Raw genomic sequence first — 72,089 nt, 5'->3', positions numbered from 1 at the left:
TGAGGGATAGAAGCTTACCAATGGAGCAATGATGGGATCATTTCTAATAATCTGGATTATTACCTGAGCCATGAGAAAGTTGGCTTTGGGTAAATAAGAATAGAGGGATGAATGTGTGGCTCAAAATTGGTGTGGGAGAAATGGGTTTTGATTCATGGGGCATTGGTACAAGTACTGGGGAAAGTGGGGGCTGTACCACTGGGATGGTCTACACCTGAACTGTGCTGCGACCAGTGTTCTGGCGAATCATATAATTAGAGTTTAAAGCCCTGTATCTGAATACATGCAGCATTTGTAACAAAAGGGACGAATTGTTAGCACAAATAGAGATAAATATGTATGGCCTGATAGGCATTACAGAGATGCAATTGAAAGGTGACCAAGGCTGGGACCTGAATGTTGAAGGGCATTTTCATACCGGAATGACAGGAAGTTAAGAAAAGGTGGTGGGGTAGCTCCATTAATTTAGGATGACATTATTCCAGTATGGAATGATGACCTTAGCTTGAAAGGGCAAGATGTAAAATCAGTTTGGGTAGAGATAAGAAACAGTAAAGGTAAGAGGTAGTTTATAGGCCCCCTAACAGTAGTTACACTGTAGGATAGAGAATATAGGAAGAAATAAATAGTGTATGTAAGAAAGGTACAATAATAATCATAGATGACTTTAATCTATATGTAGGGCAAATCACATTGGCAAAGGTAGCCTGGAAAATGAGTTCATACAGTGTATTCGGGACAATTTCTTAGAGCAATACTTTCTAGAGCCAACCAGAGAGCAGGCTATCCTTGCCCTAATAATGCGCAATGAGTTGGGATTGATCAAAGAAGATATGGCTGAATCATTTGCAGCAATCTTCAGCCAGATTTGCTAAGTGGATGATCTATCTCTGCCTCCTCCAGAGGTACCCGGCATCATAGATGCCAGTCTTCAGTCAATTCAATTCACTCCAAGTGATATTAAGCTATGGCTGAAGGCACTGGATACTTCAAAGGCTACGGGCCTTGACAATATTCCGGCAATAGTACTGAAGACTTGTGCTCCAGAACTTGCAGCACCCATAGCTAAGCTATTCCAGTACAGCTACAACACTGGCACTTACCCGGCAATGTGGAAAATTGCCCAGATATGTCCTGTTCACAAAAAGCAGGACAAATCCAACCCAGCCAATTACTGCCCCCTCAGTCTACTCTCGATCATCAGTAAAATGATGGAAGGGGCCATCAACAGTGATATCAAGTAGCGCTTGCTTAGCACTAACCTGCTCACTGACTCTCAGTTTGGGTTCCGGCAGGTTCACTCAGCTTCTGGCCTTATTACAATCCTGGTTCAAACATGGGCAAAACAGCTGAATTTCAGTGGTGAGGTGAGAGTGACTGCCCTTGACATCAAGGCAGCATCTGACCAAGTATGGCATCAAGGAGCTCTAGCAAAACTGGAATCAATAGGAATCGGGGAAAGCTCTTTGCTGGTTGGAGTCATACTGAGCACAAAGGAAGATGGTCAGGATTGTTGGAAGTCAATCATCTCAGTTCCAGGACGTCACTCAGGAGCTCCTCAGGGTAGTGTCCTAGACCCAACCATCTTCAGCTGCTTCATCAATGACCTTTCTTCCATCATAAAGTTAGAAGTGGGGATGTTCGCTGATGATTGCACAATGTTGAGCACCATTCATGATTCTTCAGATACTGAAGCAATCCATGTCCAAATGCAGCAAGTACGGGACAATATCCAGGCTTGGGCTGACAAGTGGCAAGTAACATTTGAGACAGACCAGTAACATAGGCACCAGGCAATGACTATCTCCAACAAGCAAGAATCTAACCATAGCTCCTTGATGTTCAATGGCATTACCATTGCTGAATCCCCACTATCAACATCCTCGGGGGTTACCATTGACCAGAAACTGAACTGGACTAGTTATATAAACATTGACTACAAGAGCAGGTCAGAGGCTACAAATTTTGTGGCGGGTAACTCACCTCCTGACTCCCCAAAGCCTGTCTACTATCTACAAGGTACAAGTCATCCACTTGCCTGGATGAGTGCAGCTCCATAACACTCAAGAAGCTTGACACCATCCAGGACAAAGCAGACTGCTTGATTGGCACCACATCCACAAACATTCACTGCCTCCACCCCAAACGAATAGTGGTAGCAATGTGTACCTCTACAAGATCCACTGCAGAAACTCACCAAAGCTCCTTAGGCAGCACCTTCTAAACCCATGACCACTATAATCTAGGACAAGGGCAGCAGATACATGGGAATGTCATAATCTGGAAGTTCCCCTCCAAGCCACTCACCATCCTGACTTGGAAATATATTGCCGTTCCTTCACTGTCGCTGAGTCAAAATCCTGGAACATCCTCCCTAACACCACATGGGCTGCAGTTCTTCAAGAAGGCAGCTCACCACCACCTTCTCCAGGGCAATTTGGAATAGGCAATAAATGCTGGCCTAGCCAGTGATGCCCACATCCTGTAAATGAATAAAATAAAACTTCATGATAAAGGAGCCTCTAGTCAACAGCAATCATAACATGATAGAATTTCATGTTCAGTTTGAAGTAGAGTAGAGACGTCTATGACTCATGGTTTAAAGCTAAATAAGGATAACTATGAGGGTTTGAAGGCAGAGCTGGCTAAGGTGAACTGGAAAACTGGGTTAAAATATAGGACAGTAGAGTTGCCTTGGCAGACTTTAAGGAGATATTAAATAACTCTCAGCAAAGATTTATCCCAGTGAGAAAAAAGGCTCTTTGAGAGAGATGCATCATCCATGGCTAAAAAAATGAAGTTAAGGATAGTATCAAATTGAAAGATGCACTCTACAAATCTGCAAAGATTAGTGGTAGGTCAGAGTATTGGACAGATTTTAAGAAGCAAAAAGAGAATAAAGAGAAAGAAAGAATAGAGTGAGAGAAAGCTAGCTAGTAGAAACAGATAGTAAGAACTTCTACAAGTGTTGAAATAGGAAAAGAGTAACTAAAGCTAGTATTGGTCCTCTTAGAGAGAGAGTCTGGGGAATTGATAATGGAAAATAAAGAAATGGTGGCGATGTTAAACAGGTATTTTGTGACTTTCTTCACAGAAGAAGACTTAGAATACTTCCCAAATATATGTGATAATCAAGAGGTGATAGGGAGGGATGAATTTAAAACAATCATGATCACCAGGTAAAAGGTGCTGGAAAACTATTTTACCTAAAGACTGACAAGTGCCCAGGACCAGCTGGCCTTCACCTCGGGTCTTAAAAGAAGTGATGGCACAGATAGTAGCTCTGCAGTCCTGCCACATCCAGTTGTGAATGGTGGTGGACAATTAAACAATTCACTGGAGGAGGAGGTGCCTCAAATATCTGCATCCTCAATGATGAGGGAGCTAAGCACATCAATGCAAAAGATAACGCCGAAGCACTTGCATCAATTTTCAGCCAAAAGTGCCGACTGGATAATCCATCTCCTGAAGAGGTCCTCAGCATCACAGATGCCAGTCTGCAGCCAATTCAATTCACTCCAAGTGATATCAAGAAACGGCTGAAGGCACTGAATACTGCAAAGGCTATGGGCCCTGACAATATTCCGGCAATAGTACTGAAGATGTGCTCCACAACTTGCTGTGCCCCTAGACAAACTGTTCCAGTATAGCTACAGCACTGGTGTCTACCTGGCAATGTGGAAAATTGCCCTAGTATGTCCTGTCCACAAAACACAGGGCAAATCCACCCGGCCAATTACTGCCCCATCAGTAAAGTGATGGAAGGGGTCATCAACAGAGCTATCAAATAGCACTTGCTTAGCAATAACCTGCTCACTGACACTCAATTTGGTTGCACCAGGGCCAATCATCTCCTGACCTCATTACAGTCTTGGTTCAAACATTTGCCAAAAAAGCTGAACTCCAGAAGTGAGGCGAGAGTGACTGCCCCATCAAGGCAGCATTTGACCATGTATATCATCAAGGAGCCCTAGCAAAACTGGAGTCAATGGGAATCAGGTGGAAAATTCTCCACTAGTTGGAGTCAGGCCTAGCACAAAGGAAGATGGTTGTGGTTGTTGGAAGCCAATCATCTCAGTTCCAGGACATCACTGCAGGAGTTCCTCAGGGTAGTATCCTGGGCCCAACCATCTTCAGTTGCTTCATCAATGACCTTCCTTCCATCATAAGGTCAGAAGTGGGGATGTTTGCTGATGATTGCACAATGTTCAATACCATTCACAACTCTTCAGATACTGAAGCAGTCCATGTCCTAATGCAGTGAGACCTAGACAATATCCAGGCTTGGGCTGACAAGTGGAAAGTAACATTTGCGCCACACAAATGCCAGGCAATGACCATCTCCAACAAGAGAGAATCTAACCATCACCCCTTGACCATCACTGAATCCTCCACTATCAACATCCTGGGGGTTATCATTGACCAGAAACGGAACTGGACTAGCCATATAAATACTGTGGCTAAAAGAGCAGGACAGCAGCTAGGAATCCTGCAGCGAGAAACTCGCCTTCTGACTCCCCAAAGGCTGTCCACCATCTACAACGCACAAGTCAGGGTGTGATGGAATACTCTCCACTGGATGAGTGCAGCTCCAACACTCAAGAAGCTTGACACCATGTAGGACAAAGCAGCCTGCCTGATTGGCAAACGATCCACAAACATCCTCCTCCACCAATGCACCGTGGCCGCAGTGTGTACCATTTACAAGATATAGTGCAGGAACTTACCAAGTCTCCTTAGACAGCACCTTCCAAACCCATAACCACCATATCTAGGAGGACAAGGGCAGAACACCACCCCACCTGGAAGATCCCCCCCAAGCCACTCACTGTCCTGACTTGGAAATATATTGGGTCAAAACGCTGGAATCCCTCCCTAACAGCACTGTGGGTGTACCTACACCATATGGTTTGCAGCAGTTCAAGAAGGCAGCTCCCCACCACCTTCCAAGGACAATTAGAGGATGAGCAATAAATGCTGGTCTAGCCAACGATGCCCACATCTCATAAACAAATTTTAAAAATACTTTCTTTATAATCTTCCAAAATCCCTTAGATTCTGGAATAGTCCTAGCAGATTGAAAAATAGCTAATGTAACAGCTTTATTCAAGAAAGGAGGGAGGCAGAAAGCAGGAAACTATAGGTCAGTTAGCCTAACATCTGTTATAGAAAAAACGCTAGAAACCATTCTTAAGGAGGTTATCGCAGAATACTTAGAAAATGACAATGTGATCAACATGAAAGGGAAATTGTGGAGAAAGGAGAACCTGTAAATGTAGTGCACTTAGATTTCCACAAGGCGGTTTAAAAGGTACCACCTCAAAGGTTACTACACAAGAGCACATGGTGTAGGGGTAACATTTTTTTAAAATTCATTCATGGGATATGGGTATCGCTGGATAGGTCAGCATTTATTGCCCATCCCTAATTGCCCTTGTTTAGTGGGCAGTTAGGAGTCAATCACATTACTGTGGGTCTGGAGTCACATGTAGGTAAGGTTGGCAGATTTCCTTCCCTAAAGGACATTAGTGAACCAGATGGGTTTTTACAACAATCAACAATGATTTCATGGTCCTCATTAGACTTTTGATTCCAGATTTTTATTGGAATCAAATTCCACCATCTGCTGTGGCAGGATTTGAATCTGAGTCCCCAGGGCATTACCCTGGGTCTCTGGATTACTAGTCCAGCCACAATACCACTACACCATTACCTCCCCCATATTAGCATGGATAAAAGATTGGTTAGACCATAGACCATAAGACATAGGAGCAGAAATTAGGTCATTTGGCCCATCGAGCCTGCTCCGCCATTCAATTATGGCTGATAAGTTTCTCAACCCCATCCTCCCACCTTCTCCCGGTAACCTTTGATCCCCTTACCAATCAAGAACCTATCTATCTCGGTCTTAAATACACTCAATGACCTGGCCTCCACAGCCTTCCATAGATTCACCATTGTCTGGCTAAAGAAGTTTCTCCTCATCTCTGTTCTAAAAGGTCTTCCCTTTACTCTGAGGCTGTGCCCTTGGGTCCTTGTCCCACCTACTAATGGAAACACCATCCCCATGTCCACTCTATCCAGGCCTTTCAGTATTCTGTAAGTTTCAATCAGATCCCCCCTCATCCTTCTAAACTCCATCGAGTATAGACCCAGAGTCCTCAAACGTTAGCTAGCAGAGAGTAGGGATAATGGGTCTTTTCCGGATTGACAACTAGATGAGTCCCACAGGGATCAGTGCCAGGGCCTCAACTTTTTGCAATCTATATTAATGACTTGAATGAAGATACTGAACGTATGGTAGCTAAATTTGCCAATGACACCAAGATAGTTAGGAAAGTAAGTTGTCAAGAGGAGGTAGAGAGTCTGCAAAGAGATATGGACAGGTTAAGTCAGTGGGCAACAATTTGGCAGATGGAGTATAATGTGGGTAAACTGATTTTCTAATCTTCTTCACTTTGGCAGGAAGAATAGAAAATCAGTATACTATTTAAATGGGGAATGATTGCAGAACTTGGTACAGAAGAATCTGGGTGTCCTGCTACGTGAATCACATAAGGTTAATATGTAGGTACAGCAAGTGATTAGGAAGGCAAAAGGAATATTGGCATTTATTGCAAGGGGAATGGAATATAAAAATTCAGAAATTTTGATGCAGCTGTACAGGACCTTGGTTAAACCACATCTGGAGTTTTGGTCCCCTTATCTGAAAAAAGATATAACTGCTTTAGAAGCAGTTCAGAGAAGGTTCACTCAACTCATTCCTGGGATGAAGGGTTTATCCTATGAAGGAAGATTGAACAGGTTGGGCCTAGACCCACTGGTGTTTAGAAGAATGAGAGGTGATCTTATTGAAACATAAAAGATCTTCAGGGCACTTGATAGGGTGGATACCAAAGGATGTTTCTTCTTGTGGTGGCAACTAAAACTAAGGGACATAGTTTAAGATTAAGTGGTCTACCTTTTAAGACAGAAATGAGAATATTTTCTCTTTGAGAAGGTTATTAGTCTGTGGAATTCTTTTCCCCAGAAAGCAGTGGAGGCAGAGTAATTGAACTTATACAAGGCTGAGTTAGATAGATTTTTGATAAAGGAGTCAAAGGTTATTGGGGGGCAAACAGCAATGTGGAATTGAGACCACAATTAGATCAGCCATGACCATATCGAATGGCTGAGCAGTCTCAAAGGGCCAAATGGCCTACTCCTGCTCCTATGTCCGATGTTCCTCTTTTTGGGTTTCGATCCTGACTCTCTGCACATTGCATACTTCAGTTGTCCTTTACCAGAGCAAATCATTACACCTCTGGGCTCCCTGACCAGTTAAGGAGTGGGGGGGGGGGGGGGGGGGGGCATTATATCAAAGGAAAGATTTCTAATTAAAGGAGCCCAGGCAAAGTTCAGAAAAGCTCAACACCATTTGTTTTGTTTAAGGCTGCAGCAACCACAGAAATGAAAAGAATAAGATCTAAGAAGGCTGCCGTCTCCAAATCTCTCACTCTTACTTAGAGGTCTTCCTGAGGAATCTGAGGTACTGCAGTGAGGTGAGTTGTACCAAAGCCAGGAGGAAGAGAATAACCTACCCAACCGAACAGCCATGGATCAAAGTGGCTAAGGACGTCAGCAGCAGTTTTGTGCTCACTCCAACCTGATACAGTGCACAAAGAGGATCCAGGACCTCAGGAGGGTGTGACAGATAAATGGAATAACTTGCAGGTGCCAGGCCCCACAGTCTGGTCCAGCGTTCTCCTATATAGCATGTCTCAGGTCAACACACCTTGCAGCTTCATTCTTTTTTTTGAAAAAGTACTTTCTTCATAAAATATCTGGAAGAACATTACAAAACATTTCTAAATCACCATCACAAAAAGTGCAGTGAGATTCAACTTTTACACATGGATCATGAGGTGCTTCAATACAATCAATGAATATTACAATCATTTCAATATGGTCATTACAGACAGTCAGACAGTGCAATGGTATTGGAGTTATCAACATACATCATGTTGCACTCTGAGGTGCTTCAATATGATTGAATTAGTATTTAATGCATACATTCATTGTGGGCCGTACAGCCCGAGGGGTCTACACAATTCCCAGCCCCTTGGTGCTGTCCCTGCAGGCACTAATCATCTCCGTCAGAACAGCCAACAATCACACAGCCTCAGTCTACTGTCATCTCACACCCATACCTCACAGTCATCCTGTATAAACGGTGTTGTTTCTGTAAGGCTTTATTCCTGAGCCCTGCAGGTTTCAGATTCTTTTTCACTGAGAATTATGAGAAATCATACTCAAATAAACAAGCTTCAGTTAATGACTCACTTTACTATCAGATTCAAGATTACAATTTGAGCAATATGCAAATAATTTTAAGAGAAAGAATATGCATACAGTTATCCGAATGATCGGTTCAATGCCAATTGTAGGTTTTCTTCTGTGACTCCTTCCTGACTGCAGTGAAGATTATATTTTTGCAACATTGTTTAAAACTGTTTGTCAGGGATGGACCTGGGTTATTGTATTGGCAGAGCTTTATTGTCCTGTAAAAGTTCATCTTAATATAAAACATACAATGGTGCATCAAGTTCTTTGTTTAACCATGCAGTGAAAGTCCACCTTGATATTATCCACTAAGATAAAAACAAAATACTGCGGATGCTGGAAATCTGAAACTAAAACAGAAAATGCTGGGAAAACTCAGCAGATCTAACAGCATCTGTGGAGAAAAAAACAGAGTTAACGTTTCGAGTCCTTATGACTCTTCTTCAGAGCTAAAGAGAAGTAAAATGTAATGAAATTTATACTCAGAGATAAAAACAAAAAAACTGCGGATGCTGGAAATCCAAAACAAAAACAGAATTACCTGGAAAAACTCAGCAGGTCTGGCAGCATAGGCGGAGAAGAAAAGAATTGACATTTCGAGTCCTCATGACCCTTCGACAGAACTGGACAGTTCTGTCGAAGGGTCATGAGGACTCGAAACGTCAACTCTTTTCTTCTCCGCCGATGCTGCCAGACCTGCTGAGTTTTTCCAGGTAATTCTGTTTTTGTTATGAAATTTATACTGTAAGTCCTGAAAGGTTTAATATGAGGTAAATATGAATTAACAGGCAAACTGTGATCTAATACCCACACTACACATTAAATAGCAAATGCAACCAAGACAGATCCCATGAAATTCTCAGCAACTCAACCAGATGTTAGTAAACACTGTGAGCCAACCAATCGGATTGAAACTCTGTCTCTGTCACGAGGGATTCCAGTCTTCACCTTTGAAGATCTAGCCTTGGAATTCTCTCCAAAAGTCACTTCAACTGGGACTGCCTCAACAACAGCTTACCTTGCAAGATTTCAACTGAGACTCTGTTGCCCTGGATTCCCAAGTCTGTACTCCAGCACCAGCTCACAAGCACAACTTCAGCTCTTCAGCCATGCTGAGCGGAACACTACTGCTCCAAAGGGTTACCTTTGTCCCAGCGGTCTGCAGGACAGAATTGCCAACCTTCTGCTGCCTTATGAGGTCTCCAGGGCTTCTCCTGAGCCCTCACTACTTGAAACCTGCCAACTGCATCCATTTTACGGCTAGGAGCCTCTCTCATTGCTCCTCTTCCTGGTGGTTCCTACCAGTAGTCTTCTCCTACTGGTGGCTCCTTCTTTGGCTTTCTCTCTCTCTCTAGGTCCTCCCCTGTCCCCTCTTTTTGGGTTCCATCTTTTGGGACCTCTCCTTGATCCCTCTCCCTGTCCTCTCTCCATAATGGCACTCTGTTCTGAAGTCTCATGATCAGGCTTTCCACCCTCGATAAATAACGTGTTAGAAATCTCAGTTTATGTTCAGAGCTGTTCATAATGGTTATCTAATCCAAATGCTCCCATTTCTTATCAAACTATTGAAACATAAAGAGTTTCACTAAAGCTTACACACTAATTAACTTTTGCATCCCAACAAGCATCGCTTAATTAGACACAGTTAACTGAAAGACTTAACAGTCTCACAGTGGATCTCACAGCCTGACGTAGCCAGGCATAGAATAGCCTGAAAAGTACAGTTTTCTACCATAGTCCAATGATTCTTTCTCATCCACGGAAAAGCAGCTTGCAACATCTTTAGTTTATTTTGGAAAGTCTTTAGGCCTTGCAATGCATGCTGGTGTACATTTTTTGGTCAAAGTGATTTCAAACCTGCATTCTTACACTTCCTCCTCTTCACACAAGATATTACCAGAACTCATACCTCTCTGCTTTCTCTCCTTTGCTGGAGAAGCAAACACAATAACTTGATGAAAGGCAGAGACCTGGGGCATGGAAGGTGTGGAGTGGTGTCTTCCAGTGACATGTACCTTGTGAACTGTTGACAATGTGTGCCCACCTGGCCTATGCAGAAGATCCTGTTCCAGAAGGCCGCAGATGTCGGCAGTGATCTGCTGTGAGAGCCTGAGCCACTGGTGCTTATACGTGTAAAGAGAGCTATTCCCCTATATGTAGATCCTATGTAGGGAGTCTCACCTCCTTCCAACTACACACTGCCATGTGGAGGGACACGGGGCTGAGAAGGCAGCTGGTGAAACTGCTAGTGCTGCTCCTATCACAGTATTTGTCGGTGGCTCCTGCTCTTCACCCTTAGCAGAGTTGGAAAGAAGTAGTACCTGAACAGCAGTCTCTCAGCCACAGCTAGCACTCTTCAGTGTAACTAATCAAACTTGCCAGCACTCTGTCCATGCACCCACTTTAGAACTGCGTCCTTTATTTTATATTGCCTCCTTGTTTTATCAAAATGTCCTCAGAGTTCACAATGCTTCCAAATCTTGAAATTGTGCCCTGCACACCAAGACTTGGTCATGATCATATTTCAAGAAAAGCATGTAATGATTGGAACCTGCATTTATTTTTTAATTTGTTGTTCCCTGTGTGACAATGACGTGAGTTAGACATGACATTTATTTTCTGCATTGTTATTGAGTGATGGTCATGAGTTATGCAACCTTTTACAACAGAAACATTACTCAGATTTTTTAAAAGTTTGATTTTGATTGTACAAAATAGTTTCAAAGTCACTCGTGTCTCGTGGACATACATTATGATCAGCTACATTCTTGTCTCTGCTGGCCATTGCCAGCTGCCATTCTTTGTTTTATGCCTCCTTCGAGTAAATGTCATTCAATTTCCTGCATGACCAATAGAGAGAACAGCAATACCATTATTGTCATGGTATTTGAGAGAAAGATAATCTTACAATTTGACTATAAACAACATAATGTGCAGATTTACTTCCTGCTGTATATACCGATCATGATGTTTTCTGGTAGCATAATAGAATGTGATAAAAATGCAAAATTAAACTATAGTCATTAATTGTTATTTAGTGCCTTTCAGCACCTCAGGACATCCCAAAGTGCTTTACAGCCAATAAATACTTTTTGAAATAAAGTTACTGCTGTAATATCAAAAGCATGGCAGACAATCTACAGAGTCCCACAAATGGCAATCTGACAATGACCAGATTATATGTTTTTAGATTTTGGTTTCAGGATAAATATTGGCCCAGAATGCAAGAGATTCTTAGATAAAAGCAAAAAAACTGCGGTTGCTGGAAATCCAAAATAAAAACTAAAATACCTGGAAAAACTCAGCAGGTCTGACAGCATCTGCGAAGAGGAACACAGTTAACATTTCGAGTCCGTATGCATACTTCTGTGGCAATGAATTCCATAGATTCACCACTCTCTGACTAAAGAAGTTTCTCCTCATCTCTGTTCTAAAAGGTCTTCCCTTTACTCTGAGGCTGTGCCCTCAGATCCTAGTCTCTCCTACTAATGGAAACATCTTCCCCACGTCCACTCTATCCAGGCCTTTCAGTATTCTGCAAGTTTCAATCGGATCCCCTCCTCATCCTTCTAAACTCCATCGAGTATAGGCCCAGAGTCCTCAAACATTCCTTATATGTTAAGCTTCATTCCTGGGATTGTTCTCATGAACCTCCTCTGGACCCTCTCCAGGGCCAGAACATCCTTCCTGAGATACGGGGCTCAAAATTGCTCACAATATTCAAAATGTGGTCTGACCAGAGCCTTATAAAGCCTCAGCAGCACATCCCTGCTTTTATATTCTAGTCCTCTCGAAATAAATGCCAACTTTGCATTTGCCTTCCTAACTACCAACTCAACCTGCAATTTAACCTTAAGAGAATCCTGGACTAGGACTCCCAAGTCCCTTTGCACTCCAGATTTCTGAATTCTCTTCCCATTTAGAAAATAGTCTATGCCTCTTCTTCCTACTAAAGTGCATGACCTCACACTTACCCACGTTGTATTTCATCTGCTACTTCTTTGCCCATTCTCCTAACCTGTCCAAATCCTTCTGCAGCCTCCCTGCCTCCTCAACACTACCTGTCCCTCCACCTATCTTTGTATCATCTGCAAACTTAGCCAGGATGCCCTCATTTCCTTCATCAAGATCATTAATGTATAAAGTGAAAAGTTGTAGTCTCAACACTGACCCCTGCAGAACTCCACTAGTCACCGGCCGCCATCCTGAGAAGGACCCCCTTATCCCCACTCTCTGCCTCCAGCCAGACAGCCAATCTTCTATCCATGCTTGTACCTTGCCTCTAACACCATGGGCTCTTATCTTTCTGAGCAACCTCCTGTGCGGCACCTTGTCAAAGGCCTTCTGGAAGTCCAAGTAGATAAGAATACAATGTCAGTGAACCCATTCAACAGTCCAGTCCCTAAGTACTGGTGGAATTATGGAATAATATTGACATTGGGCCATGTTTAAAAAAAGAGAACTCCTCCAAGGTTATACATAGGTTTAGACTAAAAACTGTCAGCTTGGTTTATTTGCTAGCTTTCCAAATCAGAAAGGCATGTGTTCAAGCCCCAATATGGGACTTGAGTATCTGAACAAGGCTAACACTCCATTGGATTACTGATGGAACACTGTTCTTCTGACTCTTCCCACAAACATCAGAAATCCCATGGCACTATCTGAAAATCAGGGAATGCTTCTGCTGTCCCAATCAACATTCCTCCCTCAATCAACGCCACAAATTCAGATTAACTGGGCATTCTGCGGGAGGGCTGTATGCAACGTGGTTGCCATGTTTACTTCAAAACAAAGGTGCCTTCAAATTGTGTGAATTGTTGTGAAATGTTTCTGAGAATTGTGGTAAAAAGCTATGTCCGTCTTTCTATATGGCAACATAAACCAAGCTTGATGATTTGTATAATCTACTCCAGTCCTATAACCCTCTGAGGTATCTGTGTTCCTCCAACTCTGGCCTCTTGATAATCCCTCATTTTAATCACTCCACCATTGATGGCTGTGCCTTCAGCTACTTGGGCCCCAAGCTCTGGAATTCTCTTCCAAACCCCTCCATCTCTCTACTCCTCTTTCATCCTTTAAGATACTTGTTAAAATCTCTCTCTTTAACCAATCTTTTGGTCACCTTGCCTAATATCCCCTCGTATCGCAGTGTTAAATTTTATTTAATAATGTTCCTGTGAAGTGCCTTGGGATGTTTTGCCATGTTAAAGGTGCTATATAAATACAAGTGGTTCTTGTTCTAGGTTATAATCCTTATCTAACTTAAGATGACATTACTTATATGATTATATGATTATTTAGTCGTATCGCCTTGTCTATATGATTTAGCTCTATTACTGCCCACTCTATCTGGTTATTTAGTTCTATTATCCACTGATTATATTCTTTGATTGTAATATTGCTCCATTACTGCCCCGGCTATATGATTATTTATTTCTATTATAACCATTGTCTATATTATTATTATTTAGTTGCATTATTACCCTTGCCTAGACGATTGTTTAATTGCAGCATTGCCTCAAATTACATTTAGCAATCCTCCTCCCTCCGGCGCCTGCGTAGTTCCCTGCTGCAATCTCGACGCGCTAGGGGATCCGCCGAGGCACCGAGGAGGACCTGACGGCCGGAGCCGGCGGTGAGTAGATGCGGGTCGGGAAGGCCCGTGAAAAAACACCGGCTGACCGGCGGCTGTGTGACATAGCAGTGGGCTGGATCGGTGCAGCTTTCGGAGCGGCCCTCCGCGACCCATCGATCCGCCGGCAGAATGAGCGCGAGGCGTTTAATCGGTCGAGGGAGGTGTTGCCGGCACCATGGGGGCTCCTCAGAGCCCCGGATATGAGGCGGCCGGTATGGGTCGGTCGGTCGGTCGGTTGGACGCCTGATGTTTACCAGGCCATGGTGCGGCCCTGAGACGGTGTGTGTGTGTCCCCTCCCTCCGACCACCTCAGCCTCCTGCTTCTCTCGGGATGTACACGCACGGAGCGTGGAAGCGAGAGGCCGAGTCCAACCACTAACAACCGGCATCTTTAAATTAGAGGAGAAATAGGAAATAACTTGCTTTTCAGGGGCCTCCCGGGTACTCTTTTGAAGTGGAGCCGCTTCAGCACCCGTGGGTGCACCGGCACCAACTGCCCCGTCTGCAGCCATTCAGGAAGGCGGCGGTTGAGAGCAATTCGGGCTGGGCCCAGCCAGCCACGGCCCCACGGTCCCTGAAGGCAAAACCACCCCCCCCCCCCCCCCGTAATGACCGCCAATTTTGGTGTGCAGAAGGATCTCACAAGTTGCACTATGATAACGATTAAATGGTTTGCTTTTTTTCTTTAACCAACGTCTGTTCAACCGTTTGAAAAAATGTTGGCCAAGTCACTTTAGCGAACTCTTCTTTTGAGTAATGCCACTGGAATGAGGGGAGACAGGGGCCTCCGTTTAAGGTAAAAGCAAAAAAACTGCGGGTGCTGGAAATCCAAAATAAAAATGGCTGGGAAAAAATCAGCAGGTCTGACAGCATCTGCGGAGAGGGATACAGTTAACGTCCCTATGACTCTTCAACACTTCTCTATTTTTCCTTAGTTCTGATGAAGGGTCATACGGACCCGAAACGTCAACTGTATCCCTCTCCGCAGATGCTGTCAGACCTGCTGATTTTTTTTTTTCCAGGTATTTTTATTTTTTGCCTCCGTTTTAAGATCTCATCCACTCATTCTGAGTGCAGAATTTCCCCTAGCGCGCCCAGATAGGGGCAGGGAACTGTGCATACGCAGCACGCAACCGAGGGAGGATTGCTAAATAATATTGGAGCCTTATCTGACGCTAAAGGGAAAATTGGATACATATTTGAACTAGGGAAGGTGGTGCGTGTTGGGAAGAGAGAGAAGAAAGAGCAGGGCGGTAGCAAGTAATTTTTATTGGTGCCTGCAGGGTGAATGAGCTAACTGATGATGGCAGTGTAGTACAGATGGCCATTCAAGTGGCAGGAGTGAAGAGAAATGTGACAGTGATAGGGAACACTTTAGCCAGGGAGATAAATGCTGTTCTCTGCAGCTGCGTATGTTTTTTCTCTGAAGGTAGTGTTGCCTGCTTAGGGTCAGGATTAAGAAAGTAAGAGTATTTTACGGCTGGAGAAGATCTTTGAGTAGGAGAGGGAGCATTCAGTTGTCATGGTACATGTAAGAACCAAGAATAGAGGTAGAACAAGGAATGTGTCTGCTGGGAGAGTTTGAGGAGCTAGGGTTGAAATTAAAATGCAGAATCTCTCTAGATTGTAACTTGAGCCATATGTAAATTGGCACCAGGACAAACAGATTAGGTTATAATGTGTGGCTGAAAGAATGATGTGAGAAGTGAGTTTCACTTCATGGGACTCAGTACTCAGGAAAGAGAACCTGTTGGGATGGGCTGCACTTAAACTAGACTGGGACTAGTGTCCTTTCATTCATGGGATGTGGGCATCACTAGCTAGGCCTGCATTTATTGCCTATCCCAAACTGTCCTTGAGAAGGCAGTGGTGCCTTCTTGAACTGCTGCAGTCCATGTGGTGTAGATACACCCACACTGCTGTTGGGAAGGGAATTCTAGGATTTTGACCCAACGACAGTGAAGGAACGGCGATGTAGTTCCAAATCAGGTTGGTGTCTGGCTTGGAGGGGAACTTGCAGATGGTGGTATCTGTTGCCCTCGTCCGTCTGTGTGGTAGAGGTCGCAGGTTTGGAATGTTGTCGAAGGAGTCTTGGTGGGTTACTGCAGTGTATCTTATAGATGGTACACACTGCTACTGTGCTTCAGTGGTGGAGGGAGTGAATGTTTGTGGAAGGGGTGCCAATCAAGCGGGCTGCTTTGTCTTGGATGATGTCAAGCTTCTTGAGTGTTGTTGGAGCTGCACTCATCTAGGCAAGTGGAGAGTATTCCATCATACTCCTGACTTGTGCCTTGTAGATGGTGGATAGGCTTTGGGGAGTTGGGAGGTGAGTTACTGTCCGCAGAATTTCCAGCCTCTGACCTGCTTTTGTAGTCACAGCACCTATATGGCTAGACCAGTTCAGTTTCTGGCCAAAGGTAACTCCCCAGGATGTTGATGTCGATGTCCTGCCGAATCAAATAACTAGGGCGATAGATCGGGTTTTAAACCAATGAAGGTGGGTGTTGGGAGGATTCAGGAAAGGGAAAATTCAAAAACAGTAAGAGAAATGCCAGACTGTTGAACAAAGTGGCGATTTTGGTAAAAAAAATAAGCAGAATGGGTCAGCGAAAGACAGTGAGCTAAAAGGAAATAGGACATTAGAGATAGTAGACAAAAGTTAAAGCTAAAAGTGCCATATCTTAGTGAAGCATTTGCAACAAAATAAATGAAGTAATAGCACAGATGGAAATTAATGGGTTTTAGTGGGTGGAGGCAATGGCATAGTGGTATTGTCACTGGATTAGTGACTCAGGGTAATGCTCTGGGGACCAGTAAAAAAAACCTGGAATGATGATCATGTCGATTGTTGTAAAAACCCGCCTGGTTCACTAATGTCCTTTAGTTGTTGTTGCCTGACTCCACACCCACTGCACTGTGGCTGACATTAAATGCAGGACAGAGCCGGCAGAGGTGGCAACACAGTGGTATACAGTCGGGAGGGGGAGGGATAGTTGCCTCCGGAAGTCTCATGGCATCAGGTCAAACATGGGAACCTCCTGCTCATTACCATGTACCACCCTCCCTCAGCTGATGAATCAGGGTTCCTCCATGTTGAACACCACTTGGAGGAAGCCCTGATGGTGGCAAGGGTGAAGAATGTACTATAGGTGGGGGACTTCAATGTCCACGATCAAGAGTGGCTCGGTAGCACCACTACTGACTGAGCTGGTTGAGTCCTAAAGGACATAGCTACGAGATTGGGTGTGTGGCAGGTGGTGAGTGAACCATACTTGACCTCATTCTCACATACCTGCAGCAGATGCATATGTCCATGACAATAACGGTAGGAGTGACCACTGCACAGTCATTGTGGAGACGAACCCTCCATCGTGTCTTGTGGCACTACCACCGTACTTAGCGGGATAGATTTTGAACATCTAGCAACTCGACTGGGCATCCATGAGGCGCTGTGGGCCATCAGCAGCAGCAGACTTGTAATCGAACACAATCTGTCACCTCATGGCCTGGCATATCCCCCACTCTACCATAATCATCAAGCCTGGTTCAATGAAGAGTGCAGGAGGGCGTGCCAGAAGCAGCACCAGGCATACCTAAAAATGAGATGTCAACCTGGTGAAGTTATAACACAGGACTACTTGCGTGCCAAATAGCATAATCAGCAGGTGATAGACAGGGCTAAGCGATCCCACAATCAATGGATCAGATCCAAGTCCTGCCAGATCCAGTCATGAATGGTGGTGGACAATTAAACAACTCACTGGCACAAATATCCCCATCCTCAATGATGGAAGAGCCCAGCACATCAGTGCAAAAGATAAGGCATTTGCTACAATCTTCAGCCAGAAGTACCAGGTGGTTGATCCATCACTGCCTCCTTCGGAGGTCCCCAGCATCACAGATGCTAACCTTCTAGCCAATTCAATTCACGCCACGTGATACCAAGAAACGGCCGAAGGCACTGGATACTGCAAAGGCTATGGGCCTTGACATATTCTGGCAATATTACTGAAGACTTGTGCTCCAGAACTTGCCGTGCCCCTAGCCAAGCTATTCCTGTAGAGCTACAATACTGGCATCTACTCAGCTATGGAAAATTGCCCAGGTATGCCCTGTACATAAAAAACAGGACAAATCCAACCTTTCCAGTTACTGCCCTATCAGCCTACTCTCCATCATCAATAAAGTGCCAGAAATGGTCATCAACAATGCTATCAAGAGGCACTTGCTTAGCAATAACCTGCTCTTTGATGCCCAGTTTGGGTTCCACCAGGGCCACTCAGCTCCTGACCTCATTACAGCCTTGGTTTAAACATGGACAAAAGAGCTGAACTCCCGAAGTGAGATGCAAGTGACTGGCCTTGACATCAAGGCAGCGTTTGACAGAGTGCGGCATCAAGGAGTCCGAGCAAAACTAGAGTCAATGGGAATCGGGGAAAACTCTCCGCTGGTTGGAGTCATACCTAGCTCAAAGGAAGATGGTTGTGGTTATTGGAGGTCAGTCATCTCAGCTCCAGGATATCACTGCAGGAGTTCCTCAGGGTAGTGACCTCGGCCCAACCATCTTCAGCTGATTCATCAATGACCTTCCTTCTATCATAAGGTCAGAAGTGGGGACGTTCACTGATGATTGCACAATTTTCAGCACCATTTGCGACTCCTCAGATACTGAAGCAGTCTATGCCCAAATGCAACAAGACAGTATCCAGGCTTGGGCTGACAAGTGGCAAGTAACATTCGCACCAAACAAGTGTCAGGCAATGACCATCTCCAACAAGAGAGAATCCAACCATTGCCCCTCGATGTACAATGACATTACCATCAATGAATCCCCCACTATCAACATCATCCTGGGGGTTACCATTGACCAGAAACTGAACTGGACTAGCCATATAAATACTGCGGCTACAAAAGCATGTCAGAGGCTAGGAATAGTCCAACAAGTAAAAACAGAATTACCTGGAAAAACTCAGCAGGTCTGGCAGCATCGGCGGAGAAGAAAAGAGTTGACGTTTCGAGTCCTCATGACCCTTCGACAGAACTTGAGTTCGAGTCCAGGAAAGAGCTGAAATATAAGCTGGTTTAAGGTGTGTGTGTGGGGGGCGGAGAGATAGAGAGACAGAGAGGTGGAGGGGGTTGGTGTGGTTGTAGCGACAAACAAGCAGTGATAGAAGCAGATCATCAAAAGATGTCAACAACAATAGTACAATAGAACACATAGGTGTTAAAGTTAAAGTTGCTGATATTATCTAAACGAATGTGCTAATTAAGAATGGATGGTAGGGCACTCAAGGTATAGCTCTAGTGGGTTTTTTTTTAATTTTATATAATGGAAATAGGTGGGAAAAGGAAAATCTTTATAATTTATTGGGAAAAAAAAAAGAAGGGGGAAACAGAAAGGGGGTGGGGATGGGGGAGGGGACTCACGACCTAAAGTTGTTGAATTCAATATTCAGTCCGGAAGGCTGTAAAGTCCCTAGTCGGAAGATGAGGTGTTGTTCCTCCAGTTTGCGTTGGGCTTCACTGGAACAATGCAGCAAGCCAAGGACAGACATGTGGGCAAGAGAGCAGGGTGGAGTGTTAAAATGGCAAGCGACAGGGAGGTTTGGGTCATTCTTGCGGACAGACCGCAGGTGTTCTGCAAAGCGGTCGCCCAGTTTACGTTTGGTCTCTCCAATGTAGAGGAGACCACATTGGGAGCAACGAATGCAGTAGACTAAGTTGGGGGAAATGCAAGTGAAATGCTGCTTCACTTGAAAGGAGTGTTTGGGTCCTTGGACGGTGAGGAGAGAGGAAGTGAAGGGGCAGGTGTTGCATCTTTTGCGTGGGCAAGGGGTTGTGCCATAGGAGGGGGTTGAGGAGTAGGGGGTGATGGAGGAGTGGACCAGGGTGTCCCGGAGGGAGCGATCCCTACGGAATGCCGATAAGGGGGGTGAAGGGAAGATGTGTTTGGTAGTGGCATCATGCTGGAGTTGGCGGAAATGGCGGAGGATGATCCTTTGAATGCGGAGGCTGGTGGGGTGATAAGTGAGGACAAGGGGGACCCTATCATGTTTCTGGGAGGGAGGAGAAGGAGTGAGGGCGGATGCGCGGGAGATGGGCCGGACACGGTTGAGGGCCCTGTCAACGACCGTGGGTGGAAAACCTCGGTTAAGGAAGAAGGAGGACATGTCAGAGGAACTGTTTTTGAATGTAGCATCATCGGAACAGATGCGACGGAGGCGAAGGAACTGAGAGAATGGGATGGAGTCCTTACAGGAAGTGGGGTGTGAGGAGCTGTAGTCGAGATAGCTGTGGGTGTCGGTGGGTTTGTAATGGATATTGGTGGACAGTCTATCACCAGAGATTGAGACAGAGAGGTCAAGGAAGGGAAGGGAAGTGTCAGAGATGGACCACGTGAAAATGATGGAGGGGTGGAGATTGGAAGCAAAATTAATAAATTTTTCCAAGTCCTGACGTCAGGACTTGGAAAAATTTATTAATTTTGCTTCCAATCTCCACCCCTCCATCATTTTCACGTGGTCCATCTCTGACACTTCCCTTCCCTTCCTTGACCTCTCTGTCTCAATCTCTGGTGATAGACTGTCCACCAATATCCATTACAAACCCACCGACACCCACAGCTATCTCGACTACAGCTCCTCACACCCCACTTCCTGTAAGGACTCCATCCCATTCTCTCAGTTCCTTCGCCTCCGTCGCATCTGTTCCGATGATGCTACATTCAAAAACAGTTCCTCTGACATGTCCTCCTTCTTCCTTAACCGAGGTTTTCCACCCACGGTCGTTGACAGGGCCCTCAACCGTGTCCGGCCCATCTCCCGCGCATCCGCCCTCACTCCTTCTCCTCCCTCCCAGAAACATGATAGGGTCCCCCTTGTCCTCACTTATCACCCCACCAGCCTCCGCATTCAAAGGATCATCCTCCGCCATTTCCGCCAACTCCAGCATGATGCCACTACCAAACACATCTTCCCTTCACCCCCCTTATCGGCATTCCGTAGGGATCGCTCCCTCCGGGACACCCTGGTCCACTCCTCCATCACCCCCTACTCCTCAACCCCCTCCTATGGCACAACCCCTTGCCCACGCAAAAGATGCAACACCTGCCCCTTCACTTCCTCTCTCCTCACCGTCCAAGGACCCAAACACTCCTTTCAAGTGAAGCAGCATTTCACTTGCATTTCCCCCAACTTAGTCTACTGCATTCGTTGCTCCCAATGTGGTCTCCTCTACATTGGAGAGACCAAACGTAAACTGGGCGACCGCTTTGCAGAACACCTGCGGTCTGTCCGCAAGAATGACCCAAACCTCCCTGTCGCTTGCCATTTTAACACTCCACCCTGCTCTCTTGCCCACATGTCTGTCCTTGGCTTGCTGCATTGTTCCAGTGAAGCCCAACGCAAACTGGAGGAACAACACCTCATCTTCCGACTAGGGACTTTACAGCCTTCCGGACTGAATATTGAATTCAACAACTTTAGGTCGTGAGTCCCCTCCCCCATCCCCACCCCCTTTCTGTTTCCCCCTTCTTTTTTTTTTTCCCAATAAATTATAAAGATTTTCCTTTTCCCACCTATTTCCATTATATAAAATTAAAAAAAAACCCACTAGAGCTATACCTTGAGTGCCCTACCATCCATTCTTAATTAGCACATTCGTTTAGATAATATCAGCAACTTTAACTTTAACACCTATGTGTTCTATTGTACTATTGTTGTTGACATCTTTTGATGATCTGCTTCTATCACTGCTTGTTTGTCGCTACAACCACACCAACCCCCTCCACCTCTCTGTCTCTCTATCTCTCCGCCCCCCACACACACACCTTAAACCAGCTTATATTTCAGCTCTTTCCTGGACTCGAACTCAAGTTCTGTCGAAGGGTCATGAGGACTCGAAACGTCAACTCTTTTCTTCTCCGCCGATGCTGCCAGACCTGCTGAGTTTTTCCAGGTAATTCTGTTTTTGTTTTGGATTTCCAGCATCCGCAGTTTTTTTGTTTTTATTATTATAGTCCAACAAGTAACCCATCTCCTTACTCCCCAAAGCCTGTCCACCATCCACAAGTTCATAACGTCTAACATCTTGACAACCATATCGGTCAATTGCATGTTCGCACAATTCTTGACAGTACCAGTCGTCTAGACCTGGTTCCCATACAAATGGAGGCAGGTCCATCCAGCCTGGAACTAAATTGATACCTGGCCCCAATAAATTGTATGTGAGGACCAGGGAGTCTGACACAACCGTGATGTTACATATACAATACCATGTGCCCAGTCCCGTAACCCAGTCATACACACCCCTGATATCCGGGTTACCGGATGAGTCTTCCGAAGAAGTAAGGTTCATGTCCTCGGGGGTTTGTTCGGATGTATCTGGCCCACCCCCAATATAATATCTACATCCAGCCATCCTAATCGCACATATGTTACTGTCCCATTCCTTGAGGGTGGTATCCAGCCACTGGCATCTGGGTGCCATGAATCTGACAGGAACCCCTGGTTTTTCAAGTGTCAGATTTAGTGTATGAATCCCTTATGTAGTTATGGCTTGTGTCTGGTGTCTGGTAGATGTTACCCTGTCAGATATCCAGAGATTTGGTTTCTTAATCCATTCCTCTTCCCCCCCCTTTTCGCAGTTGGACGTACTGCCCGGGTGTAAGCATATGTTGCCGTCAACATTGACTGTGGGGGCTTCCCAGGCTGTTGTTAGTCTGCTGGCAAACATCAGGCCTACCTACCTGAAAAAGAAGACATCAACCTCGGCTCCTATCATCTGGGTGACCGCTTGGTAATTCATCATTTATTTTTAACTGTGCGTAATGCCTCCATTTACTTCCTGTTTTCATATCTATTAGCGCATATGTATCACCTGTCATTATCTCATACGACCCATGCCGCCTGGGGGCAAATCTGGCTCGGTCTGGATTGACCTTCACCATTATCTTAGCTCTCCCCCCCCTCCTTGGGGAACTTTGTGACGCTCATCTGATTTTTCTGTGTCCAGATCTTTAGCTACCTGCCTGTCCCTAACCTTTCGCCTCAGTTAGTGCAATTGCTTGCTCATTTCTCCCATGTACTCCCGTACCTCCCCTTTAAGGAGGACCGCGTCTCCTCCCCCACTATGACTCCTTCAGGTTATTGCATGGCCCTACCTGTCATTAACTCGAATGGGGTGAATCCAGTGGTCCGGTTGGGGGTTTCCCTGAGACGTATTAGGGTGCAAGATAGGACTTGTGCCCAGCCGTTTCCTGGATCGCCTTGGCCAGGGAGGCCTTTAAAGTTCAATTCATCCTTTCTCCATTCCTGAGCTTTGGGGATGGTATGGAATGTGGAAGTTCTGCTTAATACCCAGGTTTCTTTTATTACCTTCCCTGTGAAATGGATACCTTGATCAGAATCCACTTGGGTGGGCACTCCCCACCAGGGCAGTATCTCTTCTACCATAATTTTTGCCACCATGGTGGCTGAACAATCCCGAGTGGGGAATATTCCACCCAGCAAGTAAATTGGTCAATTATGACCAAGCTTTGGACATCGGGAGGGGTCCAGTGAAATCAATTTGGATTTGTTCCCAGGGCCCTTTGGGGTGTGGTTGGTGCTGAATTTTTACCGCTCTCCCGGGGTTATGCTATGTGCACAAATTATAATTGGTAATACTGTGCTACCTCTTCCCATCCCTTTCCACATCCCTTTCCACCACCAGCATCGGCTCACCAGGTCTAACATATTATTATGCCCTGTGTGTTGGTTACCTTGGTATATTTCTAATAGGGTCTGGCGAACACTCCTGGGCGCGATGACCTAGCCCTCCTTCCTCCATACCTCGTCTGGGTCCCTTTGTGCCCCCCGGACTCCTTCCAGTCCACTATCTTCTGCTGCTGTCCCACGTCAGAACTCAATTCCTTAAGCTGTCTACACAACTCTACAATGCACCTTCTTATCCTATCTTTCAGTGGCTCAGTATCCTCCCTTCCAGTGGCAGTTCTCTCTGGGAGTCGCTTAACTTTGCTTGTGATCATGGTGTTAATCCTGTGATCTTACTTTTTGTAGCTCACAAGCACATTAATATAGGCAGTTATACATCTGTTTAGCCTTTTTCCAGCTTTCCCTTTACCTGTATCCACCTTGTGGTAAGTTAAGTATTATTCCTCCTTACCCTTCAATTGCCTCAACAACCTTTAAGTTTTCTTTTCCCTTTGACCATGATCATCCTAAAATCCTCTTGAGGTCAGTTTCTTTATTGTCTTGATCATTTAAAATGCTTCCTTACTCTTTAGGTTATATCAACCATTCCCTGTCAGCGGGGATCTCTGTTTCTAGTTCTTTGCTTATCTCCCCCTGTGCAGTTCCAATGTCTCAGGTGATGGCCAGATTATCAAATTCAGTTCTCTTAAAACAGTTTGTATATTGTGCCTTCTTCCCCTAACTCTATGCCCTACCCTTAATCATTTCCTCATACCATTTTACACATGCAATAGCTACCCTCTTATCTCATTCAGGTTGACTGGAGAGACTTTACAGTCCAATAAAGTATTCTCATAACATTTTTAAAACAGAAATCAGGCATTAATATGTTTTGCTTCCTTATCTTCTTCCCAAACAACATTTTATTTTCTCAAAGTAACCCATCAGATTGTGTCTGACCTTTTTTCATTTTAGAATTACCCCAGATTCATTAACTCAGCCAAAATTGGATTTCTGCCAAACTTTGTCAAGGTCTTGAGCTTAACTTTATATTTTGGGAACAGGCTTATAAATACAAAAGCTTGCGGCATTTGAATTAGTGTCAATTATTTTCAAACCTTTTTCGAATAAAAATTCCCTTTTGAGAACTTTATCGGAAACCACAATTTTTTAAAACTTTGTAAGAACTGTAATTTACACTATCAAAATTAAAACTACCTCTTCTGTGTATAAATTTGTATCCATATTGAAAGTCCCACATGTTTATCAACACATTCTTTATCTTGGATAGCATCCTAGTTATTCAAAAATAACCTGCTAAATTACACTGCACTTTTCACATCTCAAGATTGTCCCAAATTCAAATAACAGTGCTGTTGAGATACAGATTTCCTTTCATATTTAATTCATCTCTTTCTTCAAAAGAAACCCTTTTTATCAATTGAAACCACCTGGACCATGTGTATATGTCTTTTGGTTTTCTTAGGGTCCTTTTGAATTTCAGATAAATTTTTTTTCCTCAGAATTTTTAGAATACAACTCGTATGAGCTGAAATTAATTAATCAATCAAAATCAGCTTGGAAGCTGGTGGAAAGAGTTACTCCTTCCTATTCTGCAAGGGGGTGGTACAAAGACTGGTTCATCTCAAACAAAGGAAAACCCTGTTTTATCTTTACAATACCTTCAAATTATGATTTTTGCCAGAAATCTCAACTCGAACCTTATACTCAAAACATTGGAATGTTTGAATATACTTTTCCTTTAAACTAACATGGGGCTTTTGACTCTAAAGTGCTGAACTCCCCACACAAATGGCAATTTAGGGTGGAAAACATGTTAAAGCTCACGGACGAATGCTTCCTTGCACACAAACACACACATATGTAAAGATATGTATTTACATTCTTATAACATTGAACACGACTTAAAAGTTTCATACGCTAAACTAAACTTCAAGCAGCAGTGAGGGGAATAAAGCGATCTTGGAGGCTCCACATACAGGGACAATCAAACCAACTGAAGCTCACATTTCCTCTGCTCCTGCCTGTCGCTGCTCATTAACCCCACTATGGATACCCACCTTTCTCTTTCTCTTTCTCTCTCTCTCTTTCCAGCACAAACAGCTCTTGCAACTTAGATCAATTAATTTTTTAAGTTATTTATCAAACGTTCAGAGGGGGACCTTTCAGGTCCCAATCGACCTTCCACACATTCTTAATTAGTTTATCATTTTAAATATTCATTTTTTCTGCTTACAGGTGAGGTGGAGTGACATTGTCCCTTTCCCTCCCCACTCTTATGAACTCCCCTTACCGCCCACACTCCTTGTCCGACATGAATCGTCTGGGATTATTTTTCAGCCCTTGAAATAATACTGACCGGATCGTGATTCCGCCCTCAAGGGTGGGTCTTTTTCGGCAGCTGCCATTTTTCGTACACCTATCTCGCTATTGGCCTCCTCTCTCTTTTCTTCATGCACTTCTGGATCTGCCTTTTGCCCACACTTCTAGTCTGACGCAAATAATCCGGGAGTATTTTTCAAACCCTTGAAATAATACTCAGCAGATCATGATTCTGCCCTCAGAGTGGGCCTGACAGATCCTGCCCACTGCACCACTTGAAGGGGGAGGTCGGTCACCCTCCTCGTGTTCAATTATCAGATGAGACTCAAGTTCCTTTATTCACCGGTTTATTTGAGCATATGCAAACATATGTACGTATCCTCCTTCAATCACGCACAAGTAACTACGTGTCAGGGTTCTTATACATTTCTGGAGATTAATTTTAATTTAATTAAGTCTAACACGAGTCGTGATTACATTGAAATTCACCAATCAACTATTTACACAAAAGGGATACTATTACAATGAGCCAGTTTTTTTGTTAAACAGATTAAAAGCTTGCCCTTCCCCTATTTACACAGTTTGACATTGAACAAAGCATATTTTGTGACTGATCAAGGACACCCTGTCTCGTTCTGTTGACAGCTGCGTTTTGCTTCTTTACCACACATGACTTCTTGACCTTATGTTTGCTTAAACACAAATCCTCTGTGCCTTCCCTCTTTCACTTCCAGGACATGCAAATATGCCACGTTGCAAGCCTGACTGACAATCTTAAATTGGTTGTCAACGTAATTCTTAGCACACTGAAGATCATTTAGAAAATCTCAGCAGGTCTGGCAGCATTGGCGGAGAAGAGTTGACGTTTCTAGTCCTCATGACCCTTCGACAGAACTTGAGTTTGAGTCCAAGAAAGAGTTGAAATATAAGCTGGTTTAAGGTGTGTGTGTGGGGGCGGAGAGAGAGAGAGAGGTGGAGTGGGGGTGTGGTTGTAGGGACAAACAAGCAGTGATAGAAGCAGATCATCAAAAGATGTCAACAACAATAATACAAAAGAACACATAGGTGTTAAAGTTAAAGTTGGTGATATTATCTAAACGAATGTGCTAATTAAGAATGGATGGTAGGGCACTCAAGGTACAGCTCTAGTGGGAGTGGGGAGAGCATAAAAGATGTAAAAAAAAAATAATTTTTTTTTCTCTTTTTATAATGGAAATAGGTGGGAAAAGGAAAATCTATATAATTTATTGGGAAAAAAAGAAAAGGAAGGGGGAAACAGAAAGGGGGTGGGGATGGGGGAGGGAGCTCACGACCTAAAGTTGTTGAATTCAATATTCAGTCCGGATGGCTGTAAAGTGTCTAGTCGGAAGATGAGGTGTTGTTCCTCCAGTTTGCGTTGGGCTTCACTGGAACAACGCAGCAAGCCAAGGACAGACATGTGGGCAAGAGAGCAGGGTGGGGTGTTAAAATGGCAAGCGACAGGGAGGTTTGGGTCATTCTTGCGGACAGACCGCAGGTGTTCTGCAAAGCGGTCGCCCAGTTTACGTTTGGTCTCTCCAATGTAGAGGAGACCACATTGGAAGCAACGAATGCAGTGGACTAAGTTGGGGGAAATGCAAGTGAAATGCTGCTTCACTTGAAAGGAGTGTTTGGGTCCTTGGACGGTGAGGAGAGAGGAAGTGAAGGGGCAGGTATTGCATCTTTTGCGTGGGCATGGTGTGGTGCCATAGGAGGGGGTTGAGGAGTAGGGGGTGATGGAGGAGTGGACCAGGGTGTCCCGAAGGGAGCGATCCCTACGGAATGCCGATAGGGGGGGTGAAGGGAAGATGTGTTTGGTGGTGGCATCATGCTGGAGTTGGCGGAAATGGCGGAGGATGATCCTTTGAATGGGGAGGCTGGTGGGGTGATAAGTGAGGACAAGGGGGACCCTATCATGTTTCTGGGAGGGAGGAGAAGGCGTGAGGGTGGATGCGCGGGAGATGGGCCGGACACGGTTGAGGGCCCTGTCAACGACCGTGGGTGGAAAACCTTGGTTAAGGAAGAAGGAGGACATGTCAGAGGAACTGTTTTTGAAGGTAGCATCATCGGAACAGATGCGACGGAGGCGAAGGAACTGAGAGAATGGGATGGAGTCCTTACAGGAAGCGGGGTGTGAGGAGCTGTAGTCGAGATAGCTGTGGGAGTCGGTGGGTTTGTAATGGATATTGGTGGACAGTCTATCACCAGAGATTGAAACAGAGAGGTCAAGGAAGGGAAGGGAAGTGTCAGAGATGGACCACGTGAAAATGATGGAGGGGTGGAGATTGGAAGCAAAATTAATAAATTTTTCCAAGTCCCGACGAGAGCATGAAGCGGCACCGAAGTAATCATCGATGTACCGGAGAAAGAGTTGTGGAAGGTGGCCGGAGTAATGATAGACTGTCCACCAATATCCATTACAAACCTACCGACTCCCACAGCTATCTCGACTACAGCTGCTCACACCCCGCTTCCTGTAAGGACTCCATCCCATTCTATCAGTTCCTTCGCCTCCATCGCATCTGTTCCGATGATGCTACCTTCAAAAACAGTTCCTCTGACATGTCCTCCTTCTTCCTTAACGAGGTTTTCCACCCACGGTCGTTGACAGGGCCCTCAACCGTGTCCGGCCCATCTCCCGCGCATCCGCCCTCACTCCTTCTCCTCCCTCCCAGAAACATGATAGGGTCCCCCTTGTCCTCACTTATCACCCCACCAGCCTCCGCATTCAAAGGATCATCTTCCGCCATTTCCACCAACTCCAGCATGATGTCACCACCAAACACATCTTCCCTTCACCCCCCCTATCGGCATTCCGTAGGGATCGCTCCCTTCGGGACACCCTGGTCCACTCCTCCATCACCCCCTACTCCTCAACCCCCTCCTATGGCACCACCCCATGCCCACGCAAAAGATGCAACACCTGCCCCTTCACTTCCTCTCTCCTCACCGTCCAAGGACCCAAACACTCCTTTCAAGTGAAGCAGCATTTCACTTGCATTTCCCCCAACTTAGTCTACTGCATTCGTTGCTCCCAATGTGGTCTCCTCTACATTGGAGAGACCAAACGTAAACTGGGCGACCGCTTTGCAGAACACCTGCGGTCTGTCCGCAAGAATGACCCAAACCTCCCTGTCGCTTGCCATTTTAACACCCCACCCTGCTCTCTTGCCCACATGTCTGTCCTTGGCTTGCTGCGTTGTTCCAGTGAAGCCCAACGCAAACTGGAGGAACAACACCTCATCTTCCGACTAGGCACTTTACAGCCATCCGGACTGAATATTGAATTCAACAACTTTAGGTCGTGAGCTCCCTCCCCCATCCCCACCCCCTTTCTGTTTCCCCCTTCCTTTTCTTTTTTATCCAATAAATTATATAGATTTTCCTTTTCCCACCTATTTCCATTATAAAAAGAGAAAAAAAAAAATTTATTTATTTGTATTTAATTTTTTTTTTACATCTTTTACGCTCTCCCCACCCCCACTAGAGCTGTACCTTGAGTGCCCTACCGTCCATTCTTAATTGGCACATTCGTTTAGATAATATCACCAACTTTAACTTTAACACCTATGTGTTCTTTTGTATTATTGTTGTTGACATCTTTTGATGATCTGCTTCTATCACTGCTTGTTTGTCCCTACAACCACAACCCATTCCACCTCTCTCTCTCTCTCTCTCTCTCCGCCCCCCCCACACACACATCTTAAACCAGCTTATATTTCAACTCTTTCTTGGACTCGAACTCAAGTTCTGTCGAAGGGTCATGAGGACTCGAAACCTCAACTCTTTTCTTCTCCGCCGATGCTGCCAGACCTGCTGAGTTTTTCCAGGTAATTCTGTTTTTGTTTTTGTTTTGGATTTCCAGCATCCGCAGTTTTTTTGTTTTATCATTTAGAAAATGTTGTCCAATTGCGGAATCACACATCTGGACACTTTTTTGAATTTTGCAAGCACAAGCTGGTTGGGTACAGTCTGTACCTTGCTCATTGCGAACAGCAACTGGAACATGCTGTTTGATACGATCCACCAGTCTTTGGGATGTATGGCCTACATACCTAGCATCACACTGGCACTGAAATTCATATACCATATTACTTGTTTATGTGATAGGCAGAACATCCTTTTGGCTTGATGGCAGCATCCTGTTAGTGGCGCATATCACTCGTGTTGCTACTACATAGTAGCAGCATGAAACAGCTAGCTATACCTGTTTGCTCAAAGTTTTGAGATACCTTGCCCTTCCAGCATAATCTGTGATAGACTGAGCACTTTTCAGGGGCAAAAGTGATGGCCCTTTGACATGTCTCTTTTTTCAGCAATTTTGATTATTTGTGTACTGGGTTCCCCAAGTGTTCTTTGGATTGCCACTGTTTTTAACTTTTCACTACTTAGAAAGTACCCTGCTCTATCCTTTTTTGGTCCCTCATATTTACCTACACTGAAATCCATTTGCCACAATTTCGCCCATTCACATAATCTTTCAATATCTCTTCACTAATTTTGTAATTAATTTTGCTTTGTAATTTTACTTTTTCATCTACAGTCCTTTCAGTACTGCCTATGCTTGTGTCATTGGCAAATATAGATATGTGGCTATCGATCCCATCATCTTGTTTATTAATAAACACTGAATAATTGAGGCCCCAACATAGATTCTTGTAGATCAGCACTGGTCACATCTTGCCAATTAGAGTCCATGCCATTTATCCTGTGCCGAAATATTATTCCACTAATCCCATTGACCTGTACCCAGTCTATACCTCTCCAGACTTCTCCCATCCATGTATCTATCCAATTTATTCTTAAAACCAACCAATCATTTGCCTTCAATTCTTGTCACTCCGCTACTTGAGAAAGATATGCACAATTTTTCAGTCTATAGGAATGATTCATAAGTGCAGAGAACTTTGGAAGCTTGTAGTTAGGGCATCTGCAATGTTCTTTAAAACTGAGATGAAAACCATCTAATCTTGGGGATTTATTTTCTTCATTGCTGTTATTTTTCTTATATTAAATTTAGTGAGTCCCTGTACGTAAGAGGAGTAGCCCATCGAGCCTGCTCCACCATTCAATATGATCATGGCTGATAATCCACTTCATGCCTTTTTCCCCACATAATCCCCATATCACTTTAGGTCATTAGCATTTAGAAATCTGTCAATCATTATTTTAAACATACTCAGTGATTGAGCTTCCACAGCCCTCTGGGGTAGAGAATTCTAAAGATTCACAAACCTCTTTGAGGAAAATAAATTCTCCTCGTCTTGGTCCTAAGTGTCATGCCCCTTATTCTGAAATTGTATCCCCTGGTTCTAGACTCCCCAACAAGGGGAAACATCTTACCTGCATCTACCCTGTCTATCCTTTTAAGTATTTTATAGGTTTCAATGAGATCACCTCAATAGAGATTACAGGCCCAGTTTCCCCAATCTCTTCAGAGGACAGTCCTGCCATTCCAGGAACAAGTCTGGTGAACCTTCATTGCACTCCCTCTCTGGCAATAATATCCTTCCTAAAATACAATGGTGATGGCAGGTTGGGTGATGTGGGAGCTGCTGGACACCAAGCTGATCCAGAGTGAACACATCAATAGCAAGTGTTTGTATCTCAAGGAACTTTGGATCCGAGTTAAGGAGCTGGAATCTGAGTTGTAAACATTGTGCCACATCAGGGAGGGGGAAAGTTACCTGGACATTTTGTTCCAGAAGACGGTCACACCCCGATAGATTAGTTAATTCAAATTTGGTCTGTGATCAGGGACAGGCAGGTTTGACTGCAGGTGAGGTAGGTATGGGGACCCAGGGGGTACTGTTTGACGAGCCTCAGCCCCTGCAGTTGTCCAACAGTTACGAGGTTCTTGCAAGCTGGATGGACAAGAGCAGGGACGCAGCGAGGATGAGCAAACTTACCACAGCACCGTGGTACAGGGAGCCATTCAAGTGGGGGTAAGAAATAGGAATGGAGCAGTGGTAGGGGATAGTATGATTAGGGGGATAGATACTGGTCTCTGCAGCCATGAGTGTGAGTCCCAAAGGCTGTGTTGCCTGCCAAGTGCCAGGGTTAAGGACGTCGCCTCAGGGCTGGAGAGGAACTTGGAGTGGGAGGAGAGGGATCCAGTTATCATCGTCCACATTGGTACCAACAACATTGAAAGGACTAGAAAGGAGGTTCTGCTGAGAGAATTTGAACAGTTAGGAGCTAAATTAAAAAGAACCTCCAAGGTAATAATCGAGGGATTATTATCTGAGCCACGGTCATAATCACATAGGGTAAATAAAGTCAAGGAGTTAAATGTGTGGCTCAGAGATTGGTGTGGGAGGAATGAGTTTCCATTCATGGGGCACTGGCATCAATACTGGGGTAGGAGGGAGTTGTTCTGGTGGGACGGGCTTCTCTTGAACAGTGCTGGAACCAATGTCCTGGCAAATCAAATAACTAGGGCTGTAGAAAGGCTTTAAACTAAATTGAGGGGGGCAGGGTTCAGGAAAGGGGATACGTAGGCTTACAAAGCAAAAGGATATGGCAGCATTGCAGGGCAGCTATTTAGGTAATGATATCCAGTGTGTGGAAGAAGGATTGTCGGAAGGGGATAAACCAACCATGGTTAACCAAGGAAGTTCAGGAAGGAAAAACATACAATCTGGCAGTGGTAAGCCAGAGGAATGGGAAAGTCTTAAAAACCAACAGAAGATGACCAAAAAAAAAGGGAGACAATAAACTTTGAGGGTAAACTAGCAAGTGATATAAAAACGGACAGTAAGAGCTTCTTTAAATGTATAAAAAGGAAGGTAGAAGCCAAAGTCAATATAGGCCCTGTAGAGAATGAGGCTGGGGAAATAATAATGGGGAACCAGGAAATGGCAGAGGAATTGAATAAATACTTTGAATCAGTCTTCAATGTAGAAGCCACTGATAGCAGCATACCAAAAATACTAAATAATCAAGGGGCAAAGATGGGGGAATGAAATAAATACAATAACTATCACTAGAGAATAAGTACCAGGAAACTAATGGGGCTAAAGGCCAATAAGTGACCTGGACCTGATGGGTTGCATCCTAGGATATTAAAGGAAATAGCTGCAGAGATAGTGGATGCACTGGTAGTAATCTTCCAAGAGTCCTTAGATTCTGGAAAAGTCCCAGAGGATTGGAAAATTGCTAATATAACACCCTTACTCAAAAAGGGAGGGAAAGAAAAAATAGGTAATTATAAGGCAGTTAGCTTAACATCCGTCATTGGGAAAATGTTAGAGTCTATTATAAAGGATGTAATAGCAGAGCATTTAGAAATGCATAAAATAATTAAGCAGAGTCAGCATGCCTTCATGAAGGGTAAATCATACCTGTCAAATTTATTAGAATTCTTTTGAGGAGGTAACAAGCAAGATAAATAAAGGGGAACCAGTAGATGTAATACATTTGGATTTCCAAAAGGTGTTTGATAAGGTACCGCACATAAGGCCACTTAATAAGACAAGAGCCCATGGTGTTGGAGGTAGTGTATTAGCATGGATAGAGGATTGGCTAGCTATTAGAAGACAGAGTTGGGATACGGGGAGCATTTTCAGAATAGTAACCTGTGCCTGGTGGAGTGCCACAGGAATCAGTGCCGGAGCCACAATTATTTACAATATATGACTTAGATGAGGGAAATGAATATAGTATCACCAAGTTCTGGGTGACACAAAAATAGGTGGGAAGGCAAGTGGTGAGGATGACACAAAGCATCTACAGATGGATTTAGACAGGTTAAGCGAGTGGGCAAAAACTTGGCAGATGGAATATAATGTGGGAAAATGTGAGGTTATGCACTTTGGCAGGAAGGATAGAGGAGCTGAATATTACTTAAATGGAGAAAGACTGAAGAAAGCTGCAGTACAGAGGGATTAGGGGTCCCTGTGCATGAATCCCAAAAAGCTAACATACAAGTTCAGGTAACAGGAAAGGCAAATGGAATGTTGGCCTTTGTTTCAAAGAGAATGGTATATAAGACCATAAGATGTAGGAGCAGAAGTAGGCCATTCGGCCCATCAAGTCTGCTCTGCCATTCAATGAGATCCTGGCTGATCTAATAATCCTCAACTCCACTTTCCTGCTTTTTTCTCATAACCCTTGATTCCCTTACTGATTAAAAATCTGTCAATCTCAGCCTTGAATATACTTAACGACCCAGCCTCTACAGCCCTCTGCAGTAAAGAATTCCACAGATTCACTACCCTCTGAGAGAAGAAATTCCTCCTCATCTCTGATTTAAATGGGTGCCCCCTTATTCTGAGGTTATGCCCTCTGGTCCTAGATTCTCCCACAAGGGGAAACATTCACATCTATCCTGTCAAGCCTCCTAAGAACCTTATGGGCAGGATCTTCCGGTTGGCAAGCAGGGGCAGGGCCCACTCGCCGACGTGTAAAATGATGTGGGGTGATGTCAGGTGGAACTCCTGACGTCACCCTGCGTCATTCCCATTTTCAGGTTGGCGGGGGCGCAGCCAAGTCGGATGCGCGCCCAACGACCTAGTAAGGCCTTTAGAAAACCAATTCAGCTCATTAATGGACCTGCCCATCCAACCTTAAGGTTGGCGGGCAGGCTGGGAGCCCAAGTGGGCTTGTGAAAAAACATGAAACCTCATCCACTGGCGGGATGAGGTTTCATGAGGGTATTTAAATTTTAATGAAAGGTTTAAATAAAAGTTATGGACATGTCCCAACTCATGTGAAAATTTCTAAACTCCTTTATTAAAAGTTGAAAATCTGAGCCTATCTCCCTGAGGCAGCATTTAGCCTCAGGGAGATCTGTGTGCTATTTTGTGTGCATGCGCGAAAGAGCGTACTTCCGGCTGAGGGAATCCCACCCCCCCCCCCCCACCCGCATAGTGCTTCCTGGCAGACGTCATAATGGGCGGGCCGTAAAATGGCGGCATGCCCCTGATCGGGGGCACCGATTGGGAGCCCGCCCGCTCCCGCACAACCCCCCCGACGGGGAAAATTTTGCCCTGTATGTTTCAATAAAGTCGCTTCTCATTCGTCTAAATTCCAATGAGTACAGGCCCAACCTACTCAATCTCTCCTCATAAGAAAATCCCTCCACACCTGGGATCAACCTAGTGAACCTTCTCTGGACTGCCTTCAATGCCAGCATATCTTTCCTTCGATAAGGGGACCAAAATTGCTCACAGTATACTAGGTGTGGTCTATGCCTTGTATAGTTTTAGCAAGACTTCCCTATTTTTATACTTTATTCCCAGATTTGCCCAGTTTACCGTGGACTATCCCAGGCTCATTGTATCGAAGTCAGCCTTACCAAAATCTAGAATCGTAGTTATTTCATGTTTCTCCCTTCTAAAAACCACATTGAACTCACTCAGGTTATGATCATTATTAGATAAATGTTTGTACACTGCTAGCCTGTTAACTAAAGCTGGTTTATTACTCATTACTAAATCTAATATGGCCTTGCTGATTCTAAGATCTATTGTTTCAGAAAACTACTGTGAACTACTGTGAAGTTAAAATCTCCCTTTAAAATCACTTTGCCTTTGCTACATGCATGTCTCATCTATGCATTTATACAATCTTATCAGTTCATAGCTGCTACGAAGGCCCATGCAAATGTCCTACTACAGCCTTAAAATCCTTTTATGTTTCTTAGTTCTACCCATAAAGTCTCCCCTTTCTGCATACTTCACATCACTGATTGCATCCTTAATTGCTATGGTTACTCCATCCCCCTCCACCATTGTTCTTATCTTTCCTGTAAATGTTGTAACCCAGTATATTTAGTTATCTTTCTTGACCACCTTGCAGCCATGTCTAAGTAACTGTTACAATGTCTTACCCACTAAGTTGATTTTTTTAAAAATATATTCGTTCATGGGATATAGGTATCACTGACTAGGCCAGCATTTATTGCCCATCCCTAATTCCTCTTGAGAAGGTGGTGGTGAGCTGCCTTCTTGAACTACTGCAGTCCATGCACTGTAGGTACATGTAAGGATGTTGAGTGGCTTGGAGGGGAACTTCCAGGTGGTGGTGTTCCCATGTGTCTGCAGTCCATTTCCTTCTAGATGGCAGCGGTTTTGGTTTTGGAAGGTGCTGTCTAAGGAGCCATGGGGAGTTCCTGCAATGTATCTTGTAGATGGTGCACAGTCATCCTACTGTGCAGTGGCGGTGGAGGGAGTGAATGTTTGTGGATAGGGTGCCAGTCAAGCAGGCTGCTTTGTCTTGAATGGTGCAAAGCTTCATCCAGGCAAGTGGAGAGTATTCCATCACACTCCTGACTTTTGCCTTGTAGATAATGGACAGGCTTTGGGGTGTCAGGAGGTGAGTTACCTGCCGCAGGATTCCTAGCCCCTGACCTGCTGTTGTAGCCACAGTATTTATATGGCTAGTCCAGTTCAGTTTCTGATCAATGGTAACCCTCCAGGATGTTGATAGTGAGGGGAATTCAGCAGTGGTAGTGCCATTGAATGTCAAGGGGTGACGGTTAGATTCTCTCTTGTTGGAGATGGTCATTGCCTGGCATTTATGTGGCGCAAATGTTACTTACAGCTTGTCAGCCCAAGTCTTGATATTGTCCAGGTCTTGCTGCATTTGGACATGGACTGCTTCAGTATCTGAAAAGTCGTGGATGGTGCTGAACATTGTGCAATCATCAGCAAGTATGTCCACTTCTGACCTTATTATGGAAGGAAGGTCCTTGATAAAGCAGCTGGAGATAGTTGGGCCTAGGACACTACCCTGAGGAATTCCTGCAGTGATATCTTGGAATAAGATGAGTGACCTCCAACAAGCACAGCCTTCTTCCTTTGTGCTGGGTAGGACTCCAACCAGGGGAGAGTTTTCCCCTGATCCTCATTGTCTCCAGTTTTGCTAGGGCTCCTTGATGCCTACACTTGGACAAATGCAGCCTTGATGTCAAGGGCAGTCACCTCTGGAGTTCAGCTCTTTTGTCCATGCTTGAACCAAGGTTGTAATGAGGTCAAGAGCTGAGTGGCCCTGGTGGAACCCAAACTGAGCATCAGTGAGCAGATTATAGCTAAGCAAATGCCGCTTGATAGCACTGCTGATGACCCCTTCCATCACTTTACTGATGATCGCGAGTAGACTGATGGGGCGGTAATTGGCCAGATTGGATTTGTCCTGCTTTTTGAAGTACAGGATGTGCCTGGCAATTTTCCACATTGCTGGGTAGATGCCAGTGTTGTAGCTGTACTGGAACAGCTTGGCTAGAGGCATGGCCAATTCTGGAGTACTATTGCCGGAATATTGTCAGGGCCTAAGGCCTTCACAATATCCAGTGCCTTCAGTCAGCTATTTCTTGATATCATGTGGAGTAAATCAAATTGGCTGAAGACTGGCATCTATGATGCTGGGGATGTCCTGCAATTCATTCAATTTGTTCCTTATACTTTGTATGTCTGTATAAAGAATGTCTATATAAAGAATGCTTATTTGGGCTACGCACACTAACTTATCCTGCTGTAATATTTTAGTCACGTTTCATACTTCTCTCTTGCTTTAATTACTTTACATTATTTAGCTTTCCCTTTACCTGTAATGTATAAAACACAATTTCTGACTGTTACTCTACTTTGTGAGCTGTTATTTTTACTGATTTTGACGTCTGTTGATGACCACAAAAATCATTGCCAATTGTCATAAAAACACATCTGGTTCATTAATGTCCTGGAAATCTGCCTTCTTACCTGGTCTGGCCTATGTGTGACTCCAGACCCACAGCAATGTGGTTGACTCTAAAATGCCCTCTGAACGAGGACAATTAGGGATGGTCAATAAATGCTGGCCTAGCCAGTGACACCCACATCCCATGAACGAATAATTTTTAAAAATTGCATATGGTTTGGGTAAGAACCCTTGAGGCCCTGCTGTTTAATTTAGCTCCTAGTTCCTGCTACTCTCAAAACAGAACCTCTTGCCTACTCTTTCATATGTTATTGATTCCAACATGGATCGCAACAACTGGTTCTTCATGTTCCCTCTCCAATATCCTTTTCATGTATCTCACCCTGGTACAAGGTAGGCAACAGGCCATGTACGACACTCAATCACAGTTACAAAAGATGCTGTCCATTTCTCCAATATTGAGCCTCCTGCAATTACCACATTATGCTTCTCCTCCTTTCCCCTTCTCTCACCCACTTTGGATAGTTGCCTGCTCCACATTACTATGGACAGCATTTTGGCTGTCATTCAGACAGTCTTTATCCTTATCCTCAGAGGTAGCAAGTACATTCTGTCTGTTGGATAGGGATCAGTTTCTGCAGATCTTCTTTATCTCTCCTGAGTTTGCCTTATTCTGTACACAGTCTATCACACCAACCCCGTTCTGAAGCTTCACCTCTCTGAAGAGTGACCAAAATCTAGAACAAATTGCTCAAATACTCTTCTCCTTCCCTGATGTGTCAGAGTGTCTCCAACTGGCATCCCAGCTCAATGACTCTGATTGAGATATTTGAAATGGAGATATCTACTGCAGCTGTGTTCGCTCAGGACAGTCTTGCTGAGCATGAGCTCCCACATACTGCAATCCAGACACAAACTGCTCTGCCACATCTTAGTCTAGATTAGCTGTATTCACAGAATCACACAGTGCAGAAGAGGCTCACCGAGTCTGCACCGACATGTGAAAAACACCTCACCTACCTACCTAATCCCATTTACCAGCACTTGGCCCATATCCTTGAATGTTATGACGTGCCAAGTGCTCATCCAGGTACTTCTTAAAGGATGTGAGGCAACCCGCCTCCACCACCTTCCCAGGCAGCGCATTCAGACTGTCACCACCCTCTGGGTATAAAAGTTTTTCCTCATATCCCCCTTAAATCTCCTGCCCCTCACCTTGAACTTATATCCCCTTGAGACTGACCCTTCAACTAAAGGGAACAGCTGCTCCCTATCCACCTTGTCCATGCCCCTCATAATCTTGTACACCTCGATCAGGTTGCCCCTCAGTCTTCGCTGCTCCAACGAAAACAACCCAAGTCTATCCAACCTCTCTTCATAACTTAAGTGTTTCATCCCAGGCAACATCCTGATGAACCTCCTCTGCATCCCCTCCAGTGCAATCACATCCTTCCTATAATGTGGCGACCAGAACTGCACACAGTACTCCAGCTGTGGCATCACCAATGTTCTATACAACTCCAACATGACCTCCCTACTTTTGTAATCTATGCCTTGATTGATAAAGGCAAGTGTCCCATATGCCTTTTTCACCACCCCACTAATGCTCCTCTGCCTCCAGAGATCTATGGACACACACGCCAATGTCCCTTTGTTCCTCAGAACTTCCTAGTGTCATGCCGTTCATTGAATACTTCCTTGTCAAATTACTCCTTCCATAGTGTTATCACCTCACACTTCTCAGGGTTAAATTCCATTTGCCACTTATCTGCCCATTTGACCATCTATATCTTTCTGTAACTCTTTCGAGTACAAACACGTTTCCATCTGTTCCTATTCAGATGAAGTTACATTGTTTCATAGTTTGCCATTGTGAGATTTGAACTCTTGATCTTGGGGTTACAAGCCCAGTACCATAACCACTTGGCTATTTAGCCAAGACACTCAACCTCACTGTTAATCACCCGGCCAATCTTTGTGTCATCTGCAAACTTACTAATCCTACCCCCCACATGGTTATCTATGTCGTTTATATAAATGACAAATAATAGGGGACCCAGCACAGATCCCTCTGGTACGCCACTGGACACTGGCTTCCAGTCACTAAAGCAGCCTTCTGTCATCACCCTCTATCTCCTACAACTAAGCCAATTTTGAATCCACCTTATCAAATTATCCTGTATCCCATTTGCTTTCTTTATAAGTCTCCTATGTGGGACCTTGTCAAAGGCTTTGCTGAAATCCATATAAACTACATCAACTGCACTACCCTCATCTACACACCTGGTCACCTCCTCAAAAACTTCAATCAAATTTGTTCGGCATGACCTCCCTCTGACAAAGCCATGCTGACTATCCCTGATCAAACCTTGCCTCTCTGAGTGGATATAGATAATCTCCTTCTGAATTTTCTCCGATAGTTTCCCTACCACTGACGTGAGACTCACTGGTCTGTAGTTCCCTGGTTTATCTCTACAACCTTTCTTAAATAGCAGAACCACATTAGCTGTTCTCCAGGTACTTCCTCACCAAATTTACTTTGGCAAAAATTTACTTTTTAGTTTGTTGCAAGTTTTTTTCCTCTACACTACACTTGCACTAAGCACTAAAACACTGACCAAAAATTTTAAATGCTTAACTGACTGAAGGTTATACAAGCCACTACAAGTATTTGAGGGAAGATTGTGTATTTTGTATAAGCCCTACCAATACATGAAAGCATTTATATCATACCTTTAGTATAGTAGAATGATCCATGGCCGTTATAGAAGAGATGAGAGAAACGATAAAGGAGCCAAAGTGAAAAAGTTAGAAAGATTTCTCACTATGAAAATTTTTGCACTTCAACTAGTGTGTTAGAATGCCATGTCGACTTGAACAGACCTTTCCTTAACATCTCCTCCTAAAGACACTGCTTTAAACACAGCACTCCCTTAGTACTACACTGGATTTTCAAATTAGTGCTAAAATGGGTCTTGAACCTCAGATGTTCAGGATTTGGAGAGATGGCAAAGTTTAACTATATTTTGACTGATGGTTTCTAAAAGCACACTTAGAGAGTTTCGATGAGGAAGTATCTGATTCTAGATTTTTGCTTTGCTCCTAATCCTGATGATGCATGTCAGAAATCTTGATTTACCGGATCAGTGGATGAAATATTTTGGCTACGTTTCTGACTTGCTCTGGCAGGTAAGGCTTTCCAGGAGTCTGGGCTTGTTAAATTAATCCTTGTAAGTGTAGCATTGATCAATACAAGTTGCAACTACTTCTTGCTGACTCTACAGTTGTAGTCGAAATGCATTTTCAAAGAACTTAACAAAATCCGAACTAGTTGAATTAAAAAGCTTGGCAAATACTAAAGGGATACCCAAACCCTAGTAGGAAGACTTTAAACTTCAGTTTACATCATGAAGTCACAATACTGTGCACAAAAACATTTTTGAGCTAGGAAACTTTGAGGTATAAAAGCCTTTTGTGCGGATGAACAGGACATGTGCCACCTGACTTTTGTGTTTGTATTTCAACTTTGCTGTGGATAATAACAATAGTGGATCAGGTGAGCTCTCCCTCATGACAGAGTCCCAGTGCTTTACAGTTTTCACAGAAATTGAAATACTGCAATGGAATTCAATGCCCAAACGCACCAGTAAAAGTTATTGAATCTCTCATACTAAAAATAGAATGTGGTAATTTCAGTTGCCCTTAATCAGTGGCCATATGTGTTCCAATGATAAACCACTACTTGATGTAACACTGAATCATACAGACCAGAAAGAGACTGTCTTGATTCTCGTTCAATGTTTAGTTAAACACGAACAGTACAGGGGAGGTGCAAAACAAAAACAGAATTACCTGGAAAAACTCAGCAGGTCTGGCAGCATCGGCAGAGAAGAAAAAAGTTGACATTTCGAGTCCTCATGACCCTTCAACAGAACTGAGTAAAATTAGGAGAGGGGTGAAACATAGGAACAGGACATTTGGCTCCTTGAATTAGTGCTGACATTCAATAAGATCATGGCTGATCGGTGATCCAATTCCATATTTAAGAACATAAGAAATAGGAACAGGAGTAGATCATTGAGTCCCTCAAGCCTGCTTCACCCTTCAGTAAGATCATGGCTGATCTTCTTGTGTTTTGATTTCCACATTGCCATCTAGCCCCGATTACCTTTTATTCCCTTGCCTAACAAGAATATATCTACCTCTTTCATGGAAATATTCAATGATTCCGCTTCTAAGAGAGTTCCAAAGTCGCTGATGACCCATCCATATCCCTTAATAGCTTTGGTTCACAAAAATCGATCAATAGCAGATTCACACTTAACAATTGATCTAGGATCCATCTGGGATGGGAGCTCCAAACTTCTACTACCCTTTGCATGCATTAGTGTTTCCTAACTTCTATTCTGAAAGATCTGGCTCTAATTTTTAAGCCATGTTTCCATATTTCTAGACTCCCCAACCAGCAGAAATAGTTTCTCTTTATCCTATCAGTTCCTTTTAATATCTTGAAAACTTTGACCAAACTACTCTTTAATCTACTAAATTCTAGGAATACAATCCTAGTTTGTGTAATCTCTCTATCTCGGTGTCCAGGTATCATTTTGGTAAATCTACGCTGTACTTCTTTCTCAGGACTCATTTTTCTGAACCAGCCACTAAAAAGTATGGGAAAGCAATGAGGGTGAAAACTGGCAGGGAAAGCACCTGGTGCCAGCTTATTGTGTACCAACAATGATGTAAACTCAAATTAGGAGCTGAGTGATGCGTTGGATTCGGCCTGCATCCAACCTCTCTATGATGTTAAGTGTTAGTACTACATAGAAAGTTGAATAATTTCTTAGTAACTTTGCCTCTGAGTCAGCACTTCCTTTCTCCCACCTCCACTTGCAGAGAATTCCTGTTTGTAAGGACTCCTCAGCATCCAGCAGAAAGGTGTATGTTGATTTTTTTTTAAATTTTCTGCAGATGAAGCCTTAATCGCTGCAAGGGGGAATAATGACCGCAAACACTGAGACTGTTTCTTTGAAGGTTCCTGCCCAGAAGACATCTCTTGTGCCCATAGATGAAGATAGAGACTCTGTGGAAGAGAATTGTGGCTACTGGCTGGGCTTTTGGTATGGCTGGTGGTTGTGTTGGTGGGCTGGGTTCTTCATTCTTTCTGTTCCCCTCAGTTTCTTCTTTGGTCTTCTGGGTCGAAAACTCTACTGTCTAATCTTAAAAGCATCCAGAAAGCTATGCTTATGTCCAATAAAATTGACATGCTGCTCTTCACTAATTAAGCGTTTAATGAAACAAGGAGACAAAGAGGACGCGTACACTGAAGAAGGCTGTTCAGATTGGATCTCAAAATGGAAGAAGCAAATGCCAGGAATTGTCCTCGGTGCAGTTATTGGAGTCTGCCAGATAATAAATTGTATGCTCCGTCAGTATGAAGTTGGAGGAGCCATTTTTGGAGTAATATTTGGATTTGTGTTAATGTCACTTAATGTTTATGTTCCTAAAATTGTGGTCTAACCTCAGTATATATTCAAGTTGGGATCAAACATTTTCTTGCACCAAAGATGGATATTTACTGCTGCTAAAGCAATTAAAAGGAGTTGGACTGAATTACTCCTGAGCAGAAACACTTGTAACCTTTTTAAAGGTTTCTTTAATAGATTGATAATCTCCAAAAAAATTTTATACTGCTACACTCTACTTGTTAGGTCCAATAGATGAGGTTTTTGGTCAAATACGAGGAGCTGATCTTTGCTTGCAGATTTTCTAAATGTTCAAGCTTGCAACACAGTGTACCATTTTTATATTGAGGCCAAATAATTTGTTTTTCCTTGCTCATAATGCAACAGACTGTTTCTGATCTTGTAGAGAAAAATGACCATAAAAAAAATCTCAGTAGTATCATGTAATGTCATCTTGAGGCAGTATTTTAAAGATTTTGCATCTTGTGCCCTTGCAATAAAAAACACTGCTGTTTTTTTAGTGTCTCCACTCCTATAAACATACCCTGGTCCTGCTGCAACCTTTAACAGCTTTGTGGAGGTCATCATGGCAAGTGATTTCAGCATTTAAACGTTGTAGCAAGAATTTTAAAAGTGTACTAAATGTACCCACATTTGGCTTGTAAAGTACTTTTAAATATGTACAGAAGGCTGTTGAACCACGTTGACTTTATCTCATGTGAAATTATATCCTGTGCAGTGTTCATTTTTCTCACTGATATACCAGGGATTACATTAAACAAGGAACTTCAGAAATATATTAAAGATTTCATCCTTACCTTGATCTTTGTGATCACTGTGTTAAACATGTATGCCTTGGTGAATCAAATGTACTTAATTTTTGTTGCGAATACATCAGGATAATTTAAGCACATATTATTCTCGAATTAAAACAGAAAATGCTGAAAATACTCAGCAGGTCTGGCAGCATTTATGGAAAGAGAAACAGTTAATGGGCCATAACTGCCAAGCTCCCCAGCGTTGGATTGTGGGGGGGTACCCCAAAGATGCGCTGGGGAATCCCCATCGGAGGTTCCCAGGTAAGGGTTTGCTTGGTAATTGCCCAGAAGCTCAGACTTCCTCTAGGAAATTGCCCTGCACTGGGAACCATCCAAAAATGTGATTTTAAAACTTAGGTGGTGGTTCCAGCTGTGTTACATAAATAGTTACCCAGAAGAAGTTAGAAGAGAGGTTTTAATTCTTCTAACTTCTGGGTAACTATTGTAAAGACCCAGACTGACCCCTCCACAATGTAAGTCTCTCTTGTGATCACAATATTCAATTACGTATCATAGGAGCAAACCTCACTTTTAAAATATCACTCCACCACCACCTGAACAGAGGAATCCAATCTGATCTTGTTGGGAAAGGTGGCTAAACGTCAAATGTTAAAATTCAAGAAAAACAGCTTCATTGTCAAATGTATACTGCGTTAAAGCAAGAGTTGATGGCTGACTTTGAGTTCAGAACATTCTGACTATTTTGGGAAATTAAGTTATGCTGTCATTATGTATAAATGTATCAAAAGTAAAATGCCATTCTTTTTCTAAAAAGTGGAAAATATTACTTGCGTTTTTATTTAGCTCGCTTGATGCTCAGGTACATACACAATTATTAAAGAGTGGGTATGATAAAAGCCTCAGAAGTGAAATTGATTGATTTTTTTGCAGGAGATTTACAAAAGCAGGAATTAATTGATGTCCTTAAAGATTTAAACATGTAGAAATTGCTTATTTGTTGGTCGGAAGCTAATATTTTTGTTTCTTCCCCATACATTTTAATGCACCTTTCCCTGTGGCTGTGTCTGCACAGCTGTCCAATTTTGGAATGTTAACACCTCCCAAGCAGTAGTCTGGACATTCCCACAGGTTAACCTTGGAAAAAGTAAGTAAATTCCCTTCCTAAGTACCTCTTTTCTCCCTTAAGATGCTCCTTAAAATCTACCCCTTTGACCAAGCTTTTGGCCATCTATTCTAACATCTCATTATGTGGCTTGGTGTCAAATCTTGTTTGATAACACTCGTGCAAAGCATCCTGGGACATTTTGCTGTTAAAGCTGCTATATAACAATGTGTTGTAAAAGGAAAGCACCTTGGTGATGAGTGGTAGGCATACCCACTTGTTTCAAGTAAGCAGTATTTGTCAAGTGTTGATATTTGCACATTTTGAATTGAAAAGAATAGAGTAAACAAGCTTTAAATGAATGATGGTGCATCAGTAGGAGGAGGGTAACTGGTTTTGACTGATTTTTTTTTTTAAAGTTTAAAATAAGGTTGTATGGTCAGTGAGAAGGAAATTTCTTACACATCCCTGATTTTCTTTGCTCCATCGTTGGTGGCTATTCCTTTAGCATCCTAGGCCCTAAGCTTTGGAATTCACTCCCAAAATCTTTCTACCTCACTTATCCCCTACTTTTAAGATGCTCCTTAAAGCCTACCTTTTTTGGCCACCCGCCCTCATCTCTCTATATGTGATTCAGTGCCAAATTTTGTATAAGAAGCACTCTTATGAAGTGCTTTGGGCTGTTTTACTCTGTTAAATGTAATATAAATGCAAGTTGCTGTCTGGCAGGGAAACAGTTGCTACTGGCTCAGGACAGGTCCATAATTTGCTTCCTTGCATTGATCCTGTTTGGCAAACCAGAAATAAAATAATCTTTCACAATCTCAAGGTACCCCCAGCCAGTGAAACACTTTTTAAAGTCTAGTCAGTGTTGTAATAGGAGGCCTTGTGGCGCAGTGGGTAGCATCCCTGCCTCTGACTCAGAAGTTCTGGTTTCAGGTCTCACCTTGATGGCCAAGGAAGGTGCATTCATAACATAGTATCCTTCCAACATATGCCAATGGCAGGCAGTAAGAGCAACAAAGATTCCTGGTCAACCATGCGATGGAAGGAAAGTTGCAGCCTCTATCATCATTATCCACAGCTCCAAACTACATGATGTATGTAAGAATGCATGTTGCCACAGCAACTTGGACTCCCCGAGTGAACTGTAACACACAATCACACTTTTCTGATGTAGGGAATCCCCAGCAAACATTTTGCACACAGCAAGTTCCTGCACATAACAGTGAGATAAATGACCCGATAATCAGTTGTGATGTCTTTGATCAAGAATAAATATTGCCTCGAACACTGAAAGAACTCCCCTGCTCTTCAAGTCCCTTGGGCTCTTTTCCATGCGTAAAGGAAGACAAATGGAATCTTGGGGCACAACTTACTGCCTGTCACGTGGGCCGGCTGGGAGCAGGCGGGGAGCCGATCACCACCCGCAATTGGCTGTGTGCCCCCATTTTACGTGGGTGGGCCAATTAAGGCCCGCCCACCGTGACACACAGCTGGTATTGCGGGCAGGGAGAGGATGGAGAGTCGGAGTTTGCGCACTTCTGCGCATGTGCGTGAAAAAGCGCAGAAGTCTCCCTGAGGCACTGAGCCGCCTCAAGGAGATTAAGTTCATATTGAAGGTTTTAAATAAAGAAAGATAAAAATTAGTTAGACATGTCACCTCATACGACAGTGTCACATGAGCTGGGACATGCTTATGAATTGTGAAAGAAATAATTATTTAATTAATAAAACCTTCAGGAAACCTCATGTAGGGTTTTAAAAATTTTAATTAAGTTGTTTTGGAAATTTTGAACATGTCCCAACTCGTAACATTGTCACATGAGGGGACATGTAAGGGAATTTTTGTTTTTCTATTTTTCGAAGTAGAGGTGATCTCCCTGAGGCTGCACTTAGCCTCAGGGAGATGAGTGCGCTCTTCCGTGTGCATGCGCCTGCCCGCACAGGGAGAGCATAATTGGTCCGCCCACGAAAAATGGCGCCGCACCTCCAATTGGGGGCGCCGATCGGAAGCGCACTTACACGCACCCCGCCCATCAACTCCCACCCACCCCCCCCCCCCACCGACGAGTGGAAAATTCTGCCCTTTGTGTCAGTGTTCACAAGTGAGAGGGATGACGTGGGTGTGGAAATCAGGCAGAAGGACTGTGAAATAATTAAAGATTAGCATAGAAAGGGAGGAGGTACTAAGTGGTCTGGCAAGTTTAAAAGTGGATAAATCTCCAAGCCCGGATTAAATGTATCCCAGGCTTTTGAGTGAGGCAAGGGAGCAGATAGCAGGGGCGCTGGCAATAATTTTCAATACCTCTCTGGCCACAGGAGAGGTGCCAGAGGACTGGAGGACAACCAATGCAGAACCGTTATTCAAGAAGGGATAAACCAGGGAACCACAGGCCAGTCTAACCTCAGTGGTGAGGAAACTATTGGAAGCAATTCTGAGGGACAGAATTAATGTACACTTGGAGAGGCAGGGATTAATCAAGGACAGTCAGCATGCTTTTGTTAAGGAGAGGTCATGTCTGACCAATTTGATTGAATTGTATGAGGTGACCAGGCGTATAGATGAGGGCAATGCATTTGATGTAGTCTACGTGTACTTTAGCAAGGCTTTTGATAAGGTCCTGCATAGGAGACTGATAACGAAGGTAAGAGCCCATGGGATCCAAGGCAATTTGGCAAATTGGATCCAGAATTGGCTGAGTGGCAGGAAGCAGAGGGTGATGGTCGGGGGGATGTTTTTGTGACTGGATGCCTGTGTCCAGTGGAGTTCCACAGCGATCGGTGTTGGGTCCCTTGCTGTTTGTAGTATATATATATAAACAATTTAAACTTGAATGTAGGAGAGTTGATCAGTAAGTTCGTGGATTACACAAAAATTGTTGGGGTAAATAGTGAGGAGAATAGCCTTAGATTGCAGGAGGATATAGACAGGCTGGTTAGATGTGCTGATCAGTGGCAAATGGAATTTAATCCGGATAAGTGTGAGGTGATGCATTTGGGCAGGACAAAAAAGGCACGGGAATACACGATAAATGGTAGCATCCTGGGAAGTACTGAGGATCAGAGTGACCTTGGTGTGCATGTCCATCGGTCCCTTAAGATAGTGGGACAGGTAGATAAAGTGGTTAAGAAGCCATATGGGATACTTGCCTTTATTAGCTGAGGCATAGAATATAAGAGCAGGGAGGTTATGCTGGAACTGCATAAAATGCTGGTTAGGCCACAGCTAGAGTACTGTGTGCAGTTCTGGAATCCGCATTATAGGAAGGATGTGATTGCACTAGAGAAAGCGTAGATGAGATTTACCAGGACATTGCCTGGGCTGGGGAGTTTTAGTTATGAGGAGAGATTTGATAGACTGAGGTTATTTTCCCTGGAGCAGAGGAGATTGAGGGGGGACATGATTGAGGTGTATAAAATTATGAGGGGCCTAGGTAGGGTAGACAGGAAGGAACTTTTCCCCTTGGTGGAGGGAGCAATAACCATGGGGCATAGATTTAAGGTAAGGGGCAGGAGGTTTAGAGGGGATGTGAGGAAGAATTTTTTCACCCAGAAGGTGGTGGGAATCTGGAACTCACTCCCTGAAAGGGTGGTAGAGGCAGAAACCCTCATAACATTTAAGAAGTATTTGGATGTGCACTTGCGATGCCATGGCATACAAGGCTATGGGCCTAGTGCTGGAAAATGGGATTAGAGTAGTTAGGTACTTGTTGACCGGCGCTGTCGTGCTGCAGACACCTCTGACATATCAAAATTTAATGATTTAACAAAATGAAGCAGAAAGTAAAACGAGTGAGAAGGTGTTACGCATCACACCGAGTGGTCATCAACTAAAAGCGGGGCAACATAAAACCACCAGTGAGAAACCCGTGGTGTGCCTAAGATGCTTTAAGTTTACGTTTCTGGGTGCTGCATCTAGGTGCTCCCCCTCCCTGGCGCTGGCATCTGAGACAGCCTGCTCATTGTGCTGACCTGTTGGCCTCGATGACCTTGGCGGGCGTACTCTGGCCTGTGCTGGCCCCACCTGGGAGGGAGTGGCCAGTTCCACAGCTGGCATCTCCCCAGTCGCCGCAGGCTCATCGAATCCCATGGTCACTGGCGGAGGAGCTGCTGCCCTCATCTGGAGCGCCCTGAGAGGAGACTGCAGAGATGACAGACAGCTCCTGCACCGACATTAGGTCGCTTCGGACCTCCCTGCTCACCATTGATGGATGGGCACCAAGCTGGGATACTTAGTGCCCAAACCATCTCCCACACTGGTACTGACCAGCTGAGGTCAATGCTGCTGTGAGGGCTTGCAGGTCCAATCGCAACCCCAGGAGTCCTTGATTGTTCTCCTGGAGGAGCCTCTCCACGAGAGTCTCCACTCTCTCCATGGAGGAAGCATGGCGCTCGGCATGGTGATGCTCCGCGTGGACTCCTCCAGCATGGGCACCATGCCACGCATTGCCTCATGTATCTCTGCCAGATCCTCCCACATATCCTGCTGCCTCACGGACGGCAGAGGTACCTCCAGAGGCACATCATCAGCCACTGACCAAGCATATGCCTGGTCCCCAGCAGTCCTCTAACTGCCAGCGCCATGGGCATTCTCTCTCTCCACCCGCACCTCAAGCAAGTGTGAAGTGCCCTCACCGCTGTGCCCTGGCACACCAGCCGATGAGCTAATTCCCGAGGTGCTGGAATCTGCGCTGGCGCCTGCTTGGCAGAGATGGTCTGATGCCGGTGAGTCCAATTTTTCAGGGCCCTCAGGTCTGAGAGGTGGCCCCTCTGCCTCCTCTTCCCAGCCCTGCTCCGGTGATGCTGAAAGGAAGAACAAGGACATTTGATTAATTAAATTGGAGACAATGTCAATGTGCATGCCTGTCCCCCCGATCAGTGTGTGCTCATCCTTCCATAATCAATGATCAATCCATGTTGCAAGCTTCAATCATTGAACATTCAGCAGTGTCATGGCTGCTGGGACACACATGGTGACTTCAGTGATCAGCAATCTTACCTACCCGTGGCACCCCAGCTTCACGGCCACTGATGGCACATGGCGCCTCTCCAGATCCATCGTCTCTGGCTCGTATCTGGTGATGGTGGCCAACTGGGCCTGGCCTCCACCGGTCCACTTCTGCTCGGTGGCATTGTATGCGGTCTTCTCTTGAAAAGGAGAGAGGAGCATTGATTAGTCCACCCTGTACCTGGATTCCCATCATAACCCCAACCAGAGTGGGGCATTGCAGGGCTCCAGTGTTTCATCACCCCGCAGCTGCTGCACACTCACACAAAGAAGCCAGGGCTGACCCACCACCCTCCACCTTCCCACATGTAGCCTTCAACACATTTGGCACTACGTGGTCTAACTTTGCAAAGCAAGGAGGCACAAGCACATTGAACGCCAAGGGCAGCAGATGGATTGGTGCCCCACCACCTAGAATCTCCCCTCCCATCAGGTCAGCACCCTGACTTTGACATGTTTCGCAGTTCCAGCGCTGTGCCTAGGTGCAGATCCTTGAGGTTGCCCCCAAAACAGTACTCTGGATGTCAGTCTAACCCATGCTTCAGGTGCAGAACCCATCTCAGCACTACCCTCGCAAGGTGAACTAGGCATGGGTAATATCTGCTGGCCTAACTGCACTCAAAGTTGTGGGGAGGAGGGGTGGGGGAGGGGGGGTGCTGGGGAGAAAGCCTACCTGCTGTGTTCAGTGACCTCTGCCAACATGGTACTCACTCTTCCCGAATGCAAGAGGCCATTGCATTGGACCCATGAGCATCACACCACGTCATGGGAGCTGACTATGTCTGCCACCTCCTCCCAGGCACGCTTGGCCAGATTTGGGGGGCCTTCTCCTCCCGTCCCTCGGAACAAAGACCTCCTGCTGTGCTGCCACCTCCTCCAGGAGGGCAGCTAGGCACTCTTCAGAAAACTGAGGGGCACAATGCCCCGCTGTCCTACCCTCCTGCCTGGCTTGCTCTCCAGCAGCGCTCTGGGGAGCCCTTCTGCTGGCCATGATGAACAGCCTTTGCAGGACTGCCAACGCTCTATTTGAACCGGCCGCTGGGTCGCCATTGGACCCGGTGGTCATTGCACTCCCGCTGCTGCCCACCCACTCTCACTATCCCCGGGAGACACGCTTCACGTTGGGCGGGCCTTAATTGGCCTGCCCACATAAAATGGCAGCACGGAGCTGATTGCGGGCGGCGATCGGCTCCACACCCACTCCCAAACGACCCGCCCAATGGGGAGAAAATTCTCCCCATAGATTCAAATCCCATCATAGCAGCTGGTGAAATTTAAATTCAATTAATAAATTTTAAAAATCTGGAATATAATGCCAGTCCCAGTGATTGTGACCATGACAGCTATCATTGATTGTCATATAATCCCATCTAGTTTGCTAATGCCCTTTAGGGAAGGAAATCTGCTGTCCTTACCTGGTCTAGCCTATGTGTGATTCCAGACCCGCAGCAATGTGATTGACCCTTAACTTCTCTCTGAAACAGCTGAGCAAGCCACTCAATTCGAGGGCACTTAGGGATACATAACAACTTCTGGTCTTGCCAGCAACGCCCACATCCCATGAAAGAATTTTAAAAATTGATTAAGCTGTCTTGTGGTTTCTTTGAAGCCAATGGTCAGAGTTTGATTCATACCTAAGTTATCTACAGGCTGAATGTGGATGATGATTGCATTTTTACCCATCAGGGCAGAGCTTTGTGCATGCTAACAGAACGTACAGAACTGCAGTATTTCAAAATGCTTTCAGAAATATTATTCCAACAGACCAACCTGACACTTTCTAAATCAAACCTGGAACACAATTTTAATATATTTCAGGCAGTGTCAAGCTCATCTTTCAGGAGGTTGACCACTTTGGCAGCCCAACTATCACCTTAAATGTCCAGTCCCTCCACTACTAGCGCATCATGGCTGCAGTGAGTACCATCTACATGATGCATTGCAGCAACTCAGCTTCTTCAACGGCACTTCCCAAATATGTTACGTCTGCCACCTTAGAGGGACAAGGGCAGCAGGCAGGTTGAAACACTACCATCTCCAAGTTACTCCCAAAGCCACACAGCATCCCAAGTTAGACATATATCACTGTTCCTTTATGGTTACTGGATTAAAATCCTGAAACTCCTTAACCACCAGTACTGTGGGAATACTGCATGGATTGCAGCAGTTCAAGGCAGCAGTCTACCATCTCATGGGTGTCGACAGACTAGCAGCCCAGAGGCAATGATTTAAAATCAATAGCAAGTGATGATTTATCCCTTATCTATCAGGGCTGAGTACATCAGGTATGAACCTCTCCATGGTTGAACTCCAGCCAACAGAAATTCCTTAGCTTCTTCCTCGAACAGAGGCCCGAACAATCCCCATCCACCACTACTCTCCTCTGTCTGGCTGAACTTGTTCTCACACTGAACAATTTCTCCTTCAACTCCTCTCACTTCCTCCAAATAAAAGGTGTGGCTATGGGTACCCGCATGGGCCTCAGCTATGCCTGTCTCTTTATGGGGTATGTGGAACATTCCTTGTTCCAGTCCTACTCCGGCCCCCTTTCACAACGCTTTCTCCGGTACATCAATGATTACTTCGGTGCTGCTTCATGCTCTCGTCGGGACTTGGAAAAATTTATTAATTTTGCTTCCAATCTCCACCCCTCCATCATTTTCACATGGTCCATCTCTGACACTTCCCTTCCCTTCCTTGACCTCTCTGTCTCAATCTCTGGTGATAGATGGTCCACCAATATCCATTACAAGCCTACCGACTCCCACAGCTATCTCGACTACAGATCCTCACACCTCGCTTCCTGTAAGGACTCCATCCCATTCTCTCAGTTCCTTCACCTCCGTCACATCTGTTCTGATGATGCTACCTTCAAAAACAGTTCCTCTGACATGTCCTCCTTCTTCCTTAACCAAGGTTTTCCACCCACGGTCGTTGACAGGGCCCTCAACCGTGTCTGGCCCATCTCCCGCGCATCCACCCTCACGCCTTCTCCTCCCTCCCAGAAACATGATAGGGTCCCCCTTGTCCTCACTTATCACCCCACCAGCCTCCGCATTCAAAGGATCATCCTCCGCCATTTCCGCCAACTCCAGCATGATGCCACCACCAAACACATCTTCCCTTCACCCCCCCTATCAGCATTCCGTAGGGATCGTTCCCTCCGGGACACCCTGGTCCACTCCTCCATCACCCCCTACTCCTCAACCCCCACCTATGGCACCACCCCATGCCCACGCAAAAGATGCAACACCTGCCCCTTCACTTCCTCTCTCCTCACCGTCCAAGGGCCCAAACACTCCTTTCAAGTGAAGCAGCATTTCACTTGCATTTCCCCCAACTTAGTCTACTGCATTCGTTGCTCCCAATGTGGTCTCCTCTACATTGGAGAGACCAAACATAAACTGGGCGACTGCTTTGCAGAACACCTGCGGTCTGTCCGCAAGAATGACCCAATCCTCCCTGTCGCTTGCCATTTTTACACGCCACCCTGCTCTCTTGCCCACATGTCTGTCCTTGGCTTGCTGCATTGTTCCAGTGAAGCCCAACGCAAACTGGAGGAACAGCACCTCATCTTCCGACTAGGCACTTTACAGCCTTCCGAACTGAATATTGAATTCAACAACTTTAGATCTTGAACTCCCTCCTCCATTCCCACCCCCCTTCTGTTTCTTCCCCTTTCCTTTTGTTTTTTTCCAATAATTTATATAGATTTTTCTTTTCCCACCTATTTCCATTATTTTTAAATCTTTCATGCCCTGCTAGCCTTTCCACCCCACCCCCACTAGAGCTGTACCTTGAGTTCCCTACCACCCATTCTTAATTAGTACACTCGTTTAGATAATATCACCACCTTCAACGTCTCTGTGTTCTTTTGTCTGTGACATCTTTTGATTATCTATTCCTATCACTGCTTGCTTGTCCCTACAACTGCACCACCCACCCCGACTTCTCTACCCCCACCCAACACCCCCCCCACCCCCCACCACCACCTTAAACCAGCTTATATTTCACCCCTCTCCTTAGATTCACTCAGCTCTGTTGAAGGGTCATGAGGACTCGAAACATCAACTCTTTTCTTCTCCGCCGATGCTGCCAGACCTGCTGAGTTTTTCCAGGTAATTCTGCTTTTGTTTTAGAAATTCCAAATCACCTGAAAGTCTTGTTGCCTGCATCCTGAAAACTTCACCCCAACTATAGAGTTTGGCTTAGCTTGGATACCTGGGCTTGTGAAGATTCTCAACTAAGATACATATGTTCAAATTACTGATAGCTGTGCCCGTGTGTCCCAAAGCCTTCAGTTTAGGAGCCAAGCATTCAACTATCCAAATTACCGCCCAACCACTAATTACATATCTCATACAAAAATAAACTGCATTGTTCTCAAACATAATTAAATATTGCCATTAGATATAACAGAAGCCCCCAAGAAACTAACTGTTCCATTTAAAATTGCAATATTGCATTTATACAGAATCTGCCAAAATTCTCCAGGTGCTCTGCATAAAGCAAAATCCACTCCCAACATGTTGAAATTCTTTAAGATTATATGCTGTTCATTAACTTCAACATAACTGTGCCCATTCTAGGTATGTCTCCAAACTGAATATTCAAATCCCTCAAGTGAACAAGGCCACCATGATAGTTACAAAGCTAATGACATTGACATTAAGGCCAGCCTTCACCTTTGGAGAGGTTCAATAGTTAAGTATCCACCCCCACTAACAACTTGTATTTATATAACAGCTATAATGTAAGCCTCCCAAGATGCTTCACAGGAGCATTATCAAACTAAATTTCACACTGAACTACATACGGAGATATTAGGGCAGATACCCAAAAGCTTCGTCAAAGAGGTAGGTTGTAAGGTAGGTTGTAAGTACTAAAGTAGGAAAGTGAGGTCCAGAACTCTAGGGAGGAAATTCCAAAGCATAGGGCAGCCAATGGTGGAATAATTAAAATCAGGGATACTCAAGAGGCCAGAATTGGAGGACTGGAGATATCTCAGAGGATTGAAGGTCTTGAGGTAGTTACAGAGATAGGGAGGGGCAAGGCCATGGAGAGAGTTAGAAACAAAACTTAGAATAAAGTCAAGGTGTTGTTTAATTGGGAGCTAATGTAAGTCAGTGAGCACAGGGTTAATGAGTGAACTGGGTTTTGTGCTGGTTAGAACATGGACAGCAAAGTTTTGAATGATCTCAAGTTGACAGAGGGTAGATTATGGGAGGCGGGCCAGAGTGCATTGGAATAGTTGAATCTATGGTTGAATTATGAGGAAAGGTTGGACAGGCTAGGTATATATTGGTTGGAGTTTAGAAGAGTAAGAGGCGACTTGACTGAAATATCTAAGATCCTGAGGGGTCTTGACAGGGTGGATGTGGAAAGGATGTTTCCCCTTGCAGGAGAATCTAGAACTAGGGGTTACTGTTTAAAAATAAGGGGTTGCTCATTTAATTCAGAGATGAGGCAAATTTTTTCTCTCAGAGGGCCATGAGTCTTTGGAACTCTTCCTCAAAAGACAGTGGAAGCAGAGTCTTTGAATATTTTTAAGGCAGAGGTAGATAGATTCTTGACAAGCAAGGGGATGAAAGGTTATTGGGGTAGGCGGGAATGTGGAGTTGAGATAACAATCAGATCAGTCATGATCCTATTGAATGGCAGAGCAGGCTCGAGGGGTCGAGTAGCCTATTCCTGCCCCTAATTCATATGTTCATGTGTTCTAGACGTAAAGGCATAGATGAGGGTTTCAGCAGTAGATCAGCTGAGGCAGGGGCAGAGTGAGGCAATGTTATGGAGGTAGATAGAGGCGCTTGTACCGATGTGGAAGATATATTCTATCAAATGTGTCCCTAGTGCAAGAACGCTTTGCAGAATTCCTTCAGAAATGGAATGCACAAATCATTTTTAATAACAAGTCTGTACAGGAAACATCTTACTTATTAAACATAAATGGTGTTTCTCAGCCATTAACAACCCTGCTCTGTATTCAAGACCCAGGATTTCAATAGCAAATGCTTATTCTTGCATCTCCAAACCAGAATTATGAATGGCACTTTGACAAGGTAACTATGCGGATTGAGTGGAAGGTTCTATGTGCAATCTCCTGTTGTGTTTGTTCGTACCATAGTAAGTATCAAAATTACTCCAGTAGAAGCAACAGTGTCAAATTCTGCACCAGTGTGTCGAGTTAAATGACTTAAAAATGTTTGAAACATATCCTATGTTATCAGTTTATCAAATTATCAAAATATAAACAGATTTTATTTTACAACCTGCATTAAATCTGATTCCACTTCGCTGGTCAACATTTATAATGCGGTTGTGATACAAACAACTTTCACATCCATACCTAATACAAACTGGAATTTAGAAGGTTAAGGGTGATTTAATTGATGTTTTCAAGGTATTAAGGGGAACATATAGGATGGATAGAGAGAAACTATTTCCACTTGCTGAGGAGTCTAAGAGGACACATAGGTCCTGAACTTCCGCAGAGTGACATTCAGAGTCAGATTGTCACTCTGCTCCTAGTTTCTCATCTGGAAATCTAGCCCTCATTCCTGACCTTCTGACTCAGGCCAGGCGAGAAGTGTTTAGTGCAGCAGGTATCGAGGGCAGCAGAGTCAGATGTAAGGAAGCCACGTCTCCTTTTTTGCAGCGTTAACTGCCATAAAGCAGGTTAAGTTTAAAGGTGCAGCCACTTTGAGAAGCCAGGGAGAATGTAAATTTGTAAGGTAAATGGGTAGGATGGAAAGGTGGGGGGGGGGGTTGTGATCATTGGGGAGTTAGTCAGTGAGGAGGTCAGGGGGGTACTGCAGAGGAAGGTCGCCGGGATGTGGGTGTCCTGTGAGGGGTAGGGGGAGACCCTTGGGGTTATTCGGGGTGGGGGGGGTGGGGAGTGGGGTGGCAGCAGGGTGGGGGGTTTAGTACTATAGTTACACAGGAGTTAGAAGTGATTTTAATTTACCAACCTTTTCTGGGTAACTATTACTCTAAGACAGTTGAAACCATCCAAAGTTCGCAATTAAGACCATACTTTTGGTTAATTCTGATTTGCAGGGCAATTGCCCAATGGAAGTTTGAACTTCCCAGGCAATTGCTGTGCAACCCTTACCTAGGCATTTCTGGGGAGATGGATTCCCCAGCGCATCTTTGGGGTACTCCCCCGAGTTACAATGCCCTGAAGCTCGGAAGTTACAGGTCATAGTGTAAAAATTAGAGCCAGATCTTTCAGGATTGAAATTAGGAAACACTTCTTCACGTAAAGATAGAAGTTTGGAAAGTTCTTCTGTAAGTGACAATTGTTAATTTTAGAACTGAGATTGATATGATTTTTGTTGGCCAAAGATATTAATGTATATGGGGCAAAGGCAAGTTTAAGGAGTTAGGTCACACATTAGCCATGAACTCACTGAATGGCAGAACAGGCCCGAGGAGCCAAATGACCACTCTTGTTCCTGTGCTCCTAACTCACCATATTCATCACTGCAAGATGCTGTGAAAGCACAATGGCATTGAGATGTTTTGCTACAGGTGCTAAAGTGAGTGGCAAAAGAATGTGAAGAGGATTTTGTGCCCATTGCTTCAGCCTGTACAAGACAATGCACCGTGCATTATATCTTCAGAAATATTTTAAAACTAGTACAGACTTGCAAAACATCTGCTGTCAAATTAGTGACTTATTGCAACAGTACTCCGTTCAATACAGCCTCAACTTCAGTGTGAGCTGATTGCGCTAATTTATTTAACTCGGGATCTGCTTTCTGAGCCTCAATTAAGGAAGACATACCAAACACTTCTTTTGAATTATCCTCATCCTTAAATAAAGTTTTAGCTACTCTAACATCTGCACATGGTATTATTTTGACCTCTGGTGATGGACTTTGTACAGCTATTGCTCTGGTTACCACACATGATGGAAAATACCAGGAACTTGTTCTTGTAACTGTTCTGTCTCTTTAGCCGCTTTTAGACTTTATTTGATTATGGGCAAAGCTGTAATCTTCACTCCTGCCAAAGCATTCCCCAGGAGTTGATCCAATCCGACCACAGGTAATTTCTTAATTACTCCTACAACTACCGATCCAGACAACAAATCACATTCTAATTGTTTTTTGTACAGTGGAACCAGGATCTCATTTACCAATATTTTAGCTTTCATTGAACTCTCTGGAGGTAAAACTAGGTCTTTCTCCAGAAAAAGAGTTGAAGTAGCTCCTGTGTCCCTTAATATAGTTATGGGTTTAGCTGCATCATTTGATGAAAAAGGAGTTATCTTCCCTTTAGACAAAAACCCTTCATATCTCTCATCTACCTTATTTATTTCACCTGTATTCACAACGGTTTTTACCTCCAAACCCTTATTTGTAGTTAAAGTTGCAATTTGATCTGGGGCATTTTCTCTTTGAGTTCCCTTTTCGGACTCACTCTTACAAACGCTAATAAGTCCCATTGGCTTCCCTCACAACTTCCAGCATTCTGAATGAATGTGCCCCGCTTTATTACAGTGGTAACACTTCGGGCTCCGAGTTTCACCTCTGCCCTCAGTACCTTCCTTCCTGATCTAGGGAGGAGATCTCAAAGTGTTCCCAGCTATCCATTCTTTACTCTGACTACTCACTTTCCTTTCACTCTCCCACTTCCTATCCTTTTCAAATTTATGGGGGTTTTGAAAAAAGGTTTGGTTTTATGGATCAGCTCATAATCCTCAGCCACTACTGTTGCCTGTCTGGCAGTTGCAACCCTTTGGTCTTCCACATGGGTTCTTATTAAGAAGGTAGAAGTTTTTAAACTCTTCCAAGAGAATGATCTCTCTCAGAACTTCATAGGTAGTTTCAACTCCTAATGCTCATATCCACCTGACAAAAAGCCTTTCAAATTCAATATAAGTTTGCCCAGGCTGTTTTCTTAAATTTTGAAACTTTTGTCTGTATGCTTCAGGGACCAATTCACATGTACTCAAAATGGCCTTTTTCACCACATCATAATCCCTAGAAACCTCCTCTGACAGTAAGGCATAAAATTCCTGTGCTCTCCCTGTCAATTTGCTCTGCATAGGCAATGTCCAGTATTCCTTTGGCCAGTTCATCTGTTTAGCTATCTTCTGAAATGAAATAAAGAATACTTCAACATCTCTTTCTTCAAATTTTGGAAGAGCTTGTACAAGTTTAAACAACTCCCTCCTGGATCTGGACATAAGTCCTGCCTCACCTCCTGGTGTCTCTTCTTTTAACTGCCAGCATTCAAAGCAGGAATTTTCTTTCTTTATCCTTCTCTCTTGTCTGGAATTCTGTCTGTTCCCTTTGGAATGCTCTTTCTCTTTCCTTTTTGGCTTGTTCCTTTTGGAATGCTCTTTCTCTTTCCTTTTCTGCTTGTTCCCTTTGGAATGCTCTTTCTCTTTCCTTTTCTGTTGCCTCTAGTTCCAATTTTTTTATTTGCAACTGAATTTGAGACAATTCCAATGGATCACCCCTTGGAGATCTTGGTCGCTCAGGTGTTCCTTCCAGTTTTAAATGTTGTGCTATCTCTTCAATTATCTCTGCCTTCTTAGATTTGGCAGGCAATCCTATTTTTAATTTATTTGCCAATTTGATTAACCTGGTTTTTGGGATCCCCTTTAAAATTGTCAGGGACTTCTCTTCCACTTGCAGGAAGGCTTTAGCAGTTTCCAATGCCATCTTACTTTTGGTTGTACATACCTGGTGTTTCCTTTTAGCCTTTATTACTTACTAAATCTACATCCAAATTGCCGTTGCCTTTTGTTCCAAAATATCCCAGACTCGAGCCCCCAAACTTTGCCACAATGCACTGGGGATAGTGCGCTGTAATGTTAAGCCCAACTGTTCCCTGAGCCATGACAAATGTGAGAAAGTTTAATCAAACCACCAAATTGCCCCAATTTTACTTAATCTGAATTAAATTAAATTACACAGTAAGCAGAATACAATGCACCAGGTTTGTAAACTTAACAAGTAAATAATTGTTTATTGAACAAATTGTTTTGAACCAATGACAAAAGAAAGAAATATGAACTGCTAACCCTTAACTCTATAACTTACTCTACCCCTTTTTAACACACACACACTCACACAGAACAAGGATTTTAAGGGTGAGGTAAAAACAGTTCGATAACACCAATCTGGAGTACATGGTTAGATGGATTGATTTTGCTTGAAGTCTTCCAAGTTCCTTGCGGACTTGTACTGCTGATACAATATTTTCAGCACTTCCAGTCTGTAGTTTACTAGTTGAAAACCCACTTTGAATGTCTCTACTAGTGATTTCCCCACTTTTCTCTTGACAGGGGTTTCTCAAAAAAAACAAACAGGATACAGAGATGTGGGGGATAGCTAGCTAATTACTATGGCAGAATTATTGGAGTTTTACTAAAAACACAGGAGAGAGGTTTTTTTAGGCCTTTCCTCTTGGCAGGTTGGGATCCTTCTGCTGGCTACTGCTATCACCAATCTGGCCTGGGAGGCGTTGGCGGTGGCAGCAGCAGTCAGCGCCACCAGAGCACAGAGGAGGTCAGCCATCCAGTGCAGGAAGAGATTGAATGCTCTCATCTGTTCAGCCAGGATAAGTCAACTGTCTCATCACTCTCAACTCACACACAAACTCATCACACATCCACAGAGATCTCACACCTCAAGGAACAGCGCCACTAACTCCCACACACACCCTCCCATCTCCATCAGGCTTGTATCCTCTGAAACTCAAGTCCTCATCCCATCCATGGGTCTGCTCACCACACAAACATTCCACACAGTGCCATGCGCCCTGCTCACACACTCTCCATCTGTTTTCATGCAGAAGCTGGTTAACAACAGCAGGGAGAGGTCCCAGACTGAGGATGGAGTGGCCCGCATTAAGCCCCTCACTCGCTTTCAGGACCGTGCCATTGAGCTGACTGGTGAGGATGTGGACCGTGCCTGTGGTGACGGTGAGTTTGCAGCAAACTCCCACATGAGGATCCTGCACCACATCATCTCTCTCTCAACGCAAATGTGAGTTCTCTCTCTCCTGCTTTTGAAAGTGCTGCCATGCACTAATTATCTCAACTTTGATTCACAGGGCGCTCTGCCAAGTGACTAACGCCCTCAACCAGCCAGTCCCTCAGCTCTGTCCATGTCCTCATCTTCAGCCAAGAGGACACCTCCTCCATCGAAGAGCTGGAAATAAGTAACCTGGAAGGCCGGTCACAGCGCTTACCCACACCCTCGACATCCCTCCAGGTGCTCCTTCCCCTCAACAAGGCAGGCTGCGGACTTTGGGCACCAGAAAGGAGGAGGAGTGGCAGCTGGACACCCCCAGGTCATCGACTCAGCAATCTCAGAGGCTGTCCGCTCCCTCTGAGTCCTTTTTTTCTATGACCCACCTCAACTTCGTCCTCTGTCACAATGGACGGAGCAGCTGACCCACAGGAGGACAGCCAAAGCAAGCCGGGGACCTCCTGGCCTCGACTCTCCAGAGGACACACGCCAAAGTCATCAGAGGCAACAGGGCTAACCATTACACAGGCTGTATCCACCCCCTGCTGCAGATGTCAGGGCAGCACCTAGAAGAAGTGGTAGGCCTAGAAAAGTTAAGAAATTCTGATCATAAGTGATTGCAGGGGTGAACACATTTTGTCACTTCATAATCTGAAAATATATTCACTTTCACTGAGTAAAGTACAATGGTGTCTTTCAGCTTCATTGACAGACTTTGTGAATCCTCCCCCACATCCCCCCCACCACTAGCAGTTCAGCTGGATACAGCCAGACCACAAGTGGCTCTGGAGGGAGAAGTGTGTGTGTGGCAAGGCCTTTCAGAGCCTTGTGCATGCATGAAGGGCCTTTCGGAACCTTGAGCCTCCCATGCACGCGGAGCCTTCATCCATCACACTCATCTTACTATCCCGAGCATTTTCAATGCTGCCTGCTGGTGTTCCTTTTCAGTTGTCCATTTGAGCTGACCTGCATCTCCGCCCACCCTGGAGGCTCCACTCACTTTCAATTTCTGCGAAATGGTAGTTGTCAAGTTTATTGTTAGCTCCTACATCCTCTCCCTCCCCCAGTCACCCCTGTCATTTCCCCCATCAATGTGGAACACCCGACATCACCTTCCACCTCCCCACTGTCATATACCAACCCAATCACTTGTCATTCCAGGATGTCCAGGTGAATGTACACATTCCCCACCCTCTGGAAAATCCCTACCCCATCCACTTGACCTCCCCAACCTTCTCCTTCCCATCCCCAAGGTCTGTGTCTGCCTCCAAATTCCCACAACCACCCTCGCTGTCCCTTCTACCGTTATCGACACTCACACTATACCAGCTCCCTCTGCTTCCTCTCACACTCACCATTCCCTCCTACCACACCCACCCTCAGTTCATTCCCCAGGAGGCAGTCATTGACTTCACAGACCCCTCCCTTGCACGTTCATCTGGACATCCCCACCACTTACTCCTTCCTTCACCCTTACACCCTCCTCCATCCTTACTCCCTCCTACCCCTGGACAGCTTTCCCCCTCCAAATTCTCTCCTTTACACCTTCCTCTCCACTTACACCTACCTTCCCACTTGCAGCATTCTCCCCAGTTACGGCCTCCTCCCCGGTACTTGCTCCTCTCCCTGTACTCCCTCCTCCCCCAGATACCCTCCTTCCCCGTTCCAACCTCACAATCCCGACACCTTTGGCCCCCCCCCTGCCCGGTACACCTTCCTCTCCCACTCAATGCTTGCAGACCAGAACTGCTCTGCTGGAGACATGGCCCCAAAAGCCAGGAAGATTGCAGCCCCCAGATTCAGTGACACATCCCTGGGCCACCTTCTGCATGCTTTGGAGGCCTGCTGCAAAGTCCTCTACCCCCGCACTGACCGCAGGATGCCCATCAGTCTCACCACTCCGGTTTGGGAGGTGGTGGCAGAGGTGGTCAGCGCCAACGCTGCACACAGGAGGTCGGCCATCCAGTGCAGAAAACAGATGAATGATCTCATCCTTGCCACCAGAGCAAGTCAACCATCTCAACAATCTCAACTCACCCACCCACAAGCCCATCACACATTCACTGGCGTCTCACCAGCTCAAGGGACATCATCTCTCACTCTCTCGCATACACCCTCACATCTCTATCTGGCCTCATCTCCTCTGGAGATAGCCTCCTCATACTGTTTATAGCTCCATTCAGCACACATGCACACCTGCCATCCTTCTCATTAGGCCTACATGCGCCTTTCTCACACTCCACCTGTCTTTATGCAGACAATTGCAGGGAGAGGTCCCAGATCAGGGGTGGAGTGCCGGACATCAAGGTCCTCATTCTGTTCTAGAGTCGGGCATTGGAGCTGGTCAAAGAGAACATCAACCATTCCTGCGGCAACGATGAGGTCGGCAGTGAAAGCTCACGTGAGAATTCTGCACCACATCTTCCCTCTTTCAACGCTACTCTGAGTCCACTGTTCTGTGTTCAATGTAGCTGCACAGCAGTAATATTCCCCACTTTCTGTCCTAGGCACACCTGACGTGTTGCCCTCAGGCAACCATCACCCTGACCCCAGTGCCAAAGGCACCTTGCATGAGGACCCTGAGGGCCGCACCACTGAAGACCCGTCATGGCACTCACCCACACCCTCGACCAGCGCAGGTCACACATTTCGTTTAGACCTAGATGTAGAGTAACCTCGGGACCACAATCTGATAAGCACACCACACAATCTGTTCCACAGCAGTTGGAGGCAGGGACATCCTCAGTTGCTGGAGGACTACTGAAGACAAGGAAGCTGCTGAGTCTGAGTCAGATAATGAGGCTCTGGACTCGGTCCCCAATCAGTTGGTGGAGCTGCAAAGGCAAGACAATCAGGAAGAAATGTCTGGTGCACTCCTCAGATTGCAAGAGACGATGGAGGAGTCTATTTTTTATTCATTCATGGGATGTGGGCTTCGCTGGCTGGGCCAGCATTTATTGGCCATCCCTAGTTGCCCTTGAGAAGGTGGTGGTGAGCTGCCTTCTTGAACCACTGCAGTCCATGTGGTGTAGGTACACCCACAGTACTGTTAGGGAGGGAGTTCCAGGATTTTGACCCAGAGACGGTGGATTATTTCCAAGTCAGGATAGTGAGTTACTTGGAGGGGAACCTCCAAGTGGTGGTGTTTCCATCTATCAGCCGCCCTTGTCCTGATTTGGTAGTGGTTGTGGGTTTGGAAGGTGCTGTCTAAGGATCCTTGGTGAATTCCTGCAGTGCATCTTGTAGATGGTACACACTGCTGCTACTGTGTATGGGTGGTGGAGGGAGTGAATGTTTGTGGATATGGTGCTAATCAAGCAGGCAGCTTTGTCCTGGATGATGTCCAGCTTCTTGAGTGTTGTGGGAGCTGCACTCATGCAGGCAAATGGGGAGTATTCCATCACACTCCTGACTTGTGCCTTGTAGATGGTGGACAGGCTTTGGGGAGTCAGGAGGTGAGTTACTCATCGCATGATTCCTAGCCCCTGACCTGCTCTTGTAGCCACAGTATTTATATGGCTGGTCCAGTTCAATTTCTGGTCAATGGTTACCCCCAATGGTAACCCCCAGGATGTTGATAGTGGGGGATTCAGTGATGGTAATGCCAATGAACATCAAGGGGCGATGGTTGGATTCTCTCTTGTTGGAGCTAGTCATTGCCTGACACTTGTGTAGTGCGAATGTTACTTGCCATTTGTCAGCCCAAGCCGGAAGTCTTGCTGCATTTGGACATGGACTGCTTCAGTATCGTGAATGGTGCTGAACATTGTGCAATCATCTGCCTTCAGTCCAAGGTGTTAGCACCAGCATGCCAATGCATCAAGGTCAACACTGGCAGGATGGGGGCCGCCATGGTGACCTTGGTCCCAGACAAAGGTCCTGCACTGCTACACAGGGTACGTTCCATCACTGGCACTATAGTTGGCTTCCAACAGTGTCAATGCAAGAGGGTGCATGGCAGCTGGATCTCACTCCAGCTTCCCCTTCTCCTCAAGGAGTCAGCCAGAGGCCATCAGGCACACATAGGGAGGAGGACCAACAGCTCAACACCCCAAGGCCAAGCACTTAGGTGACTCTGGGAATGTCCAGCCAATCCAAGTCCCCTCTTCCTGTGATCCCTGCAGCCCCAGCTCCACAGGCTGATGAGGGTGCAGCTGGCTAACAGCAGGACAACCAAAGCAGGCCTCCAGGTCTCGGCACTCCAGAGGACGCCCGCCAAGATCATCACAGACAGTGCCTCACAGTCAGCAGGCTGCCTCCACCTCCACTGTGGATGTTAGGAGAGCACAAGACATGGCAGCAGGGTTAGGAAGGTTATGAAGATGTAACTGTTTTGAGTCAACCAAGTAAACTAAATTAACAAAATTAGGAACAAAGCTAAAGGCAGCCCCTTAAAGGGAAACTGCAAAAACAAAGATAAAATTTAAAGGAAACGTGCAAACATTAAACCAAAGTGTGATTAACAGGGTCAATAAAACACCCCAGTCACTGCGGTGCCCATTGAGCATGGAAGGCCTCGACAGTGCCAGCAGACACTGCGGGCTCCCTCTCCAAGGACACCCAGTGGCGAACAAAGCCACAGAGGGGGGCAAATGGTCAGGTCAGACAACCCTCTTGATTGCCCACTACTTGGACCTGTTAATGGCCAACTTGGCCAGGCCCAGGAGCAGGTTCACGAGGAGGTCCTCCTCCCGCCCTGCCGCCACCATCCCCCCCACCCCCCCGCACCATGTGCCCATGGATAAGGTGTAGCCTACAACACCCTATCTAGACATGGTCCACGGACTCCACAAGGCCGCAAAAGACGCAGTTATCTTAGGAGTCTGTGAACTGACACAACTTACGATCGTATGGGACTGCCGCATGCAACACTCTCCACCCCAGGTCCCCGATCGAAAGTGGGAGGACATCCCCATAGGGGGCCCCCCACTGGGGACCTCCACCGCCGGACAGCAATAAGGCACTCCAGGGCGCACCACGAGAGTGCTATCTTCCCACTAGTGATACTCTCCCCCAGGACATCCCAGAACGCCCTGAAGAACTCCACTGTCAATCCGTCCAGCCCCAGGGACTTGCCCCTGGAAAGCCTATCGAGGGTGCCGGTCAGGTCCTCCAGACTTATAGGGGAGTCAAGCTTTCTGGCCCTCTCTAGGCCAACCTGCGACAGGTCCTCCCACAAAACTCCGCGAACATCCTTGCTGGATGGATCCCGAGAGAACAGGGCGGGGTAGTAGGATTTGGCACAAAACAAAAACAGTCGAAGGGTCATGAGGACTCGAAACGTCAACTCTTTTCTTCTCCGCCGATGCTGCCAGACCTGCTGAGTTTTTCCAGGTAATTCTGTTTTTGTTTTGGATTTCCAGCATCCGCAGTTTTTTTGTTTTTTTTTTTAGTAGGATTTGGCAATGGCCCTGAACCCAGACAAGGGACCTGTCATTGGCCAGCAGCCTAACGAGCTGCTGACGGACCCCGTGCCTTTTTTCCAGCAAGTAGAAGAAGGGGGAGCAACAGTCCAGGTCCTTGAGGAACTGAATCCGCAACCTGTTGCAGGCGCCGCAGCGTGCCCTCGTTCTCTTTGTACACCAGCCACAGGGCCGGGTCTGCATCAGGCTGGAGATGTGCCTCCAGGTTGAGCACCTCCTTCTCCAACTCCTCAGCCCTAGATTTCCATCTCTTTGTCGACCCTCTCGCGTACTCCTGACAGAAGACGCAGACGTGAGCCTTGCCCACGGCCCACCATAGCCTCAAGGAGGGGAAGCCTCCCCGCTTCCTTCTCCAGCTGGCCCAGAAATGATAGAATGAGTCCAGGGACTGCTCATCCTCCAGCAGCAGGTTGCTAAAGTGCCAGTAACTCTTTTGAGTCAAAACAATTAAACTAAATTAACAAAATCAGGGACAAGGTAAAAGGCAGACCCTTAAAAGGAAACTGCAAAACCAAATGACAAAATGCAAAGGAAACTTACCAACTTCAAATCAAAATGTGATTAAAGGAGTCTATAAAACACCCCAGTCCCCGTGGTGCCCACCGAGCATGGAAGGCCTCGACGGTGCTGGTGGACACCACGTTCCTTTCCAGAGACACCCAGCTGCAAACATAGCCCCGGAAGACGGACAGGCAGATCGACCCCCTCGATCGCTCGCTGCCTGGACCTGTTAATGGCCAACTTGCCCAGGCTCAGGAGCAGGTTCACGAGGAGGTCCTCCTCCCTCCCGGCCCCCCTCTGCACCGGGTGCCCGTAGATCAGGAGCGAGGGCTGCAGTGCAGACAAAACAACAGTAAAAAGGTTTTTTAAGTAACTGAAAATGGAGTCCAGCCTACAACAATTAATATATACATGGTCCACGGACTCCACAAGGACGCAAAAGACAGAGGCATCTTGGGAGTCCGTGAACTGACACAACCTATGGTTGTATGGGACTGCTGCGTGCAACACCCTCCATCCCAGGTCCCCGATGGAAAATGGGAGGACACCCCCATAGAAGGCCCCCCACTCGGGACCTCCACCGCCGGACGGCAACAAGGCACACCAGAGTATGTCTGGGTGGCGGGCGAGGGCAAGGAAGTGAAGGGTGTGCAGCAGCAGCCCATACAGGAAACCCCTCTGCGCTGTGCTAACGGTCATGAGGGCATTTCCACGAGGCGGCTCAGGTTGAGGAGCACCAGCTCCCAAGGGAGGGTTCGGGGCTTAGGGCCAATGTGGAATTCCATCCGAACAGGGGTACGCTCAGACAGAAGACCACCGTGCACCTGCACCACCTCGAGACCCAGAGTGACATCGGGGCCAAGCATGACTAAGGTCTTGAATGGCATTGGCCGTGAGCTGGATGTCCACGGACGCGCGTTGCACCAACTCCTGTGGTAGCCCACTCCTCCGCCACCCAGCACGTCCCCGATCCTGGTCACCCCGACAGCCACAGCCCTCCTCTCTGCCAGCCACTGAAAAGGGTGGAGGGGTGGGTTCCTGAGCAGTCGCTCCTTGATGCTGCTACTCCTGATGGCGGAGAGCTGCGTCGTGAGGTGACCACATTCCAGACTTTGATCAGATCCTGGTAAAAGATGGGCAACACCTGCAAGGAGCAATGAAGACCCCTCCGAAGGAGCTGCAAGTCATAATTCAGGCCGCACACCTGGCGGAAGAAATACATCACCAAGGCACACCATCTCGGAGGGGGCTCAGCGTAAAGGTATGGCTGCAGGGCCTAAAGGTCGAAAGTCGCCACCTGGGTGCGTAGGCACACCAGCGCTGACCGCCCTCCCTAAGCAGGAGACTCAGAACCTCAGCAGCAACCCAGTGCAGCCTTTTGACCCAGAAGAAGTCGACGAGCATTCTCTTGATTTTTGTGACTAAGTCGGGGGAGGTGTCAAAATGACCAGCCAGTACCACAACATGGCATCAATCAGCTAGCTTATGACCAGAACTTGACCCCAGTAAGACAGCACTCAGAGCAGTACTGTCCAGCGTCGCAGGTGAGTGGTAACTTTGGCCTCCAGCTCCTGCCAGTTCACTGGCCAAGATTCCTCAGCAGGGCAGAGGTGGACCCCCAGGTAGAGGAGTTTTGTCCTGCTCCAGGTGAAAGGCCTGAGCTCCTCGGATAGGGGATCCATCTGCCATTGATCGACCAGGAGTCCATCACACTTGCCCCAGTTGATCCTGGCAGAGGACGTGGCAGAGTAGACCTACTGGCACTCATGCATCCTCTGCAGGTCAGCTGGGTCGATGAACATGAGGAGCACGTCACTGGCATAAGCCAAGAGGACCACTCCGATGCCTGGCCCATGCAGAACCAATCCCGACAACCTCCTCCGCAAGTGGCACAGGAAAGGCTCCATGCAGGTGGAATACAATTGGCCAGACAGGGGGTAGCCCTGACGCACTCCTCTCCCAAGGGAAGGGGCGCCGTCAGGGACCCATTAACCTTAACTAGACACTCTGCAGCAGCCAGGTCCGGACGACAGAATGCATTCCAAACCCGAATGCTCGCAGAGTCACGAATAAATATTCTCTTGGTCAAGAGACAGGAAGGTGCTCGACAGACCAGTCCTCTGGGAAAAGTGGATAATGTCCCAGACCAGATGGATGTTATCAAAGATGGTGTGGCCCGGGACCATGGAAACTGACCAGGGTGGATCATGTGGTCATTTGGTCCAGCACGGTGCCAAGGCGAGAAGGCCCTGGCAAAGATCTTGTAATCTGTGCTGAGGACGGAGACCGGGCACCAGTTCTTAAGGTGACAGAGATCCCCCTTCTTAGGCAGCAGGGCAATGATGGCCCTGCACCTCGACAGGGGCATCTCCCCGGTAGTAATACTCTCCCCCAAGACCCCTGTATAAGCATTCCACAGGATGTCCCAGAACGCCCTGAAGAACTCCACAGTCAGCCTGTCCAGCCCTGGGGACTTGCCCCTGGAGAGGCTGTCGAGGGCACTGGTCAGCTCCCCTCGAGTTATAGGGGAGTCAAGCTTTCCGGTACCCTCCGGGCCGACCTGCGGCAGGTCCTCCCACAAAACTTTGTGAGCATCCTCGCTAGATGGATCCAGAGAGAACAGGGCAGGGTAGTAGGATTTGGCAATGGCCCTGATGCCCCTCTGGATCCGTCGTCGGCCAGCAGCGTAAGGAGCTGCAATTGGACCCTGTGCTTTTTATCCAGTGAGTAAAAGAAGGGGGAGCCGTGGTCCAGGTCCTTGAGGAACTGGATCCGTGACCTCACGTACGCGCCGCAGGACCTAACCAGTTGCGGGTCCCGCAGCGCGCCCTTCTTCTCTTTGTGCACCAGCCACAGGGTTGAGTCTGCATCGGGCTGGAGATATGCCTCCAGGTTGAGCACCTCCTTCTCCAACTCCTCGACCCTGAATTTCCGCCTCTTTAGTGACCTCCTTGTGTACTCCTGACAGAAAATGCGGACGTGAGCCTTGCCCATGGCCCACCATAGCCTCAAAGAGGTGAAGCCTTCCCACTTGCTTCTCCAGCCGGCCCACAAACTACGGAACATGTGCAGGAACCACTCGTCCTCCAGCAGCAAGTTGTTAAAGCACCAGTACATGGACCCCGTCCGATTGCAGAACAGAATGAGTTCTGCCCACACCAGACGGTGGTCCGTGCATGGCACCTGTCGCACAGAAGCCGACGGAACGCAGGACCTCAGGAAGAACACTGCCTTACCATACATGCGCAAGGATGCGACAATGGCCAAAGCCTTCACACATGCTTCTATGGTCATCTCAGGGTGAGTGTAGCTCTTTACCCCCATGGCCAGGTCAGGAGATGGAACGGTGACAGGGCCGCGGAGCAACAGAGGCCACGGAAGCGGTCACTCCCACATAGGTCTTCTTGGCGGGGACACGTCACTGGTGATAGCGCCACCTCCACAGCTGCCCCAGAAGGCCCGGCCACCACTGACGCCGTGACAGCTTTTGGGGGATGAGCCACACCTACCCTGAGCTCTGTCGGTGGTAGCGACAGCGTTTATAAAGGGGTAGAGGGGGAAAAGAAAGACTACTGTCTCCCTCCTGATGGCGTGTAAAGACAAAAGGGGAGGAGAGAGAGGGAAAAAGAACAGGGAGACACAGAAATGGAAATGGTAATGGGTGCAGAGTGGGTGGGTGTTGCTGGGTGGAGTGGAGCAGGGTGGAGTGGAGTGGGGTGGAGTGGAGCAGGGTGGTGCGGGCATAGCTGTTCTTCCTGTAGGGAGAGGGCAATGTCTTTGCCAGGCAGCCAGTACTGCCTGGCACACGGAAGTCAGGTCCGTCCCTGTTCACCAGGCAGCACCTGCTACCTGGACTTGGACACAGGCTGGGTGAGGGGGGAGAGGTGATGGAAGATGTTAAATGGACAGATGCACACACCCCTTCTCCCAGTGTCCCTTCAATAGTCTTCTTCCTCCCTCTACAAAGCAACACAGTCTTCACAGCCCCCACCAAACAAAAGTCCAGACGCCCGCGGCAGATGTAATGCAAAAAAGTCCTTGCCTCCTGGCCCCCCTGTTTGCAGCACCTCCTCTCTCTCTCCTCCAATTCTTCAGGCCTCAGGCCTTGCAGGCTCCAGGTCCCTGCAACCCTGGCAACAATGCCAGCCGTAGGCTTCTAGTGTCCCTTGCGCAGCAGCAAAACCAGAGCAGCTTGTAAAGGTCCAGAGAATATGTTGAAAAAAGCAATAGTAGCAGCAGCCACAGTTTCCACTCAAACAGGAATGAGCTGTAACTCTTTCGAGTACAAACATGTTTCCATCTGTTCCTATTCAGATGAAATTACATCATTGCATGGTTTATCATTGTGAGATTTGAACTCTTGATCTTGGGGTTACAAGCCCAGTACCATAACCACTTGGCTATCATACCAGAACTCAGGAAGCTGTAAGCTCCACAGCCTGGGCAAGGGTGTTAATCACTTGTACTTAACGTTCACTCTTGTAAATAAACTCCCAAGAATGTTGCCTTGCCTATGGTTCCTTGTTATGATGAGCAGTGTTCGTGTCACTCAGGTGTGAAACCTTGGTTCCCGCACATGATAAAGGCAGGTGTTTCAGTCCAGGGCCTCTTCCCTGTGGAGTGTGTAACCTTCAGACCAAAGAGATGGTCTGGCTTCACACTTGCTGGACACATTAATGATGCCTGCACCTTGACGGTACTTGCCGTTGCTGCCAGAATGTTGAGGGCTGGCATCACAGAGTTTCGTCATTCTCTCTGTGTGCTCTCAGTAGCTTTCATGTGGAACTGGCCCCCTGTCTCTTCAGCATTTATGTCCAGTGAGGATATGCTCCTGAAAGAGACAGGTGCTGAAGGCTGCCAAAAGATCAGGTGTATTTAAAATTTCACTGCTGCATCTGCATGATATGACTCTGATCACAGAGTGCAAGCAAGCTGCCCTCAGCCAGACAAGAGTCAGAGATTCACAGAGGCTATGTGAAGATCTATGAAGTGTCCGCACTGCATGTCGTCATCATACTCCTAGAATCTAGTGACTATTAGGGTCTTCGCTGCGTCTCCATGACATGAGCCTGAGCACTTAGGGTATGTGTGCTGCCATCAGACACACAGGAGTCAAATACTCACAGATGCAAGGTGAGGATGTCAGGACTGTCCTCACTGCATCTTGGTC

General features: G+C 45.8%; 1 long non-coding RNA gene across 1 annotated transcript; it reads left to right on the top strand.

Moving 5' to 3' along the window:
* The first annotated feature begins 13,875 nt into the window (after positions 1–13,875).
* Positions 13,876–44,704, top strand: LOC121282748. The gene is made up of 3 exons (XR_005944134.1): positions 13,876–13,957; positions 22,602–22,753; positions 42,619–44,704. It is a non-coding gene; the product is annotated as an uncharacterized LOC121282748 (long non-coding RNA).
* Positions 44,705–72,089: the final 27,385 nt, after the last annotated feature.

This window comes from Carcharodon carcharias, chromosome 10, assembly GCF_017639515.1.
Source record: "Carcharodon carcharias isolate sCarCar2 chromosome 10, sCarCar2.pri, whole genome shotgun sequence".
In the NCBI taxonomy this organism is placed as follows: domain Eukaryota; kingdom Metazoa; phylum Chordata; class Chondrichthyes; order Lamniformes; family Lamnidae; genus Carcharodon; species Carcharodon carcharias.
The sequence above is the reverse complement of the archived record's forward strand: the minus strand, read 5'-3'. Positions and strand labels throughout refer to the sequence as shown.